Here is a 72,089-nt window from a genome sequence, read left to right as displayed (position 1 = left end):
TGATCCTTTTATTTTCTCCTTTATTTAACACTTTAGCTTCTATAAAAATTGATACAAATGCTGAGAAGAAAGAGAAAAATTAGAAGAAGGAGTGGGAGGAGAAACAGCATTTATAGAAAGCTAAATATTTACCTTTCACAATAGCTATCAGTTTTACTTTTTCTTTTCTCTCTGAAAAACATAATTTAACAGTATTTAATATTATTCAAAATTTACTTAAAATTTAACATAAATATTAACCATTAATGTACTAACAATTGCTAACAATAAATTTATAATTAAAATTATAATTAATAAGTTGAAGTTAGAGATGGAGGCAGCAAATTTACCATTAGCCTCTAATATTTTTCTTATGTTGAATTCTGAAGCATGAAGAATATAGTTCTTTCTAACACCGTTTTTTTTTTTAATTTTTTGTTAACATATAATTTATTATTAGCCCCAGGGGTACAGGTCTGTGAATCGCCAGGTTTACACACTTCACAGCACTCACCATAGCACATATCCTCCCCAACGTCCATAACCCCACCACCCTCTCCCTACCCACCTCCCCCGGTCACCCTCAGTTTGTTTTGTGAGAGTAAGAGTCTCTTACAGTTTGTCTCCCTCCCAATCCCATCTTGTTTCATTTATTCTTTTCCTACCCCCCAACCTCCCATGTTGCTTCTTGACTTCCTCATATCAGGGAAATCATAAGATAGTTGCCTTTCTTAACACCAGTTCTTTAAAAAGACAACTAAAATAGGTAAACTGATGGGAAAACTATTTAGGGAATAAGAGAAAAGAAGGCACAAATAACCAAAATTAGAAATGAAGGAAGGGAAATGACTAACAGAACAAACATTTGAACCACTTTATGGTGCTAAGCTTGCAAACAGACAAAATGACAATTTTCTGAAAAAAAAAAAAAAAATCTGTAGGAAGTGGCCAAAGAAGAAATATGAAACTAAGTAACCTTGAGAATAACATAAAGAAGTCAACAAAATACTCTCCTAAAATCTTTATTTCAAAGCAACAGCTTTTAGATAATAATGGCCATGTGATCCTTTCCTTCTTAATAAAATATAAGAATAAGTTTGCTGATTTATATGTTCTATTGGTTTGGACAAATGTATAACATGTTTCAGCCATTATAGTGTCAGACAGAACAGATTCTTCTATACTTCAACTATTCAATTCTTCCTCCTCCCTAACCCTTAACAGCTGATCTTTTTACTGTCTCCAAAGTTTTGCCTTTTTCAGAATGTCATATAGTTGGAATCATACAGTATGTAGCCTTCTCAGATAGGCTTTTTATTTTTAATTTAATTTTTTTCAGTGTTCCAAGATTCATTGTTTATGTACCACACCTAGTGCTCCATGCAATCCATGCCCTCCTTAATACCCACCACCAGGCTCACCTAACCTCCCACTGCCCTCCCCTCCAAAACCCTCAGTTTGTTTCTCAGAGTCCATAGTCTCTCATCATTCATCTCTCCCTCTGATCTCCCCCAATTCACTTTTCCTTTCCTTCTCCTAATGTCCTCCATGTTACTCCTTATGCTCCAGAAGTAAGTGAAACCATATGATAATTGACTCTCTCTGCTTGACTTATTTCACTCAGCATAATCTCCAGTCCCGTCCATGTTCATAAAAAGTTGGGTATTCATCCTTTCTGATGGAAGCATAATACTCCATTGTATATATGGACCATATATATCTTCTTTATCTGTTGAAGGGCATCTTGGCTCTTTCCACAGTTTGGCAACTGTGGCCATTGCTGCTATGAACATTGGGGTACATATGGCTCTTGTTTTCACTACATCTGTATCTTTGGGGTAAATACCCAGTAATGCAATTGCAGATAGGCTTCTTTCATTTAGTAATATAATTATTTCCTCCATGTCGTTTTAAGACTTGACAACTAATTTCTTTGTAGTATTGAATAATATTTCATTGTTTGGATGTACCACAGTTTGTTTATACATTTACCAGCAGAAGAACATCTTGATTGCTTCCAAGTTTTCACAGTTATGAATAAAGCTGCTACAAATATCCATGTGCATGTTTTTATATGAACATAGTTTTCAGCTCCTTCGGATAAATATCAAGACGTGCAACCAAAACAAAGATAATAATAAAAAAAATAAACAAAAGCCTAGAAATAAACTTAACCAAGGAGGCAAAAGGGCTATACTCTGAAAACCATAAAACAGTGGTGAAAGAAATTGAAGATGACACAAACAGATGGAAGGATATTCCAAACTCATGGATTGGAAGAACCATTATTATTAAAATATTCATACTACCCAAGGCAATCTACAGATTTAGTGTAATCTTTATCAGAATACCAACATTTTTCGCAGAACTAGACAAATAATTTTAAAATTATTTGTTCCTGAATTGCCACAAAAGACCCTGAATTGCCAAAGCAATCTTGAAAAAAGAAGAACAAAGCTGAAGCTATCATAATCTCAGATTTCAAAATATACTGCAAACCTATAATAATCAAAATAGTATAATACTAAAACAAAAATAGACACATAAATCAATGTAACAGAAAGAATAGAGAGCCTAGAAATAAACCCACACTTCACTGGTCAATTAAAATATGACAAGGGAGGCAAGAATATACAATGGGAAAAAGTTTCTTCGAGAAATGGTGTTGGGAAAACCGGGCTGCTACATGCAAAACAATGAAACTAGACCACTTTATTATACCATACACACACACACATACACACACCCTCAAAATGGACTAAAGTCTTAAATTTAAGACCTGAACTCCTAAAATTCCTAGAGGAAAACATGGGCAATAATCACTTTGACATCAGCCATAAAAACATTTTTCTACAGTCACATTGGCAAGAGAAACGAAAGCAAAATTAAACTATTAAGACTACACCGAAATAAAATCTTTAGCATAGCAAAAGAAACCATCAACAAAATAAAAAGACAACCTACCAAATGGGAAAAGATATTTGCAATTGATATAGCCAACAAAAGGTTAATACCCAAAATATATAAATAACTTACACAAGTCAATACCAAAAAACCTAAATAATCCAATTAAAAAATGGGCAAAGGACATGAATAGACTTTTTTTTTCCAAAGAAGACATACAGATGGCCAACAAACCCATGAAAAGATGCTCAAAATCATTAATCCTCAGGGAAATGTAAATCAAAACCACAATGATATATCACCTTGAATCTTTCAGAATGGTAAAAACAAAAACAAAAAACAAAATACAAAACTAGAAACAATAAATGTAGAGAGGGGTGTAGAGAAAAAGAACTCTTGTGCATTGTTGGGAATGTAAGCTGATGCAGCCATTGTGGAAAACGGTGTGGAGTTTCCTCAGAAAGTTAAAAAACAGACTTACCATATGATCTAGTAATTCCACTACTGGGTATTTACACAAAGAATGTGAAAATACCAATTTGATAAGATATAAAAATTTTTTAAAGATTTTATTTCTTTATTGGAGAGAGAGGGAGAGCACTGAGGGAGAGTGAAATGAAGAAGCAGACTCCCTGTTGAGCAGGGAGCCTGATGTGGGACTGGATCCCAAGACCCCAAGATCATGACCTGAGCCAAAGGCAGACACTTAACCAACTAAGCCACCCAGGCACCCTCTGGGCTTTTTTTTTTTTTTTTTTAAGATTTATTTATTTATTTGAGAAAGAGACAGTGTTGGGGGAGATGGAGAGAATCTTCAAGGAGACTCCCCCATTAACATGGAGCCAGGGCTCGATGCAGGGTTCGATCCCACAAGCCATGAGATCACAACCTGAATGAAAACCAAGAGTCAGATGCTTAACCAAATACACCACCCAGGCACCCCATATATCCTCAATTTTTATTTGTCTGAAAATGCCTTTATTTCCTTCACTTTTGGTGAATAATTTTGAAGGGTACAGAATTCTAGGTTGGTGAGTTTTTCTTTCTCAACACTTTAAATATTTCAATCCATTCTTTTCTTGCTTTCATGGTTTCTGAGATGTTGGATATACTTTGTGCAGTTTTAGAATTTATAATTTTTTATAGTTTCCATTTCTCTGCATTGATTCTCTATTCATTAACTCTTAATTTCCCTTACTCATTCCCTTAATTCCCTTTAATTCATTGAACATAGCTCCATTTCATTAATTGATTATATTTGTATTAGTTACTTTAAAGCTTCTTCAGCTAAATCCAACATTTAGGGCACCTCAGAGTTGTTTTCTGGTGACTGCTTTTCACCTTGACTATGGGTAACACTTTCCCCTTTCCTTGAATGTTCTGTAATATTTTATTACATGCTGAGGATTTTGGATATGTTAAGTCTTTAGACTGTATTATCTTCTTCTGAAGCATGTTTAGCTTTATATTAGCATGAGATTCAGTAATTGGCTGATCACCTGAACTTGTTTACATTTGAATTTTCACCTTTTTAGGGCTAATCTGCAGAAAGTTAATTGTGCTGCCCAAACCCTATTTGGCGTAGAATCATAGCAAGTGGTAGCAGTCTTACCTTTTTTCTGTAGAGACAAATGTTGTAGTTGGAATCATCTAAAGAAATTGAGAATTGAGGCACAGAATCCCAAAGAGGAGGAAACTACTTGGGAAATGTGGTTCTGAATTTGTTTGCAACCTCCTCCTTAGTACAACTCTAAAGCTGCAAGCCCAGGGTGTAATTATAGTAATCCCAGCAGAAGACACCAGCCAGGAAGCTAAAGAGCTGAGCCAACATTGTAACAGGACTTCAGGGAGGAGAGAAAGAGGTTGAAGCTCAAGTCCTTTGGACATAAACATCTCAACCTTGCCTTGGAGGGCCAGAAAGACCTAAAAGATAGTAGCCTGAAAAAAAAAAAAACAACACACAAAAACTAAAAGGACATCAGCAAGATTAAGGTGATTTGCTTGCTTGCTACCTGTCAGAAGAACAGGAGGAAGATAACATTTTCCTATATTTTTTAATCTACAATGTCTAACATCTATGGAGAGTCCAAGATGCTGGCATAGGAAGAGGCTGAAGTCACGTTTTCCTGTGTACACAACAAATATGTAGCTATATATGGAACAATTCCCTTTCAAAAGAACCTGAGACCTAGAAGAACACCTGCTCTGCAACAAAAGATAGAAGGACTTCACTTCAATGAGTAGGAGGGGCAGAGACATACTCTAACCAAACATCATACCCATGTTGCAGTAACCCACAAATGGGAGCGATCTCAAACAAACAAACGAACCCAGAGCTTTTCTCTAAGGAGCAAGGGATTTATACGTGCCAGCAGGCATCCCAACTCTCAGATCCTGCACCAGAAAGATGAGCCCTCACTGTCTGGCTTTGAAAACCAGCAGGGATTATAGTTAGGGGAAACCTAGAGCTGTAGGGAATGAAGATTTCACAACCTCTTAAAGTTAATAAGATTTAGGTTCCATAAAACTAGATCTGTCCCTTTCCTGTATCATTGGATTCCTATATATATATGTGTGTGTGTGTGTGTGTGTGTGTGTGTGTGTGTGTGTGTGTGTTTGTGTGTGTATGGTAAAGACAACACATATGAGACTCTGCTTCAGGTTCTGGGATTCAAGATAAACACAGTCTTAAGAGGTTGCTTTTTAAAAGATAATTTTAAATGGCTAATACAAAAATAGGGAGAGGGATATAAGAGTTCCTAAATTTAGGCTTCATAAGCTTCATGGGAAAACTGCCTCTATTATAAATATTCTTTTTCTCTTTTAGTACAATTTATATCTTTTTCCATTTTGCTTTGTCATTTAATTCTCATGCATCATAATTTATTTTAGTTTTTAAAATGCGTTGTTATTTTTTCCTGCTATCTGAAGGACAAAAACTAAAGGGTTTTTCTAATACTAAAAGTCATACAAATTTTGGATAAAAGGAATTAATTACATTTTCAGAGGTGATATCTCTAATCAAAGAACTAAATTCCTATGTCCAAATTTAATGTCATCTTTTCAGTAGATACTATATACTTTTCTACATGAGATATCTGTATTTAAAAATATTTTCTTTCTTAAGACCACATGATGGCAATATAACTCCAGTGACTTAGTTTCATCTTTAGGTCCCTACATCCACAGTAATGCTGGAAGGAGTTATGATTTCCATTTTTTTCAGATATAAAGAGTTACCTATCAAATAATTTGCCAGCATTTTGCCCTAGGGTTTGGTTTTATTTATTTATTTATTTATTTATTTATTTATTTATTATTTTTACTTTACCATAGTTTGTAACATATCAGGATATTTTTAAAAGTAAAAGTTTTGTTTATCTTTTTTTTTAAATTTTTGTAAATATTGCGTTGTCTTTGGGCAAACTTGCACATGGTAAACCAGTCTGGTGTCAAGGGCCTTTATTATGATAAAGGATTTTCACTGGAACATGTGACTATGGAAACACAAAGATGGTAAGAATCATTCTTATTTAGTCTCCCTCTTAACTCCATATAGAGTTTCTTCAGTCATTTTCTGGAGTGTATCTTGAACAATTAGGAAGAAAGAACCACCTGATATGGTGGGCCAGAGAAACATTTGCCACAAAAAGAAACGTAAATTTGAAAGTGACAAGTGTGGTGAAGGAAAGTACAAGATTTTGACATCATATGAAGGATCTACAAAGGTTAGTCAGACGTCAGTTGCTTAAAGCAATGCTGATTGTGCTAAAATTGGAAGGATTAGGTCGAGCTAACCAGCTGAAGTTCAATGTGGAGAAAGGAGAAAAAGTAGAACAATAGAACATAAAAAGTTCTGAAGTTAGGCTATGCCCACATTGATACAGGGTTTAGGAAACCATAATCTGTGGCATATTTAGACACCCTTTCAAAATAAGGGATGTTACCACAATTTGTAACTTCTAGTACTAAGAAAAAAGTGTACAATGGTTTGTAGGCCTCCTTGGATTTTGAAAGGAACATATTCTAAAACTGGGAACTCTGATAAAGCTAACTTTGAATGCATCTCAGAACAAGAAAATTTTCTCAGCATTTCCAAGCTGTGGTTCAGGCAACATGCCTCTTTGACCATTTCATCTGGCAGATTCCGTGATGCAAAAGGTATCTATGGTAAAGCTATCATTTTGAGCCCTAATATTGAAAGTTTTAGCACAGATTATTTGAGTTTGGGGCAACATCAGGCCATCTGCAACAAAGTAACATTTTTAGCATTATATTAGACCCTAGTAGAGACAGAATGTCTGACCCTTAGACATGAAATGACTATGTGGTCAGAATATCCAATTATGAGCACGTGCTATTAGATCCCCCAAGTCAGGTAGGCTCAGCATCATCTCAGAGTAATATGGGAGTAGCACATATGTGTTCATGTTCAAAAATGTCCAAGGGCAAAGGTTAGCTGAATGAGTACATGGCCATGTCCCTCATGACACATAGTTCTATTGCATCAATGCATCAATACCTCTCCTTTGGCACAATTCATCTATGGTCTCATGGGGGTTTCTTATTGACTATTTGATTGAGAAGAAAAAAGTTCAAGCTTGGTATACAAATTGATTGACCTGTCATGTAGCATCAAGGAGAAAATTGCACTGTGATGCCACTGCTACTATGGGGACTTTTTAGAATATATATGATATACACTCCAAGTAAAATCTTCCCCGGGGATAGAGTTTTGGAGAGTGTTTCCAATCTTCTCATTTGTGTACAGAGAGGGGTGACACAATGTAAGAATTCACATAGACTCATGAGTACTGGAAATGTCTTAACAGGTCAGAAACCCAGGATGAGCAAGATTGGAAGATGAAGTGTAAGAATATTTGAGGAAGAGGCATGCGTATGGACCTGTGGGAACTGGGACAAACATGTGAATTGCCAATCAAAGGACATCCAGAGAGGTACTGAACAACCATATAGATAGGATAACTTTACCTGTAATGCCAGCTCTCTTCTGACCTCAGCCATCCCAGCCCAAACTGGGCTCATGAATGAAAGAAACACAGTAGCAGAAATGGAGTGTATGCCAGCAAAATGGAATCCCTCCCACCCTTACTTCTTCCTCTCGCTCAGTCTGATCTGGCTATCTCTGCTGCTGAATATCTGACCTGCCAGCTAAATATACCAATGCTGAGCCTCCAGGATTCCACAATTCCTCAAGAAGTTCTGCCAGACACTAAGCGGGAGGTTGATTACATCATATCCTTCAATTCTAGAAAGAGCATCAATTCATACTGGCTGGAATTGTCTTATATTCCACGTATGAATTATTTTTTTTCTTGCATCCAGTTCTTCAGTCAGTGATACTACCTAAAGACTCACAGAATATCTAACCTACCATAGAGGGATCTAGCATAACATTCCCTCTGACCAAAGGATTCATGTTTAAGCAAGAGTTATGGCAGTGCACCATGAAAATAGGATCTTGGTCCTGATCATGCCCGATGCTAATTCTGCCACTTATCATACCTACCATAACCTGCCAGACTTACAGGGTAATGGAACTGTTTTCTGAAAATGTTGCTGAGATGCCAACTTGGAGATGACATCCTGTGTGGATAGATGGTGCACTTATTTGGCACCTGCCTTCAGCCAATGACAATTACATGGTATTATCTCAAGTAGTACAACATACTAGTTCTGAAAAACAGATGAAGGCAGTAATGGCCCTGTCATATTATTCACAATTTTTGCTTGGTATTCCAGAATTTTAGGGTTTGTAATTCTATGGTTCTGGGGGACTGGCTCCATCAAGACACATACCTAAGTCATTTCAGAGTCCTTATTTTAGACCAGTGGGCAGAAAATGAAAGCACTGTTCTGACAGGGCTAATTGAGTTTGATCATCATGCAGCAGTAAGGTAGAGGCAGGGAGGACTATCTTTGGAATTCACATTATCCACTTGAGTGTCTCTTCATATTCCCGTGTTCAACTGTAACTGTAAATGGACAAGTACTGCAATTATATTCTGCTAAGGGCATGGAAATGAGAAACTCAGAACCTTTAGGGGTGAGACTCAGTTCAGTCCACCAACCAAGTCATTGTAAGGAAGGACAAATAATTTTCCCTCACCTTTCCAGATTCTTGGCTGAGCCATACCTCTCCACTCCTAATAAAAGACAGATTAACAGGAGGGGGGGGAATTACATATGTATTTACCTGCAAGAGCCCCACAAAAATAGAAGATTCAGAAGGCAGCCAGATAATTGATGCTTAAATACCATCCTGAGCTAAGGAAAGAGATGGGGCTCTAGGGCTTCAAAGAGGGGAAGACAACTCATGGTAAAGTGAGAATAGGAAATATTTGGTAAACAAAAGTTGTCCTGCAATGTTGATAAGTGTTTGTTAAAAAATTATCTCTGATAATTGGTCTTCATTGGGTATAGGCCCCCTTTTAATGTAAATTTCCTTTATAAATGTAGATTACTCTTTCAAATAGGCAACTCCTATTCTGTTTTCAGAGTTTCTCCTGTATTTTTAGTTTCTTAAAAAACAGCTCAAAATAATCTTTATACCAAGAAGCATATTTTGGGGTAGCAAAGGCTGCTACTCTTCATGACCCAAACTAGCAGAACTGCCAGCCAAAGGGTAGGGAAATTCTACAGGTGTGACCATAAAGTATGGAATCACGGCAAATCTAAATGATTTTATTGTCAATATGTTATAATACATGGTATGTTGAATATTATATGGTATGCTTTGTGAGTTTTCACTTGTTAACAATGTAAAATTTTCGTCAGTCCTTGTACTTGTAACTATGATGTGTTGCTTCACTGATTATCGCTAAAAGAAAAAATTTGCTCCTTTAGCATACCACAGATATTAAAAAGGTGATTCGATCTGTTAAAGGAGAGACATAGAGATTCCTTATGTTACTAGGTTTTATGGCCACCATGTGGCATGGATGGTAGAGATAGGAGATGATTATTATCAGTGATAGCCTCAGAACTAGATGCAGCTGTTGGTGCTATAACCTCTTCTTGTAGATTTCCCCAGAAATTATGACCAAGCAGGTTGCTGCAGAAACTGTGCCTAAATGGAATGTACTTAATATAAGAAGCAAAAAGTCTTTTGATACAAAGTATAGCCTGTGGCAGACACTATTGAATTCCCACTTAGATATCCTTTATTAGTAGATGCACCCATTCTCCAAGTGCCTTGCGTGTGGACTAATAATACTTCACAGCTGCCTCTTTCTCTAGAGAATTCTACTCAGTTAAAGCCAACTCATTCATCAAGCTCCCCATCTCCACTTATTCATGAGGAGGCAGACCTCAGCCAATGACTAACTGACACAGGATATGAAAGGCTGGCTTCTTTCCCTCAAACGGGAATTAATTAGGTGTAATTTTTGCTTCAGAAATTTTTCTGTGGAATTTCCCTGTGGAATCAAGCTGAAAATATTCTTTGTTCCAACCACATACTTGTTTAGTTTTTAATCCTTATTACTCTCCTGCCTCCTTCATTCCTCTTATCTGAGACACTCCCTTCTATTAAATTACTTATATTTCTCTGTCTCTACCTAAGGAAACCTAAGACAGCTGGTTAGTTTAGTGCATTTTATGTACTGATATAAAGGGTTGTGTTTGTTCCTAGTTCTGTCATATTTTATTTATGGTTTCTTGTTTTATAGCTTTTGTTTTTATGTATTTCATTACATAGACTGCTTTACTTTGATATGTGTGTTCCGTTTCTGTTATGGCAGATAACCAGTGTAAGTTTATACACTTAATCCTCCACTTTGTTAAGTAGAATCTATAAGCAGTGTCAAAATCTGAGTATTTCCTTTTCCCTGTCTTCTTTCAATTTTCTTCTCCCATAGTCTTTTTGTGAAAGCAAATAAACAAGGTTTATGAAAACATGTAAGATGTTCTTATGTGTACATACATACATATAAATACATATGTATAAATATGTGTATAGGTATTCCTTCTATCTGAACTCTCATTTGAAGTTAGTTAAAAATGGCTTAGATAAATGTTTGAAAAAAATGTTTGCTATCTTAATTCAGGAACAGAACGCCATCAAATATCAGTAATTGTATGAATATACTTTCTCATATAGAACTACTTTTGTTTCATTATTTTGGGGGGATACTGAATTATAAATATTATTTGTCTTCCATATCTACTATTTTTTCTCTATAACTTTTAACTTTGTGTAATTTTTCTCACATTTTTTAGTTCTAATCAATTAACTCTTACTGTGTTTAGTGGAGTCTCCTCCCCTTTGTGTTGCTTCTGATATGTTCCTTCACTTACATAATTTTATTATTTTCCTCTCCTGCTTCTTTCCTAAGCCCTAAAAGTATGCATTTCATCTCCTTCTGTTATCAAAAAATCTCTTCCCTGAATTGTTTTCTTTGCTTTGAGTTCTTGTTTTATAATAAAAATTTCATTATTTCTCCTACTTATTTCAGATTTATTTTTCTGTCTTTTTAAAGATTTTATTTATTTATTTGACAGACAGAGATCACAAGTAGGCAGAGAGGCAGGCAGAGAGAGAAGAGGAAGCAGTCTCCCTGCTGAGCAGAGAGCCCGATGCAGGGCTTTTTTTTTTTTTTTTTTTAAGAGTTTATTTAATTATTTGTCAGAGAGAGAGAGGGAGAGAGAGCACAGGCAGACAGAGTGGCAGAGGGAGAAGCAGGCTCCCTGCAGAGCAAGGAGCCCGACATGGGACTCGATTCCAGGACGCTGGGATCATGACCTGAGCCGAAGGCAGCCACTTAACCAACTGAGCCACACAGGCATCCCGATGCAGGGCTTTTTAAAGTGGAAACTTAGGTCACTAATTTTAGACCTTTTTTATTTTAACAAAAGCACTTAAAGTGTTTATTTTTCTCTAAGCACTGTTTTAACCATATTCTACACATTTCAATATATTGTATAGCTATCATCCTATTTGAAATATATTCTGATTTCAATTGTAATTTTTGTATGCTTCATGGATTACTTAGAGTATGTCACATAATTCCCAATTGGGGTGGCTTATTCCTAGATATCTGCTATTCTAATTTATAAGTCCATTGTTTCCAGTAAACATACTCTGAGTGGTTTTGATTCTTATTTATTGAAATAAGAATTGGTCATTTTTATGGCCCAGCATATAGACTATCTTGATGAATTTAGTATATGCATTTAAAAATCATGCTCTGTAGTTGTTGGGTATAGCATCCTATAATTATCCACTAGATTGTGATACATAGAATAATGGTTTCTAAAGATGTAAACATCCACATCTTTGGAACCTGTAACTCTGTTATCATTTGTGAAAAAGGGGAACTGAAGATCTAATTAAGTTAAGGAATTTTTGACGAGCAAATTTTTCTGGATTATTTGCCAGGACCCAAAGAAATCACAAGGGTCCTAATGAGAGGGAAGGAGCTAGTTAAGGAAAAAAAGGCAGCCTAATAACAAAAGCAGAGAAGTGTGTAAACGTATTAAGCTGCTGGCTTTGAAGGGGCAAAGCACTAAGGAATGCAAGGAGCCTCTAGAAGCTGAAAAAGGTAATAGAACTCCTAGAGCCTCAAGAGGAAGTTCAGCCTAGCCAACAGCTGAATTTTTTGTTGTTGTTTACATAGTAAAATCTATTTTGGACTTTTTATCCCCAGAACTGTAAGATAAAAATTTTACTGTTTTAAGCCATTGTGTGAGATTTTTGGTTTGTTTTTTTGTTTGTTTGTTTGTTTTGGGGGGGTTTTATTTGTTTGTTTGTTTATTCATTTGCTTTTAATAAGAGGAGGAGTGTGTGTGCACTCTAGTAGGCAGGGGGAGGATGGGGGGAGGAGCAGTGGGAAAGGGAAAAAGAGAATCTTAACCAGGCTCCATGCACAGCATGGAACTGATGTGGGGCTCAATCTCAGGATCCTGAGATCAGGTCCTGAGCTCAAATCAAGAGTCAGAGGCTCATCTGACTGAGCCACTCAGGTGCCCTGATTTTTTTTTTTTTTTTAATAATTTTCTACAGAAGTAATAATTTATATATAAGTCAAGGGGCTTATTATTAGTGCTCAGATCAACTATATTTCACCAAGTTTTGTCTAGTTGTTCTTTCAGTTTCTCAGAGAAGAATGTTAAAATCCCTATGGCTGTCGAATTGTCTTTTTGTTCCTTTAATTCTGACACTTTTAATTTTATGTAAATTGAAGCTCTATTATTAGATACATAGATATTTATGGTTGGATTTCCACTACAAATTCTGTCTTGAGCAGCAAGTCACATCTCAACTTAGCTATCTTATATTTAACTGAGGTCGTTTCCATTTCTGCATGTTTCTGAGGTTAGCCAGAAATTACCAACAGAATTTAGAGCTTGTCTGTTTGACTGTCTCCTATCCAGGATTCCCATCTCTGTTCCCAAAGTGTGGCTGCCCTGAATGCTGTCTTGTTTTTCACCACACAATCTAGAACCCTTGTATAAAAGTTTTAATTGCCCCATTCACCAGTGCTGCCTTCTTCCTGACCTCAACTAATGCCATTAAAATGGGTACCTAGCCCATATAATTCCTTTTGGCAAATATTGATTCCCCTCCAGAATCTGTTAATGTAACCTAATCATAGGAATGATAACTCTTCATATTTACAGTTATCATCCACACTCAAGGGGAGGATTATATCAGGCATATACACTGGAGGGGGAAGAATATTTGGGAACATCCTAGAATTCTTTCTGCCAATAATTGCTATGCAAAAAGTAAAGCCAACCCTTCGAATTTTTACATAAATCCCACGCCGTGATTAAGAACCTGTCACAAGTTTCATTTCCTTTCTCCATCATGTTATCAACTTGTAAGATAATATGATATTTAGATGCATTTATACTCTAAAGAAGAAAAAATAATGCTGTTATTATATTTATGTCCTCATATTTGGGGGATTATGGCATTTTTTCTTTTGAGTTCTATTCTCTATTTTTACTTCCTTATCTTCACTGCTTTATCCCTGACCACACATCACTATCTTTTTTTAATAGTACTTTCCTTTTGTTTTCTTTCCTTGTGAATAATGCTTATATATTGTAATACTTACACCTGTAAGTACACTATAGTATACCTAAGGCAAGTTAACTGTTTAGTTTTTTTTTTTTTTCTTTTTTAAGGTATTTACTTGAGAGAGAGGGAGAGAGAGAGAACATAACAGAGGCCTGGAGGGAATGGAGCCAGTAGGGCAGGTAGGGTGAGTGCAGAGGGAGAGGGAAAGGGAAATCTCAAGCAAACTACCTGCTGAGTGCAGAGCCTAATACAGGGCTCAATCGCAGGACCCTGAAGTCATGACTTGAGCCAAAATCAAGAGGCAGACACTCAACTGACTGAGCCACCTTGTTTAGTATTTTTAAAACCAAATTGAGTTCATTTTCTAAAATTGCAAGCATAAATTGATTCCATGGATTTATAAGTTATTTGAAAAAAAATACTGTGATATGTAAACTAGAAGCATTCTAAAAGTATTAAAAACAGTTTCCAATAATTATTCTTAAGATCTGAGAAAGCTGTATACAATTTACACTATTCTTCTTAGGAATGTTATTGAAAAGACTTAGTACACTGTAGCTTTCATGTAGCTTTGGGGGTGTTTACAATGCTGTATTATTGCTCAGGGATCAGCTTTATCCTACCCAAGAACACAAGATACACATCCTTTTAAGACAGTTTCTTTATCTATTTGAACCCTTAAAGATACTGTTTTAAACTAATTCCATAACACTTTTTAAAAGATTTTATTTATTTATTTGAGAGAGAGAGAAAGCATAAGCTGGAGGTGGGGCAGCGGGACAAACAGACTCCCAGCTGAGTGTAGAGCATTTGGGCAGCTTGATCCCAAGACCCTGAGATCCTGACCTGAGGTAAAGTCAGATGCTTAACCAAATGAAGCCACCCAGGTGCCCCTAACTCCATAATATTAAAAAACCTGGTAAGTTCTTAAACTTGAGCCAGTTGATAGGGCTCAGTGTCCAAGAATAAGATCTATGTTAAATTCATTTATTTTAACATAATAATTCTTGTACTACACCTACTAAGATACTTGGTAATGAAAAACAATCCAAATTAAAATAAAGTAGTGAAAATTCTGATTTTCATACCTATGAACATTGTTGTTTTTGTTTGTTTGTTTTAATATTTTATTTATTTACTTGGGGGAGAGGGAGAATGAGCACATGTGGGAGAGAGTACAAGCAGTGGAGAGGGGCAGAGAGAGGGGGAGAAGCAGACTCCCCGCTGAGCAGAGAGCCTGATGTGGAGCTCAATCCTGGGAACCTGGGATCAGGACCTGAACCAAAGGTAGATGTTTAACCAACTGAGCCACCCAGGTGCCCCTGAACATTGCTTTTATCAAATTACAAGACTAAAACAATTAAAAAAGAGTTGATGTCCTCTATTCAAGGGAAAACAATCCATGTAGTAGGGAAGTACAGTGCTTCACAAGCAGTGGTGCATTCTTCCAGAGGGAATTTGGATAAGAGTTTTATAGAGGCATTCAGAAACATGGCATGATTGGCTAGGAGTTCAGGTTTGTTTTTGTTGATGTTGTTTGTATTAAATAAGGCTACAGGTCCTATTTTCTAGGGTAGGGTAAGCTAGCTAAAGCTGAGCTGGAGGTTTGTTGATTGGTATGTGTTAGGTTTTCTTGATGTTTTCCAGAAGTGCATGCTGATTTAGGTTTAGATTTGCAATGTAGGCCAGGCCACTGACGCAGCCATTGGATTGGGGGTCCTGATATTTGCATTAACTTAATTACTTTCTTTAGTAGATGCATAAACTTGTATCATTTCAGTGGTACAAGTGACTTAATTTTTCGATGAGAAAAGTGAGGCTGTGAAACAATCAAACTAGAGGATTACAGAGCCAGATTAAGCAGTTTTAATAGATCTTTACTCCCAGTTCATCCTCTTTCCACCATTGTTCAAAATATGTCTATAACGCTATACATAACTTTTATAAATTGACCTGCTAAGAATAAGACTGCCCATTTAAAACCATTCTTGGTAAAATGAGTAAGACTCCCTAATTCAAAGTTAGCTTTGATAAGAGTAGAGTCTAACAAACCTACCTACTACCAGGATTCCTCAGATGTTTCAATTTTGAAAATACTAGTTGCAATGGAAAAGTGAACAAACGTGCTTAACTTCTTTTGCCTTTTGCTTTAGCTATAACCCTTTCTTCTCTCAAAGGTCTTTTCCCACTACCAGGCCCTTTAACCTACTGACACAGATAGCCTTTCTCAGAAATTGGTTGATCTATACTTTTCCTGGCAAGGTGCAGAGACAGTCGATATTTAATTGAATTCTGAATTGGAATTATGTAAATTACTTAAATCTGAACTTTTTAATGAGGAAGGTGAGGTGGGGAGGCAGGGGGTTTGATATACTAAACTCCCAAATAGGTCTTTTGTTTCTTTCTTCTTTCTATCTTTGCCTATTTATCTGGGAAAGACACCCTGGAGTAGCCTTTTTTTTTTTTTTTTTAAGATTTTATTTATTTATTTGACAGAGAGACTGCAAGAGAAGGAACATAAGCAGGAGGAGTGGGACAGAGAGAAGCAGGCTTCCTGCAGAGTAGGGAGGACATGAGGTTTGATCTCAGGACCCTGGGATCATGACCTGAGCCAAAGGCAGATGCTCCACCCAGGTGCCCTAGTCTTAGAAGTCTGTAAAATGGTGGCAGAATATCTAAGAAATGGACAAATGTTTGAATATTTTAAAAAATGTATTTAATCTGTACAGAGTAAATTTGTTTTCTTTCTAACATTTAGTAAACACTCAAGATATGTATTAAAAGTTATTTGTATGAATGTAGTTGACTGATTTTGTCTATAAAATTTAATTTAGAGGATGAGGTATCTTGGATAAAGGAAAATGCATGGACTCAGAATAATTGATTATGCTCCTTGGCTCCTTACAATCTCAGTGTGTCCTTGGGCAAATTAATTACTCTCACTTTGCAGTTTTCTCTGAAGTGCAAAAGGATACTCAAATATAATTACCTAATTTGGTGTTATTAAACAAGGAAAGTATATGTAGAATATTTAGAAGATTTTTTTTAACTTTAGATATTTTTATTAACAGAGTTCCCTTTTGGGCCTCATGTCCTAATGTTTTTTAACTCCTAGATTAATGGCTCTATGAATTTAAATTATGTAATTTATTCTCTTGTAGACTGATAGATGACAAACCAATTTCTAATCAAGAACAGTAGTCATCCACTTGCCTTTAAACGGGGGTACATATATTTGAAAATAGTTTTATGTGTCTGTAGTATACAATATGTGTTTGTCCAACTTTTAAGTTAAGATTTTATTATTGCTATCATAATTTAATTCTTACTTTCTAGTCTTCCCAATATCTAAGCAATACCTTATATCTGAAAGAGTGAAATATTTAAAGAATGAATGTCCTAAAGACAATCAGATACTTGACAAAGATACAATGATCAAAGAATCATTAACTTCTTTCAATTTCATACGAACATTTATATTCCATAAAAGGAGAGTTTCTTTGCTTAGAGTTAGTTTAGATACAATTAAAAATTTTAATAATTGTTTTATAGTATGTTAAAATCCCCTACAACCTCTTTCTTAAAACTTTTTTTTTTTAAAGTCTACTTGTATGACTAGAAACCAACATCTGAAAAAGACACATTTGAAATTGGTCATCTTAATCAGAGAAAATAATTAGTTGGATACTGTTAGTTACTTAGTTCTATGTTGAATGCTAGGAGAGACACTGAATAAAATTATATAATTTAAGTGAAAAAATGAATAGGATTTATGTTAAAAATGCACAAAAATGTGGAATTGTTTATAAATAAAATACTCTGCTAGAAATTCAGTATTTTAGGCATACAGAAAAAAGGAACTAAGCAATTAAGTGAAGAAGTTGGGGGAGGGAGAGTCCATGGAGGCCTTCAGGTTCTCAGGTCTGAATGTGAGAAGTGTTGGAGAGGGAATTTGTTTTTTCTTTTAACTCAAGATATATGGTATTGTGACAGAGATGTGGTATCCACTGGAGTAAATGTAGGAGACCAGGATGAAGGGTTGAAGTTTAGTGAGAATTTTAACTGAGGAGTGAGACCCTCCCAGTCATTAACATGAGTTTGAAAGATGAATGTAAATGTAGTTTCAATAAAAATAAGTTGAATTAACATAAATTTTTTTAAATGGTTATGATCCTAAACTCTTTTTCTTAAATTTTTGTTTTTATTTTTAAATGAAAACTAGATCAAACCACAGTGATACGTTGTTTTAGTCTTCTCTGTTTGCTATAACAAATTACCATACTAGATAGGGTGACTTAACAGATTATTATTTTTCATAGTTCTGGAGGCTGGGAAAACCAAGGTACTGGCAGAGTTGGTTGATAGCGAGAACCTTATTTTGGCTTTGTAGACTGCCACTATCTCAATGTGTCCTCAAATGGCAGAGAGGGAGAACAAGAACATGAAAGCAAGCTCTGGTCTCTTCCTCTTCTAATGATACTAATCCCATCATGGAACCCTACCCTCATGACCTCATCTAAAATTAATTACCTCCCATGGGTCCCTCTTCTAACTGCCATCATCACTTTGAAAGTTAGGGCTTCAATATATGAAGTTGAGGGTAGTGCAAACATTCAGTCCATAATGTGCGTTAAAGGATAATGTACTCAATATCTGTGTAACCTGACAGGTTCCACAATTATGTAAACGATGTAATATTTGTGCATGGTTAAACAAAGATGAAGAAGAATCAAAATCTTTTAGGATAAGAGATAATTTGTGCCTAAAATCATAGCTAAAAATATCTGAAGTATAAGTTGCAGATTCCATAACTCCTATTGTAAGGGAACTTCAATATTATCCCTCACCCAATAGATTTTTTTATATAAAGCAGAATATCTCAGGAAGTAAAGGAGACAATAGCTTAATACGAGTGTGAGGTTATTCTGATAAATGCTAAGGAACAGCGGGTCAGCAGGAGCCTATTCCCTGGTGCAGGTAAAGGCAACTCCCCAACCACCCTTTATCAAGTAGAATAAGGACTTAAATGGTCCTTCCCTTGTCAGTGGCCTGGGTCAGGGAGGAAGTGGGAAGGGGTTTACTGGAAAAGTATACAAAACTTCCAAGTCAGGATATACAGACTGCAAATATGTAATAGATCTAACTCTGATTTTATTCATGTCTTTCATGGGATTAAATAAATTTTCAGTTTTAATAATCCCATTTAAATTCTATAATCATGAAAAGGAGAGGATTAAAAATATAAATATGAAAGTTGTAGCTTTGAAATGGTTCCTGTTTTTGAATAATTTTAATCAAAAAGAATTTCTTCTAATGTTATGCACATAGTTCCATAAAAATAATGGAATATCTGTCAAACTGCAAAATTTTTTTCTTGGTTGGAATTTAGTGTAGGGTGCAGTGCCCTTTCCATTTCCACCAAGAAAAATATATTAAAATATTTTTTTAAACATTGAGGTTGACAGAATTTTTTTTGTAATTAAATCTTCCTAGAATATGGTAAAACTCAGTGTATGCTAGAAAGTAGATTTTGTGAAGTATGCAATTTATTTTGTGGTAATATGCACTATTTTATAAATCTCAGCCATTTACTTAGGCAATGTTATGAATGCTCTCTAATGTGGGTGTCTGAAGAATGTACTGTGTTAGATGCCAGATAACCTCGTTTTGATTCCATTTAAGTTATTCTTGGGATTACCCTAAAATCAGTAGGTGAACAAAGAATTGTAAGGAAAGTCTTAGGAATATTTAATAATACTGACTGTGAGAAATATGTATCGTCAAGTATATGAAGAAATTTTGCACTATTTTAGCCATGTGAGACAAAACAGTATAGGATGAAGCCTGGGTAGTATTTGTATTATGTGCTCTGCCCTGTTCCTATGTCTACATTTTCTAGAAATACTCCTTAGACTAGGCTATACATTAAGTGAGCTAAATTACATTAAGAAATTTGCCCAGTAATAGATATATAGTTGGCAAATCAAATGTCATTTCCCTTCCCCCACACTTAAGTAACTTGGTAACTCACCCTTTGTTTAAATATGTAGTATAAGCATATTTGTATCACATTGAAGACATTTAAAAATAAATTTTCTTTAAAATAACAAATTTGGAGGGGGCGCCTGAATGGCTCAGTCATTGAGCGTCTGCCCTTGGCTCAGATCGTGAGGTCTTGGGATCGAGCCCTGCATGGGGCTCCCTGCTCAGCAAGGAGCCTCCTTCTTCTTCTCCCACTCCCCCTGCTTGTGTTCCCTCTCTCTGTCAAATAAATAAATAAAATCTTTTTTTTTTTTTTTTTTTTAAAGAGAGATCACAAGTAGACAGAGAGGCAGGCAGAGAAAGGGGGTAAGCAGGCTCCCTGCACAGCAGAGAGCCTGATGCGGGGCTCAACCCCAGGACCCTGAGATCATGACCTGGGCCGAAGGCAGAGGCTTAACCCACTGAGCCAGCCAGGCACCCCAATAAATAAAATCTTAAAAAGAAAATAAAATAGTGAATGTTTTTCTTCTAAATTTTTATTTAAATTCTAGTTAACAAATAGTGTAACAATTGGTCTCAGGAGTAGAATTTAGTGATTCATCACTTTCATATAACAGCCAGTGCTCATCATAACGAATGCCCTCCTTAATCCCCATCACTTGTTTATCCCTTTCCCCATCCACCTCCCTACATCAACCCCCAGTTTGTTCTCTATTGTTAAGAATCTCTCTTTTTTCTCCTTCCTACATATTCAACTGTTTTGTTTCCAAATGTCCACAAATGAGTGAAATCATATAGTATTTGTCTTCCTCTGATGGCTTATTTCACTTGACATAATACTCTCTAGATCCATCCATGTCTCTGCAAATGGCAAGATTCCAATCTTTTTAATTCCTGAGTAATATTCCATTATATTTATACACCGCCTCTTCTTTATCCATTCATCAGTCGATGGACATTTGGGCTCTTTCCATAGTTGGCAATGTTGGTAATGCTGCTATAAACATCATGGTGAGGTGCCTGGGTGGCTCAGGTGGTTAAGCGACTGCTCTCGCCTCAAGTCATGAATGCAGGATCCTGGGATCAAGTTCTACATCAGGCTCCCCCTGCTCTGCAGGAAACCTGCTTCTCCCTCTCCCTCTGCCTACTACTCCCCCTGCTTGTGCTCTCTCTCTGTCAAATAAATAAATAAAATATTAAAAAATAAAAATAAACATCAGGGTGCATGTATTCTTTCGAATCTGTATTTTTGTAAACTTTGGGTAAAGGCCTAGTAGTCAGTTGCTGGATTGTATGACAGATCTATTTTTGACTTTTTGAATAGCCTCCATACTGTTTTCCAGAGTGGCCGCACCAATTTGCGTTCACCCCAACAGTGTAAGATTGTTCCCCTTTCTCTGCATCTTCACCACATCTGCTATTTCCTGTGTTGTTGATTTTAGCCATTCTGACAATTGTGAGGTGGTATCTCTTCGTGGTTTTGATTTGTATTTCCCTGATGATGGGTTATGTAAAATAATGATTTTTAACAACCAACCGTAAGCAACTGATGAGAGCAACCATTAAAATCTAAGGCCTCAAAAATGAAGCTGTCAGCATTAATATAAAAAATCAACAGCAGGTGGGGCACATGGGTGGCTCAGTGGGTTAAGCCTCTCCCTTTGGCTCAAGTCATGATCTCAGGATCCTGGGATCAAGCCCTGCGTCTGGCTTTCTGCTCAGTGGGGAGCCTGCTTACCCCTCTCTCTCTGCCTGCCTCTCTGCCTGCTTGTGATCTCTGTCTGTCAAATAAATAAATCTTAAAAAAAAAAAAAATCTTAAAAAAAAAAAATATGCCAACATATTGGCATACTTCTGCTTTACGTAATTATCATACTGTTACATATCTACCCATCACATCCTAGTTTTTCAAATTACAAGATATGTTACTGAAAATCTGAAATTAAAACAAAAACAACCACAAAATCTTATTAGCTCATGAGATTTTTAACTGAGATTTTACTGATTTAGAATACATTTAATACATTTTTGTTTCTCTAATATAAACTGGATAGTCAAAAAATATAATTTTTTAAGCTTTTTACTTCAAGAAGGATCATCATCATTAAAATCACCTTAGATTCAATGTATTTTCATTTGGGAACAAAAGCCTACAATAGTATATGGTAAAATTCTGAGATTAATATAGTACACTTTAGGTATAATCCTAGTAGCATTATTATTAATATTATATTAAAAACTAGAGCAAAAAATTAGAATTAATTCTTTATTATAAAGCACATTGCATATGAATAGATGAAATTATGTACTTTTTCTCAAATTTAGTTGCCTCTTGATAAACCATGTATGTATATAATTCAGTTTGTGCCTTACTTGTGTCTATTTTTTTTTTTTTTTTGGATGTATACCTATCCCAAGGTGGCTTCTGTTTCTCAGGATTCCTGCTTATAGATTATGCTCCCAAACCACAGTAGGTGTCTATTAAGGGAAATAAACTAATAAAAACATTAATATATGGGTATATTTTCATAAACATATAAACAAAAAGTGCCACTTAATTTAGGAATAACCATATAACTACCACTTATTTTGTCCATTAACACTGATAAACTAGTTGCTTATAAAAAGATGTTCAAATCAAAAGTTTACCATTTGTAAAACTTACTATAACCCCATTCTCCCATTCCTAGCTATTCGTCTTAATTCCCAAGATTTAGTAATTATAATTGAGGTCATAACAACTAACCTTTTGCTACAATCCATAAAAACAAACAAAACTCAGAATTTATACAGTATTTTTTTTCTAATAATTAAGAAATTCTGAGGTCTTCACACCAACATTTATGCTGTAGGGTTACAGTTTGTTTTGAAATTAATCACTGAATTCACTCCAGTTGAACTTTGATAGTATTTTAGGAAGGGATTTCCACCAAATGAGAACCTAAACACCATTTACACCACCAGAGGTATTTGTGCTTTCCCAGGAATATCTCTGTTGAGACTTGAAAGACTAGATTGCAAATGCAGGGAAAACTAGATAAGAGAGAGGAAGGGCAAATAAGTCTCCCGGACAAGTACTTAATTAGCATCTGAATGGGTTATCTACACTCTGGAGAAGAAGTTGTGCTGAAGCACGCTCCATCTTCTAAGGGCAGGGAATCTAGAGTTTCTTTTTTCCTTTTGTAAGAAGCTCTAGGTTCTTTTTCTGTAGTAACAACTGAATGTACAAATAGTATTTAGATAACATCCTTAAAGATGAATCCCTTTGCTGCCCAAAACCACTGGAATCATTAGCAATAACTGTCAGGGTAGGTAGAGAATTAAGTGAAGTAAACTTATTGGGAAGGTTTTTATTGTTACTGAGTGTTAGATTTATATTTTCCTTGTCCTTTCACTTGTGCATTATCCAATATAAATAATAACTTCACTGAGCAGTCGAAAGAAATTGACAGTCTCCCACCATGGGAACTACCTACATACCTGTGTCAGTGTCCCTAAACTTGAACTGCTTTCCTGTTTTTAAGAAAGAACTCTTCCTGCATTAGGTTTTTTTCTAACACATATACCATGAGCATACAAACATATTGTATTTCTCCCATCCTAAGACAAAAACAACATGACCGCCCCAAACTGTCTTTTATCTCCATCTCCCAGCTCCTATACCACTTTAGAGCAAAACTCCTTGAAAAGATTCTCCATGCTGACTGTATCTCCTCATATTGTCCCTTGAATGCACTCCATTGATTTTTTTTTTTTTTTTGTACCCACTGATACACCAAGACTCAGTCTTAGTGAGGTAATGATAACCTTTCCTACCCTCATGGTAGTTCTCAGTTGAGGCTCCATAATAAAAGACAGATTAACAAGAGAAATGTTTACTAACATATGAATGACACATGTAACACATGGGAGTATGCAAATATGAGTAACTCAAAGACATGGCTTAGAATTCTGGCTTATACTGCAGCTTCAACAAAGACAGTAAATTTAGAGGAATTACAGGACAAAGTAGTTTTAAGCTTCCAAGGGCAACAAACTGGTGAGGTAAATATATGGGAAACCAGTAGATCAAGGTTGGTCAGTGAAGTTTGTTATGTAATTCCTCCAGGGCAGTAAGTCTGATAATGATCTAATATGGTCTAGGGTGACTAACTTTCCTTCTTCCTGGTAGGGAGGGGCTGGGGAGGGACATCTCTGAAAATGTATGCCCTGTTTTTAGACAAATAAGGGGAGGGCATGGAGCTTTTCTTCTCAATTGCCTTCAGCTCAAAATAATCCTTATGCCAAAGTGGTACATTGTGGGGTGATATATTCTGGTTTTCTTCAGCCTCCACATTGCTAAATCCTATACTCATTCTCAATGCTCAACTTTCTTGACTTGTCAATAGCAATTGACATAATTCGATTTCTCTCTCCTTTTGACACTTGCTTCAGTTGGCTGCCAGGATACCACATTCACCTACTTTGGCCTTTTTAGTCCTTTTGCCGTCTTTTCTTTTTCTCTCAGACATGTTAATGTTGAGAGTCTCTTTATTCTGTTATCCCTCATCCCCCCTTGTGATCTCATCCAGTGTCAGGGTTTAAAAAACTGTGTATATGCTGATGACTCCCAGATTAATATCTCCACCTTAAACCTCTCCCCCTAAATTTCAGGTCATCTGCCTGTTTGACATTTCCATTTGAAAGTTCAATAAGCATCTCAAACTTGCCATGTGTTCATACTTAGTTCCTAATATTTCCCCAAAAACCTGTTCTTCTATAGGTTTCCTCATCACAATTTATGGTAACCATATACCTGTAGTTGTAAAGGTCAATAAGCTTGGTATTCTCTTTGAGTCTTCTCTATCCTTTCACCCCAAATTTGAGGCAAGTTCGGTTGACTATACTGTCAAAATATATCCATAAGTCACCTACTTCTCCCTACTGCTATACTCTCTTACCACTATCATTATTTTATAACTGAATCGAAAGAGAATTCATCTGCCCGATGTGCAGCAAGGTAACTGACATTGCATTTTGGTAGTGAAGAAAGATAGCCTATTTATTAGTGTGATGCCACCCAGGAGAAAGGGAAGTTATTGTTCAATGTCCTAAACTCCCTGATGGCTTATCAGTGAGGATTTTTAAGGGCAAAAATCAAGAGTAAGGGGGTCAGTGTTTGTGGTTCTTCTGATTGGTTAGGGATTGAGTAAACTTCAAGACTGATTGTCTTTCTGGAACTGGTCTTTCTGGTTTCATCAAGATTGTGGTTGGGTGGTCATTCCCTTCTGTGGTCTGTGTCAAAACATCTCAGCAATGTGTGTCAGTGATGCTATCTTTGTTAGCAAAAGCGGAGGCCATATGCCTTGTGACTATAACGACTGTGCAGGCTTTTTCATTTCTTGTTCCCTTTGGCTACATTTTCATATCTTAAGCCAAGTATCTTGGTATTTTTTCCAATAACTACAGGCTACACGCATTTCTTTTCTTTTTTTGTTTTCAGTTAGCCACTCTATAGTACATCATTAGTTTTTGATATAGTGTTCAATGATTCATTAGTTGTATATAACACCCAGTGCTCATCACAATACATGCCTTCCTTAATACCTGTCATCCTGCATTCTCAGAGTGGAGTCTGCTTGAGTTTCTCTCTCCTCTCCCTCTTCCCCCTTACTGCACTCTCTCTCTAAAACAAATAGTTTATCTTTACTGCTATGAACATTAGGGTTCATGTGCCCCTTCTTTTCATTACATCTGTATTTTTGAGGCAAATACCTAGTATTGCAATTGCTAGCTTGTACGGTAGCTCTATTTTTAATGTCTTGAAGAACCTCCATTCTGTTTCCCAGAGTTATATGCAACTAATGAATTGTTGAACACTACATCAAAAACTAATGGTATACCATTTGCTGGCTGATTAAACATAATAAAAAATAAATAAGTAAACCTTTTTAAAAAAGCATAAACATTTATCTTACAGATCTAGAAGTTCAGAGTTTTATTTTTTTTATTTATTTTTTATTTTTTAACCATTTTTAGGCTACATGCATTTCTGCCGACTTAATTCTGTTGGCAGTCTCAGTTTAACCACACATTTCTCACCCGAATTATTCCAATAACCTCCAAACTGGGAGGTTTCTACTTTTGACTCCAACCCACCATAAGCTGAACAGAGTGAAATAATAAAAGAGGTAATACGGAAAAGGGAGAGGCAAAGGGGGTCTTGCAGGTTGTATTAAAGACTTTGGCATTTACCACAAGTAAAATGACAAACCATTATTGATTTCTTGGTATTGGATGACATGATTGAACTTCTTTCTCTCTGTCTCTCTCTTCCTTACTTCCTCTCTCTCTCTCAATACTCTTTTTGCCTACAGTGTCCTTCACTGAAATATCCACGTATTTCAGCTCTCTTATTTCATTCACATTTCTGCTTTAGAGTTGCCTGCTGAAGAAAATCTTGACTGGTCACTCTGTCTAAGCTAGTAATAATATTCCTCAAGTCCATCTTCCATATTCTTTATTCTCCCTCACTGCTCTACTTTTCAGTATTTGCCATTGCATTTTTGTTTATCTTTTTTTCTTTTTGTCTGACCTCTCCACGAGGATGTAATAGAGGAGAGAAATTTTTCTAATATTTCCTGTAATATCTGGCATATTGTATTAAATATTTTTTGAATAGTACAGTAATGAATAACTAATTATTGCTGCTATTTATTGGACTTGTGCACATAATAGAGAATGACAGCTGGGTCCATAAACAATGCAATGTTTATAATTGGGTAGGTTTGCTTGCTCACAATATTTAATTAAAACCCCTGGATTCACATAAATAAAAATATTGTTGCATTCTGGTAGCAATTTTTTTTTAAAGATTTTATTTATTATATCAGAGAGAGAGAGCACAAGCAGGGGAAACAGCAGGCAGAGGGAGAAGCAGGCTTCCCATGGAGCAAGGACTTGATCCCAGGGTCCTGGGATCATGACCTGAGCCAAAGGCAGATGCTTAACTGACTGAGCCACCCAGCCATCCCATATTCTGGTAGCAGTGTTAAGAAATGAAGCAAATGGCTTCAATTGATGATAGCCTTGTTACATACAGGTAGAATAACTTGCCACCAAAATCAAACTGGCTACATTATCAGAAATTTTTACATGTAAATATATGAATGTACTAATGATAAATGTCATGATAATGATTTAGTTAGCCTGTGTGGGGGAGAAAAAATAATTTTGCCCTTACTCTTCTAGGTTCTGTGCTGAGATAGCCCTCCTCCACCCCATAATAAAAGACAGATTAACAAGAGAAAAACAAAATTATTAACATATATGTCTCGCATATACATGGGCGAAAACCAAGAAAAATTAGTTAAGTTCCTTGAAATGGCTTGAGCAATCAGTTTAAATGCAGTCTTCAGCTAAAAAGGAAAAAAAGATGATGGGGGAAGGGGCAAGGCGAGGTCAGTTAAGGGAGGTTGCCAGCAAAGGCACAGTAAAGAAAAAGCACAGTAGAGGGTATGATGATTATGTAGATTTAAGTCAAATGCCTTATTCCTTGATAAGAATTTCCTATGATTTAGTCATCTTTCTCTTTTTTATAGAGAGGGAGACACCTTACAAATGGAAATTTTTCTTAAATGTGAATTTCCCTTACAAAAGGATAACTTCCATAATACCCACCACCAGGCTCACCCAACCTCCCACTTCCCTCTCCTCCAAAACCCTCAGTTTGTTTCTCAGAGTCCACAGTCTCTCATGGTTCCTCTCCCGGTCCAGTTTCCAACTCAGGGCACGTATTGCATGGAGCACTGGGTGTGGTGCATAAACAGTGAATTCTGGAACACTGAAAAGAAAATTAAAAAAAAAAATTAAAATTAAAAAAAAAACCCAAAAGGATAACTTCTACCATTTTCAGAGATTTCTCCTGTATCTGCTTTTTCTCAAGTAACCAGATCTAAGTATTCTTTATGCCAAAGAAGCATATTCTGGGGTGGCATATTCTGCTATCTTTCACTGACCAAAAAATAAACAAATAAAATAAAAAAATATAATTCAAATAAAAAATATAATTCAATTCAAATAACTTTATAAAGAATGATTTCACAGAAAGAAAGAGAGGGAAATAAGCCGTAAGACTCTTTTTTTTTTTTTTTTTTAAGATTTTATTTACTTATTTGAGAGAGAGAAAGAAAGAGCACAAGCAGGGTGAAGGGCAGAAGGAGAAGCAGCCTCCCTGCTGAACAGGGAGCCCGATATGGAACTAGATCCCAGGACTCCAGGATCATGACCTGAGCCAAGGCAGCTGCTTAAGGAGCTGAGCCACCCAGGCACCCCTGCTGTAAGAGATTCTTAATGATAAAGAACAAACTGAGGGTTGATGAAGGAAGGTAGGGAGGGATAGATGGTTGATGGGTATTAAGGAGGGCACTTGTGATGAGCACTGGGTGTTGTATGTAAGTTATATGTAAGTAATGAATCACTGAATTCTAAGCCTGAAACCAATATTGCAGTGTATGTTAACTACTAGAATTTAAATTAAAAAAAACAAAAGAAAAGTAAAGAAAAAATCATAAAGAAATGTAAAAAAAATAAAGAGTGGTTTCAATAAAAAATACAAACGTCTCAATTCTCTCAAAGCATTGTAATGCAGTTATTTCATAGGATAAATTTGATGAATACTGCTTATGATTTGCTGTGTTTAACCTTTTGAATCTGGATCCAATGTGGCCCTGCTACCTATCACCGTTAAGCCTACAGAGAGGGAGATGTAGTAAAGAGCCCTTTACTAGCTCATCCAGGCTTCAGTTTATTTGCCAAAGTAGACAGTGGCCTATTTGGTTTTCACATTGTATACGCTTTTTGTGTTAGTACATACCTCCTCATAATCCTAACATTATATGGTATGAACACCTATTGTGTTCAACATTTTCTTTGTAGATTAAAATTTAAGTATTGTCTTACAAATAAAAAGAATTTGATTGTTTGCTGAGCTTGCTGAGTGTTTGACAATGCATGCCCTTGCCAAACAATAACCAATGAGAACAATTACAGTAATTATAACTTTAATTACAATATTTATTTATTTGCTTGTTTGTTTAAGATTTTGTTTATTTATTCGACAGAGAAAGAGATCACAAGTAGGCAAAGAGGCAAGCAGAGAGAGATGGGTAAGAGGATCCCTGCTGAGCAGAGAGCCCAATGTGGGGCCGGATCCCAGGACCCTGAGATCATGACCTGAGCGGAAGGCAGAGGCTTAATCCACTGAGACACCCAGACGCCCTAATTACAATATTTAATGTTAAATCTTTTAGGCTATAAGTCAAAGTAGGCAACTGAAACTGATATTAGCTAATACAAGTGAATGTATAAAGTACAAGAAGTAAAACTTCAAATACAGATATTTTAAACAATTTCAACAAGTATTAAAATATAGTATTCTAAATTTTAATTTATAAACCCAGCTTATAAAGAAAAACTATGCAGTTCTCACCTCACTGTGCTGGCTTTCTTAGTTTTAAAAGACAATATAAAAATCCAGCATTGTATTAGTTTCTTATCACTGTTGTAACAAATTACCAAAAACACAAGCACTTGAAACAAAACAAATTTATTATCTTACAGTGCTGTAGGTCAGACATCTGACACAGATCTCCTGGGCTAAAATCAAGGTGTCAGCACAACCGTGTTCCCTTCTGGTGGCTCTAGGGGAGAATCTGTTTCCTTGCATTTTCTAGCTTCCAGAGGCTACCAGTATTTTTTCTCCTTATGGACCCCTTCCTCCTCCTTCAAACTTAGCCATGCAAGTCAAGTGCTCTTCACGTCACATCACTCTAACCTTGATTCCATTATCAAATTTCTTTCTTTGACCCTCTTCTTTTGCCTCCTTACACTTTTAATAACCCTTATGATTATATTGGCTCTACTTGGATAATCCAAAATAATCTCCCTATCTAAAGGTTATTGATTACCAACCTTCATTCCTCTTCTCCATGTAATTTAACATATTCACAGATTCTAGAGATTAGGGTTTGGGCATCTCTAATAAGATGTCATTTTGCCTACTGCAGATATTATCTTTACTAAATTCATTTTGAATCAGTAGATACTCAAAACAAATACAGGATCTAGAAAGGAAACTTGCATAAAATTATTAAACAGGTAACATTATATGCATTTTCCAAGTAAGGCACTGCAGTTTCCAAAAGAAAATGTTGCCATTTGTCCAATCATTTGAACTCATTTAAACTCACATCTGTCCTAATCTGTAGTATGTATTCCTTCCACTAATTACATTGCATTGTATAGCGTTTGTTTCTATAGAATGTGTTCTGGAGATGTATTAGTTAACTTCTTGGTTACTTAGAACTGTCCTTAAGCATTCATGACTTCATATATCAGTGGCAATAAATGTCTTCTCCATAGTCAGTCTCAGTGAGGTCAGTGGATTTGTTTAAGAAGCTTTTTGTTGAAAAACAGAGATTCAATCTTTCAGTGTTTTATCATGGTATAGTTAAAACATTAATTCTGTCGCATTTATAATGGGAACTTTGTATGAAAGAATACAAAACACTCCTTGACTTCTCTCTTGCAGGGAGAGTTAGTGTGCTCTCTTGTCTGGCTGGGGTTAACTTTAATCAGCAACTTAACAGAGTCATTTTGGAGCTCTCACTTGCTGATACATAAGAAGCAGGCACTTATTTGCATAATGCATCCTGCCAAGTTCAAGTGAATACAATAGCATAATTGAACACACTTTAGTGAAATAAGAGAATAGAGAAATCCAAAAGAACAAATTTGTCAAGAACAAACTTTTTCAGTACTCAAAAGAAATGATATTTTTTATATGTAGTTCTCAGAATTGTTTGTGGTCATTAAAAATACATATATCATTGAAGTATTCTGTAATGGGCCTCTACAATTTTATAAATAACTGGCATGTCACATCTATAAACTGAATTTTTGTATCTGAAATCAATTTAATCCTAATGTCTTAGTAGAAATCTAGCACACTGCTTTGTGTATTAGAGGTACTCTATAATAGTTGAAAATTAATACTTAAGCTCAAAATATAAACCTAAGGAAGAAGACATTTATATTAACAGCTAATATTTACAAAAGAAATTCAACTAATGGGTCAAATGAGAAATGAAAGAGAAAGTAAAAAATACCTTGAGATGAATGAAAATGGAAAGGTAATATACCAAAATTTTTGGAATGCAGCAAAAGTAGTTCTAAGGGAGATGTTTATAGCAATAAATACCTACCTCAAGAAACAAGAACTGCGCTGGGTGTTATACGCAACTAATGAATTGTTGAACACTGCATCAAAAACTAATGATGTACTACATGTAAGCTAACTGAACATAGTTAAAAAAAAAAAAGAATGAGGATTGAAAATGATAAAAAAGAATAAAAGAAACAAAGAAAGTCTTAACTTTACGCCTTAAGGAACTAGAAGAAGAAAAACAAAAAAAAGCTCAAGGTTAAAAGGAAGGAAACAGCAAAGATTAGAGCAGGAATAAATGAAATAGAGACTTAAAAGACATTAGAAAAGATCAGTGAAACTAAGATCTGGTTCTTTGAAAAGATAAACAAACTTGGCAAACCTTTAGCTAGAATCACCAAGAAAAAAAGAGGGCTCAAATAAATAAAATCAGAAATGAAAGAGATATTACAACTGATACTACAGAAATACAAAGGATCATGAAATGACTGAACAATTATATGCCACCAAACTGGACACTTGGAAGTAATGAATAAATTCCTAGAAACATACAACCTACCAAGACGGAATCAAGATGAAACAGAAAACCTGAACAGCTTGATTGCTGATTTGATCTCTTCACTAGTAATCAGAAACTTCCCAACAAACCAAGTCCAGGACCAGAGAACTTTACTGGTGAATTCTAATGCTTAAAGAGGAATTAATACCAAAGCATCTCAAACACTTGCAAAACATGGAAGATGAGGGAAGTTCTCTAAACTTCTTTTACGAGGCCAGGATCACCCTGGTACCAAAGTCAGATGAAGATACTATAAGAAAAGAAAATTATAGGCCAACATCCTGATAAACATTGTTGCAAAAATCTTCAACAAGACATTAGCAAACTGAATTTAAAAATACATTAGAAGATTTATACAGTATGATCAAGTGGAATTTATTCCAAGAATGCAAAAATGGCTCAATATCCATAAATTATACAATGTGAAATACCAAATTAACAATATGAAGGATAAAAATCATATCATCTTAATAGATGCAGAAAAGGTACTTGACAAGATTCAACATACATTTATGATAAAAACTCTCGGCAAAGCAAGTATAAAGGGAACATACCTCAATATCATAAAGACCGTACATGTCAAGCTCACAGCTAACATCATATTGAATGGTAAAAAGCTGAAAGTTTTTCCTCTAAGATCAGGAATAAGACAAGGATGCTCGCTTTTACCTCTTTCAATCAACAAAGTATTGGAAGTCCTAGCAAGAGCCATTACACAAGGAAAAGAAATAAACAACACCCAATTGGAAAGGAAAAAGTGAAACTGTCACTATTTGCAGATGATATATCATATACAGAAACCCTGAAGACTCTACCAAAAAACTGTTAAAACTAATAAATGGATTCAGTAGAGTTGCAGGATATAAAATCAATACATAAAAATCTGTTGTAATTCTATATTATACTAATAAACTATCAGAAAAAAAATCAAGAAAAAAATCCCATTTATAATGGCACCATAAAGGGGAAAAAAAACCTAGAAATAAATTTAACCAAGGAGGTAAAAGACCTGTATATTGAAAACCATAAGACTTTAATGAAAGAAACTGAAGACACAAATAAAGGGAAAGATATAATATGCTTATGGATTGGAGGTATTAATATTGTTAAAATGTCCATTCTGCCCAAAGCAATATAAAGATTTAATGCAATCCCTATCAAAGTCCCAAGGGCATTTTTCACAGAAACAGAATAAAAATCCTAAAATTTGAATGGAACCATGAGAGATTCCAAATAGCTAAAGCAGTGTTGAGAAAGAACAAAGCAGGAGGCACACACCCTTTGATTCCAAACTATATTACAAAACTGTAGTAATGAGAACAGTATGATACTTTCATAAAAACAGACATAAATCAGTGGAACAGGATGAAGAGCCCAGAATTTAACCTAGACATATATGATCAATTAATTTTGAGAAGGGAGTCATGAATATACAATGGAAAACATAGCCTCTTCAATAAATGGTTTTAAGAAAATTGGGCAACCACAAGCAAAAGAATGAAACTAGAGCACTATCTTATACTTCCACAAAAATTAACTTAAAACAGATTAAAGACTTGAACATGAGACCTAAAACCATAAAACTCTTAGAAGAAAATATAGAGAGTATAAGCTCCTTGGCATAGGTCTTGGGAATGATTTTTTTTTTTTTTAATCTGACACCAAAAGTAAAAGCAACAAAAGCAAAAATTAATAAGTGGAACTACATCCAACTGAAAAGCTTCTGCATACTAAAGGAAATCAAGAAAGGAAAAGACAACTTACAGAGTGGGAGAAAATACTTGCGGTCATATATCTGACAAGGAGTTAGTATCCAAAACATATAAAGAACTCAAACAACTGAATAACAACAACAACAACAAAAAAATCCACTTAAAAATGGGCAGAGGATAGATATTTTTCTTTCCTTTTTTTTTAAAGGATTTTATTTATTTATTTATTTATTTATTTATTTGACAGAGATCACAAGTAGGCAGAGAGGCAGACAGAGAGAGGAGGAAGCAGACTCCCTGCTGAGCAGAGAGCCCGATATGAGGCTCAATCCCAGGACCCTGGGATCACGACCCAAGCTGAAGGCAGAGGCTTTAACCCACTGAGCCACCCAGGCGCCCCGAGGATAGACATTTTTCTAAAGAAGACATAGAGATGGTCAACAGGTAATGGAAAGTTGCACTGCATCATTAGTCATCAGCGAAATGTAAACAATACTACAATGAGATGTCATCTCATACTTAACTAGAATGACAGATATATATATCTCTGAGAAATAACAATGTTGGCAAGGATGTGGAGGAAAGGGAACCCTTGTGCCCTGTGGTGGGAATGTAAACTGGTACAGCTACCATGGAAAGCAGAATGAAGGAACCTAAAGAAAATTAAAAATAGAAATACCACATGATCCAGTAATTCCATAACTCGGTATTTATCTGAAGAAAACCAAAAACTAACTCAAAGATATATGCACCAACACCATGTTTACTGCAGCATTCTACAATATCCAAGATAAGGAAACAAACCAGTATCTATTGATGGATAAATGGAAAAGAAGATGATGTGGTGTATACGTACAGTGGGGTATTATTCAGCCACAAGGAGAAGGAAATCTTGCCATTTGTGATATGGATGGAACTCAGGGGCGTTACACGAAGTAAAATAAATCTGACACAGACAAATACCATATGATCTCTCTTATATGTAGAATCTTTAAAACAAACAAACTCAAAACTAAGCTCATTGATACAGAGAACAGGTTGGTGGTTGCCAGAAGCAGGGGTTGGGGGTATAAGAAATAGGTGAACTGTTCTGTTGTTGTTGTTTAAATAAATTTAATAAACAAGTTAAAATAAAAATGAATGATACTGATACTCTTTGTGAAGTTAAATGTTTATATGTGTTAGAGAAAATTGGAAAATATTTTTATAGCTTAGTTGTGAGGAAAATATCTAGTAGCTGAATTTCTCTGCATTATTCTGAGCACATGAAATTATCAACTGCCAAAGGCCTCACATTACAACTAAGGAATCTATTAGGACTTTCACTGATAAAGACATTGACTTTTAGATTTTTGAAGCTGTTTAGGGAAGTTTTCAAAAGTTTACTGTTGCAGCATAGTTAGACTTCACTTTGAATCCTGTCAGCTGTGAGCACTAATGCACAAAATAGCTATAAGTATAAGAGATAAGAGAGAAATACAAGTGTCCACTGTGAGACTGGATGACAGGTATCTACTTACATAAGATCCAAAAAAAAGGACAGTTCTCTGACTGAATTTTTTTTTTCCACTGAAGTAAGAATTCATGAATTATCCCATAATATAAAAAGAAATGGAAATTTCTTATAAGATGGTTGTCCACTTCAAATAGGGAGGAAATGCCTTGTTTCATAGTAATTTAATTATTTAAAGAGAAAATATCAAGTTTTATGGATAGGTGAGCCGGGAAACTTCACTTTGGTCTTTTTTATTTCGCTCATATTTTTCAAAGGAAACAAAAAGAAAACTTAACAAGACATCATACTGTGTCTTGGATATTATGGTCATTCCACAAGGATGCATGGATTACCTACAATATGACAGGCCTGAGTCTTCATTAAGGGCCTGCTGTTTGCTAAGCTGTGCACTTGATGCTGAGGATACAATGAACAACACCAGCCTCTTACCTCAAGGAGTTTATAATATACAGATGCCTACTTGGGCAGAAGATATAGAGATAAGCATGTATACTTGTACTTCCTGTTCTTAAGAAATCACCTTGAAAGGGTACCAGAAAGCTTTCAAAATGGCTTTCTTTGGAACTTGAAGCACATATTGTAATATTCCAAATGGAAGCATATGACAAATTCTCTCTTTATTTCTCCTCTGTGCCTCAACTGAAACCTGGCTGACCTCCAAATACCTGACTTCACTGTATTCCTTTCAAGAACAAGCTTATATATTCTCCCACATCCCAAATTCCTAAAGAAATTTCAGCATTCTCCTAGTTTCTCTTCACCAGTTCTAGATCATTATTCTATATTCATGCAAGAAAAACCCCTTCACCCTTTATAGTTTATGGCATCCAAATGTGCTCTCCTCTAAACTGATCCCTTTCGGTCACTTTTCTGGCAAATGAGTCCTTCTCTGTATTCATTGAGGGGTTTAGCCATCTCCTTTTTCTCTGTTTTTCTCTGATTTCCATATGTAAGCAGATGTCCTGCCCCCCAGTCACACTATTTATTTGATCTTCAGATCTGATCACTTTCATCTCTACTGATTATCAGTAGACATTCCCAGGGCAACACACTGAAAGTTACCATCTGAAAGTTTCCCAATCCAGGAACTTTAATATCTCAAGACCCTTCATTCATCTAAGGTCATTCCCTTCTACCTTCCCAAGTCTCTTTCTCTTAAGTATTCTTGGTCTTTGACTAAGTTGATGCTTTGGTCACTCTACCTTTCCCCTGTTCTGCTTCTTTCTCTACACTTTGGAGATTCTGAGGTTCCTAATTTCCCATACTTTCTCTGAGGCTCTTATAAATCCTTCCCCCCATGTATCTCTTCTCTTTTGACCTGCTGATGTCTAAACCATCAGTGTTCCTCTCACCTCATCAGCTCTCCTCACGTTGCTCCTGAGCAATGCTAGAGAAAACGTCACAACTACATGGTTGTTGGTCCCAAAAGAACATGTTCTGTAATCTCAGCTGACCTTTCTATTCAAATAAAAAATAAGCACCCTAGGTCAGCTGCTTCTTCCATTTCTTCCCTCCCTCTTCTAGTTCCCACAGGTACCAAGGCACTCTTCTAATAACTCTCCTCTTCCTCCTGCCTGACCAGGCTGTCTGTTGGTTGGCTTCTCTGCTTTATATTGGGGGTTAAGTCTCTACTCCTTATTATCTTATTTTCCCTTTTAGGGAAAAAAAAAATTGGCCAATAATCTGGATCCAATGCATCTCCTCTCCAAGTTGTGTATGTGCTGCTGAAGCGAGCACTCCTCTCCAAAGTTGTTTTGCTGTATTATTTATCTCTTTATCTGTTAGATTCTTTCTTAGCGTGTGTAAATATGTTTATACCTTCCTCAGACAGAGGAGGGGTGTGTCTGTCCTTAACAGCCATCATTATAGCACAAACGTTTTTGTTCTTTGGTTTTTGTTTTCATTTGCTTAATGAGATTTCTTCAGGCATAATTACATATAGTCACTGTATTCCCTCATAAATAATTCACTTTTCATTTTCTAAGAATGTGTCTCTATACCCAAAATACCCCCAATTTTTCTCTGGGGCCTTTGCTGTGATTGGAATGCTTCTTGGGCACCTCTTTTCCATATGACTATATTAAGAAGCACTTACCGTACTACATTGTAATTTCCTGTTTGCCTGTATTGCTTAACAAACACGCAGGAACCATGTTTTAGTCAAAATTGTAGTCTGTCTGATGGAACAGTCCCTTATATCACAGCAGGTGCTGGGATAATACTAGAATAAATGAGTAGACAACCACAGAAAATGACCCTAATGTGCATTATTCCTATGAATGCATAAAAAATCTCTCATTAAAAGTGTGTTATGATCATTTAAGCTAAGTTTCCAATTTTCTAAGAAATCCTACAAGCCTTATCTCCACTAATTACATAGTAGTAACCTTATAAAGGCATTTCCTTTCATTGCCTTACAGGTAAAATCAAAAGACTGGAAGAGACTATAGTCCCAAACTGTTTTGAAATGGCCTTGATTCACATATAATTTTCAAACACAACCACATGCCACTTGTGTAAGTGAATGTTAGCCTACTTATCTGAGGCAAGGTCAAGCTGTGGTCATTTAATTAGACTTCTTGATTCCTATCTTTGGAGTTCTTTAGAGCAGTTGCCAATGAATCAATGGTAGTTGCTAGATTTGCTGCCAATTCAGAAGTTCTAATTTTTCTACCTCATTTCATATTGTGCGTTGCAAATAGAGAGATAAAAGAAATTTTTAAACCTTTTGTAATTTTGTGAGAATGAGAGTGATGAGAGGAATCAGATATCATAATCAAAATATTGCAATAAAATGATTTTATTCCAAAGGAGGTTTAATTTTATACAAATATACTAGGAAATAAAAGTAAAATAGATAAAGAATTTTAAAAATGCATTGCACTATCTTAGTTTAAATCTAATTTTCTTTTTCTCTGCAGATTGGACCCTGTTCTATTTTTACTGCTCAGGCTATCACTTTCCTAAAGCAGTTGAATAAGCCCCAGAGGACAAAGGTATCACTCTGAAGGGCGTGAGCTATGCAGCAGGGAAACTATTGGAATTCTATTCTGTTGACTCAGTGTCTCCTCGGATCAGATGAGTGAGAGAAGCTGAGACTGTCAGCATATTTATGCCCACTGCACACACCCATACCAGTCAAACAGGGCAATAGTATCCCCAGAAGTCCCAGTTTATGGACAATATCTCCAACTTGAATGGTAGCACCATTCAGTGATCTGCAACAATTCTCCCTTTTAATATGGATTTTTATGGAAGAATGTATGTGGCTTAAAGCAATGATGGAATAGTAATAAGATTGATGTTCCATAATATGGAACACAAAATATCTAACCCCATTATTTAAATAGAATCATACCCAAATGCACATTGTCTAAAAATACAGGACTTTAAATTTAGGATTAATAAACTCGATGTACTGCAAGTTCCCGAAGCTTCAGTGAAAATGAGATTATATTCAAGTGCTGTATTCTGTGAAATATAAATTGCTCCAGTAAGTTTTAGAAAAAGCTTCAACAATGATAAAGGGTGATCTAACCTTCCATAATGTAGATTTTTCTACTTAACCCTTAGCTAACCAAACAACTAAGTTGACACCATATTTTCCTAGCTTTCAAATTATATACAATTTTATTGTATTTTTCAAGTTCGATAGTAGTATATCTGAGACTCAGTGTGGAAAGGATCAATAGAACAAAGAACATAAAGTTGATTGTGCCTGCACCAACTAAGTTCGTACCTTACAGGGTAAGGTCATTCTTCACCCTTCAGACAGAATTCATTTAAATGGGCAGAAAAGTAGAATTATATACTTACTAAATATTTCTATGGGAAAAGACCAAGAATCCCCATTGTTATCATTGATAAATGATAACTCTGTCTGAAAGCCTCAATTATCAGGAAAATTCTATATTTTTCAGTGGAGTAGAATGACTCATGAACAGTAAATACCCTTGACACCTTAAAAAATAATTTCCTGTTACCCTCACTCTTTCACCCTTCAAAGGTCCCAACTCCCATAATTTTTTGTTGATATATAATTGATACATATTAGTTTCAGGTGTGCAATATTCAATATTTATATATAGTGTGAAATGATCACCACAATAAATCTAGTTAACATCCATCACTACACGGTTATAGATCTTTTTCTCGTGATGAGAACATTTAAATTCTACTTTCTTAGCTTTTAAATATACAATACAGTATTATTAATTATATTCCCCATGCTGTGTATCACCAGGACTTCTCTGTTTTAGAACTGCAACTTCAAACCTTTGACCAGTTTCACACAATGGGTGTTTCTTAGTCATTTTCTTCACTTATAAGATTAAAAAGTCACAACCAAAGATGTCAGCCCAGCTATTTTCCATCCATCTCCTCTGTCCCATAATTATTTATTATATATACTATATTTCTTGTTGTTGTTTTTCCCCCTAAGTGGAATACTTGTATTTTACAGATAGGGTTTCTTTTCCAATTTGTTCTTTAGTTTACTAAGGTGATTTGGAGTTTTAAAATGCTAACCACATCATAGAACAGAATGAGACTCACGTCATAAAAATAGTACCAAAAGCATCATGAGGATTCAAAGAATGGAGATGTCATTTCTATCTGTGTAGATCAGAGCAGCCTTCACAGAATAAAATCTGAGCCAGAGGAGATAAGATTTATCAGGCAACAAAGACACAGGGCAGAAAACATTGTAGTAAAAATGTAGGCAAGTACAAAGGCATGAGAATGCTGGGTGTTTAGAAGAAAGATTAAGTTATTCGGTTTGCCTTAAATATAAAATGAATAGGTTAAGGAGGTTCAGTGGAAGATTATTGATCTTTTATAAAAAATATAAAAATATAATGATGTATTTCCCTCATTGCTCATTGGAAAGAAGAAAATACATAAAATGCAATCTCTGGTTAAGTTTCTGAGATGAGGTCTCAAGAAAATTGTATTCATTTTGAGATAATAAATTCTGATTACTTGAAATAAAATATTTTGACACTTTCTTTTAGAGTATAAGGAAAAGTATATAGAATTCTTTAGTGACACTTAGGAAAGCAATAAAATATTTAGCAATCCACTTGTGTTTGGGTACCTACAGTATTCATATAATTTGCATCTCTTGCTGATAGTGGTCTATTCAGTTTAGGTATCTAGTTTAAGGATCAAAAGACAATTAACAATTAATAACAAGCTCAAATAGCTTACCTGATATCCTCCTATGGTATTAGCTGCTTGTTTCAGCCACTTTACATCAATACTGCTAAATCAAAACAAAGGTTACTAAACAAGTAAAGTACAAGGATACTTTTAAAATCTGCAATATCTGGGATTTTTCCTTGTTGTGTAATTCTTTTTAAGGTTACAGAATGAGTAGTTCTTAAATACTCCAGTTCCATAAATGATGTAAATATCACTTGGATTAAGTTATTTTTAATAATTGGAAAGGGAAATGTCTATCAAGACATACTGAAATTAGTGCTTTACTACTACTACTTTAAAATTACTATCTTAATTTTGTCATTTTTTTGCTTGTTTCGACATATTTAGAAATACTGTGATAAATGACGAAGATGGTATCATTATGTTCAATATATCCTAGGACTTCCTTATCTACTTCCCCAAATGATTAATCATCTGGATTTAAATATATATTCATTAATGTTTTTTCTTCCATTTTCCTATGTAAAATTTATTGCAAACAAACAAACAGAACTTGCTTTCACTGGGTTTTAAATTCCAAAGGAAGCAAAACACATGCTAATTCACAAATGAAAATGTGCTCATATTAAGATAATGTGTGCCAAACAATCAAGTAAAAAACCTCTAAAACAAAAGATGTCTTCAAGTTCTGTTTCTGTTATTCTTTTTTTAGAGATGATGCAAGAGGAGCATGTGCCAGCTATATTGTATATAAGAGCTTTCTTATAGAACACCATTGCAGAGGCGCCTGGGTGGCTCAGTCAGTTGAGCGTCTGCCTTCGGCTCAGCTCATGACCCCAGGGTTCTGAGATCAAGCCCCATGTCAGGCTGCCTGCTCGGTGTGGAGCCTGCTTCTCATTCTCCCTCTGCAGCTTCCCCCTGCTTGTGCTTGCCCCCTCTCTTTCTGTCGAATTGGTAGATAGATGAGAGATAGATAGATGAGAATACCATTACAGTTGGGTTGATATCATCTTGACAATTCAAGAAGTAAAAGACACACTTTACTTCAGTATCTGAGTTCTGAGTATAACATGAATTAGAGATAATTTTCGCTTAAAGAGACCTGGCCATAAGAATATTTTAGTTTGGAATATTGCTATTATTTTCACTTACATAATATAAAAAAAATGAGCCAACAATAATTAAGCAGCTGCCTTTCTGAATGAATCTTAGTAATAAATGTTCTACTGAAAAGTAAGTGCCCAGTTTTGATGCAACAAACTTTAGGTATTTTTATGGAAATGAGAAAATAATGAAAATAAAAAATCTGAACCATTCATTTATTTATTTACTTCAAAATATTAAGCATCTACTATGTGCCTAGCCTTGTGCTAGGTGACAAGCTGTAAATTTAAGACCATGCTGACTTTGGGGGTTTTTGGGTGGCTCAGTTCATTAAGCATCTGCCTCTTGGTTTCAGCTCTGGTCATGCTCTCACGGGTTGTGGGATGGAGCTCCCTGGTCATGCTCTTTGCTCGGAGGGGAATGTGCTTCAAAGATTCTCTCCCCCTGCCTCTCTGCCCCTCCCCAGCTCATGCGTGCCTCTAAAAAAATAAATACATTTTGAAAAAAAAGAACATGCCAACTTTGTTTTATGAAACAGTAACTATTGTTACCTTTTATAGGATGGAACACTTAAGAAAAATAGCCTGTAGGTAAAAATGGTTGATCTATAATCAAATTTCTCTTAGGTACTTAAATTCATTAACTTGTTAATTTAGTTACAATCAAAATCATCACTTTGGTCTACATGTTTGATCATTTCAAAGTGCAAAAAATGGTTGTTTCTTGTCAGAGATATACTTGTTAAAAAAAGTAATCATTAATAAAATGCTGTCAATTGAATAATGCCTAAAATCTTAACATTTCAGCAAATAGATCACAAGTACCCTAAAAATAAAGTAGTTACAGATAAATATGTCTAAAAGAAATAGTTGATCAGAGTTCACCTTCCTCTGCATACTCAAGCATCATTAAAAGTAAAATAGGTGAGGTTTGTCTATACAGATGAGATGTCACCTCTAATTTGTGACAAGTAAGACTGAGAGCCATATTAATTTTTAAAGCCAAATTAGAAGAACAAATAACGATGGACCACCTAATCAAATCAAATCAAATAGGAAATTTCTTTATAAAAGAATTGATTACCTATGAAACAAGTTAAATAGCTTTTTGTATAAATAAATGCTAATAAATGTAGATTAATAACTCAATATGATTTTGAAGAATGAGTTAAGAGATTGGACTTTTAGACAGTTTTGGCTCATGTTCTCATGCTTCCACTTAATTCCTGTATGTCCTCAGGAACATTGTTTACCCTCTTGTGCCTTAGTTTTATCAACACCCCAGCAGCCTAGATTCAAGCATTCTGAAGGAGGAAATCGCACTTACATACATACTGGTTGCTGGTTTCGGACCTATATTGCATCCTGTAGGAGCACATCTCAACTTTATAGAGAATATTCCTCCACATATATTTAACAGAGCCTTCCTTGTTATCAATATTATAATATTATTCTTTCCATTTTCCTGTCTCCCAGTTGGTGAAATTGCTGAACATAGTAGGCCATTCTGTCAAATCCAGTAAGTTAATACTAGGTATGGGAAATATAGTAAGTCTATCAAATTCTATGGATATGAACCCATTGTTACATTTTGCTGTAAAAGGTTGGCTTAGCTCTATCTGATGTTGAGACACCATGGCAAATGGATGAGGCTTTCTGTAAGCAGAAGGTCTATGGATAGAGATTGCCTATTAAAGCTAGAACCCATGCCTGTCTCAGTAAAGGCAATTTTATGTCCCTTCTGTATTAGAAAAGATTCCATAAAATTAATCTGCCACCAGAGGTCTAGCTGGTTCCCATGGGAAACGGTGATATTCAAAGCTCTCAGGGGTAGTCTCTGCTGTTTGCAGGCTGTGCGCTTAGCCCCAACTGTAGTCACATCAACTTTGGAAAAGGAGAGTCCACGTTCTTGAGCCCACGAACAGCATCCGTCTCTGTAACAATAAGCACTTCTTCCCAAATGTTAGAGCTCATTAGGCAGGTAAAAGGGTGGTTGGGGGAAAGAGACTGACAAACATTCAAGATAGATCATTGAGATCTTCAGACCCATGCATTTTTCAGAACTCAGCTTAAGACTTAATGGGGTTCCTCAGCAGGTCTCTATAGCTCTCTCTCTGCCACTTCCTACTCTCTTGTCTCCAAGTGAATTCTAGACTTCTTGCCTTCTCTCCTGCCTGACTCCCAGCTTCTTCAACTCAGAGAGGTGTCCAGGAGTCTCCTGGCTTCACATTGTCTCTTCTGTGGTCTGGAAATTCTCTCTAGGCAGTAATCTAGAGTGATCAACTACTTGCCACTGAAAGAAGGAAGGAAAGAAGGAAGGATTTATTTAATTCTTGGATCAAAGAGAAAATTATAAGTCACAAACTATGAAAAAATAATAATTAAAAGATTGTGTATCCAAACAATAATGTGATCAAAGCTCTAGTTAGAGGTAAATTAATAGCTCTAAATTGCTTTTTTATAAATGATGAAAAAATAAAATGAATAAATCTTATGTTTAATATAAGAAATCAGAAGGGAAATAATAATAAAACCTAATAGAGAAAAAATATAAATAATGATTAAAATACAAATGAAATAAATACAGTTCTTAAATTAAAAAAAATACAATTCAGGATTTAAAAACCATGCATTAATAAAATGAAAAATAGTTTATTAAAATAATTTTTTTTTTGGCTAGTGGCCTGGCATTTTACAAATTTCCCATATTTTGCAGTTCCATCTTTTCATAGTAAGTTCACAAATACAATCAACTACTGTGAACTTTTTAATCTATCCCTATTATTAATTTATAAATATTTATTTTTCCAACCTTGAATATTTGTTATAGTCCATTTCTATAACAGAGAATATGTCACTTTTTAATTCCACCAATATGTTATTATTTGTTCTCCATTTGACTTTCTGCTTTACAAGTCAAGAAGTTAAGTCTTCATCTTGAAGTCAGACTCTGAAGTAGACTGGTTAGAGTATGTGCTTTCACGTGACTGATCTTAGCTAGGACTTTAGTTCTGACAATCATTGCCAACTTGAGCAATATTTTTGAGACGTAGTTTTCTGACAGTTTAAGTAGAAGTGCTAATACTTATCAACCAACCTTGTAATTAGGTCTAAATAAAACAGGCTCTACCAAAGAGCCTGACTCACAGTAAATTGTGATTAAATATTAGTTTCTTATTTCTTTACCTTTATCTACCTTGGTGATTTTTTTTTTTTTTGATGCCACTACTTTGAGTCCTTATTTATATTTTTTCTCCACGTGAAACAAGTACTTGTACTATTAGTCCCTCTCTTCTGAACAGGCTTACCTCATATCCCAACTAACTAATGCATCCATTTTACCTAGCTTTCCTCCCTCCCCCCATTATGGTTATCCCTCTTTAAAATAGCACTTAGATTTTCTCGCTTTCTAAACCAGACCAGAGATCAGTATGCAGAATTAATGCAATATGTAATCAAGCATGATTATGCATTTTTAAATAAAAATATATCCAGTGTTCACTTTACTTGTTAAAGATTAGAGTCATTGGATGACGAATTACATTCGGAGAGGCAATGATCAGAGAAATAAAGAAAATGAGATTTGCAGTCAAGTAGATTTTGATTTTAATATAAGCATAACCAAACCATCTTTTGCTGCATTATACAGATTATTTTACCTCTGTGATCCTCAGGCTTTTCTTTTAGAAGAAAAGGAAATAACACTTATCTTTTGAAGTTATTGGGAGAACTAAATAAGTTAATGCATGTGGAACATGATTATAATTCCTATAACAAAGACAAGATACTTTGATCCCCTTTATATTTATATGAACAGGAAAGCCAGGTTCAGGAGTTATTTATTCTTTTCTCACTCTTCCAACCAAGAATTTACTTGGAACTACCATGTGCCAGGCCTTGTAATGAAGCTCTTAGAATTCAGTTGCGAGTAATTTCTGTTTCAAAGAGCTTACAGTGCAGTGTGGGAGGAAGGAGGCAAGAAACTAGTAATTTACAATTTAAACATACCCTAAGAATCTGTTGCCTGCCTATTTAAGCAACTATCTTTTTTTTTTTTTTTCCCCAAACATTTCATTCATGGAGTGCCTGGGTGGCTCAGTCCTTAAGCATCTGCCTACAGCTCAAGTCATGATCCTAGAGTCCTGGGATGGAGCCCTACATCGGGCTCCCTGATCAATGGGAAGCCTGCTTCTCCCTCTCCCATTCCCCCTGCTTGTGTTCTCTCTCTCCCTGTCTCTCTCTCTCTGTCAAATAAATAAATAAATAAATAATCTTAAAAAAAGAGATTTGATTCATTCATTTGTCAGAGAAAGAGAGAGAGAGAGAGAGCACAAGCAGGGAGAGCAGCAGGCAGAGGGAGACCTAAGGCAGACGCTTAATGGACTGAGCCAGCCGGGTGTCCCTATGCAACTATATTAATAGAAATATTAAGTAAGCCACATATAATTTCAGCTTTTCTATTAGCTGTTTTGAAAAAGTAAAGAAAAAAATTGATTAAGTGTATTTGATTAAACCAAATAATCGTTTGAGGTGTAATCAATGTAAAAATCATTAATAAAATATTTTATATTTTTCTTTTACTACTAGGTCTATGTTTACTTTATATTTACATCGTATATTAATTCTTGCAGCCACATTTCAAGTGCCCAGTAATCACATATAGCCAGAGGCTATAGTATTAGCACCGTTCTAGAAAATACCAAGATATATCAGATATGCTTCTGGCCTTCAATAAGTTTACAATGTTGTAGGAAAAAATTAAGAGATCTACTTAAGTAGCTACAATACCATGTATGCAATATGTTATATCAATGGTACAAATCAAATCAATTTATTATTTGTATATGTCAATAATTTCTGGAGATGATGATAATAATGATAATTATTTACCACTTACTATATGCCAGGAACTGTGTTACATATAATGCTCTTATCCTCATAAAACCCCTATGATATGTATTAATTTTACAGAAGAGAGAACTGAGGTCCACAGAGGGTAGGTATCTTTACAAAGTCACAGAGCTTTCAGTGGAAGAGCCAAGAATTTAACTTCAACATTCTGATTCCAAAGTTAATGTGCTTATTTGAGACAGTCAGCCTTCAAGTTGTATACCTGAAACTAATTTAACACCATACATTAATTATACTAGAATTAAAACAAAAACCAAAAAACCACAAGCCCAATTAGAAAATACAACCCAAGTACCTTACACTACTCAAAGAATTTGTTTAATTGTTGTACTTTTTAAAATGTCTTGTAAACTCTACCATATCACATAGAGTTGTATAGGTATCTACAAGGACTGAGTTCAGTTCAGAGTAACTGAAACTCTACCCAAAGAATGGTTTAAACCAATAATAAGATTATATTTAATGTAATAAAAAAAATCCAGAGAAAAGCAGGGCTAGAGCTGATAAAGTGACCTAGAAATGTCCATAGAAATCCAGGCTCCTTGTATATTTCTTCTTGGTTAACCTGAATTTGTGGTGTTTATCCTGTGGTCTGAAGATGACTCTTGTATCTCAAAGCATGCTTCTGTGTTCTTCATGTGAAGAGAGAACAGCAGACTGAAATGACACAAGAATTAGGCCAAGAGAATTGGCTTATTGAACAGCTTTCCCTGAAGCTCCATAGTATGAATTCTGCTTATATTTCTACCTAGAAATCTGTCACAATGGACACTTGTAGTTTTAAGGAAAGCAGGAAAGTGTGTGTGTGTGTGTGTGTGTGTGTGTGTGTGTGTGTGTGTGTTCCACTAGGTACAATACTTCTTTATCCAAGTGGGGAAGAAGGAAAGACAACTCTACACAGTGATCTCTACACAAAGACATCTCTACACAGTGATCCTGTATTCAGCAAACTTACCCTTATTAAATTTTATCAGCCATTTGTGAGAGTGTGTGGTTATCCGTACTAGTTGTTTTATTACCCTTTTTAAATTGTGATCCATAGTAAATAAGGCATTTTACTTTGCAACAGTTTTTATTTCATTTTCAAAGACTGAGGTCACTGATTTAATTAATTGAGATGGTGTGACTGAAGAGAAAATTTAGGTCTTAAACACTCTAAACCTTGACTGTGCTTAGATTATCTTATTGGCAGCTAAACACTAGGATGGAAATAAGAAAAATCTGCGTTTAGCAAGTTAACGATTTAACATTTGATCTGAAACCTTTGCACAAAAGAAGCAATAATAATCATTAAAACCAAACTAACAAGGAGTTAGTTTATCTGTCACTCATTTCCCATCTGTCCACATTAAATCACTTTTCCTGAAATTATACTTCAGGTCCACCTGTTTGTTTTTTTTTTTTTTAAGATTTTATTTATTTATTTGACAGAGAGAGATCACAAGTAGGCAGAGAGGCAGGTAGAGAGAGAGAGAAGGAAGCAGGCTCCCTGCTGAGCAGAGGGCCCGATGCAGGACTCAATCCCAGAACCCTGAAATCACAACAACCTGAGCCGAAGGCAGTGGCTTAACCCACTGAGCCACCCAGGCGCCCCAGGTCCACCTGCTTTTAATATTTGACACCCAGTTTTTTGCCAGGTTTTATATCTCTCTGTCCAACATAGGAATTAATGCAATGATGAGATTCACTTTAACATCATGGAACTAGCTATGTTTTATGATTCCATTTTCATGAAACTTGTATTGATAAAGTAGAAGTCCTTGCATGTGATAGACTAAGGAAACTAGTTCTTACAGCTAGAGATAGATAGCTGTTACAGTTAAACACAGGCATATTGATAATTGGGCCCCCATTTTTACCTAACTTTTTAATCTCATCAGAGAAAGCAAGGTATTTAAAACATTTACTCCAGCTATAAGACTATTATTAACTAATAATATGTATCAAATAATTATTGACTAGTACTGATCTAGTTTGGAGGGCCTTGTTCTCCATTACTTTGAAAAGAAGTTTATGCATTTTTTTTAAGATTTTATTTTTATTTATTTGTCAGAGAGAGCACACAGGCAGGCAGAGTGGCAGGTAGAGGCAGAGGGAGAAGCAGGCTCCCTGCCAGGCAGGGAGCCTGATGTGGGACTCGATCCCAGGACACTGGGATCATGACCAGACCATCTGAGCCACCCAGGTGTCCTAAGTTTATGCATTATTGTACAATGATAGAGTAGAAGCAGAAGGTAAAATTTTTGTTAGTTGGGTCTTGTCAGGATTCTCAGTTAACATGAAGTAATTGCTTCTTCCTCAAGATCAACACTACCAGAATAAAAAGACTGTCAGAAACCTATGGAATAAAGAAGAAAAGAGTAACTGCAGAGGAGAGAGTGCTTCTTAGAATGATGTGTGTGTGGAAAGCATGATAGGAACTGTGGCCTGGAAAATAAAGAGGCTGTAGCTGGTAATGGAAAGATAATTCAGGAAAAAAGCAGTTGACTTCCAACTTTGACTATTCACCAGGCCTTCCTGCTATCCTTGTGATACCTTGACAGTTAAAAATGCGTAACCCTCACCTCAAGAATTAGAGCCAGAGGCTCAATCATTTGGTACTTCCTTTGGGGTAAAATCTGGCCAATGATCCAGACTCCATTGAGGAGAGGTGTGGCAGTGAAAAGTGATGAGGCCAGAGCATTCACAATCTGTCCCACCTCTCTTCATCCAAATACCCAGTGGTGCTTTTTCACAATTAAGAGAATGCCTTTGTTAGTGCTGCTTTTCCCAGAGAGAGGCTGGGAGTAAAGGTTCTGGCCCAAGAGTCAGTGGTGGGGAGGACTGATCAGCTGTGGTTTCCTGGTGCCTGAGCTCTCCACCCTAAATCTTTCCCCCATCTTTTCTTCAGCACATCTGGATTGTAATAGACTTAGGTCTTTCAACTTTTCCAAATATGCATTGCTGGACAGAGTAGCCAGTATACCCAGGGGAATATGAGTTGACCATTCAAAACAAAGAGGTGTGTAAGGAGTGTATATATATACAAAAATAAAATAGGGATACCTGGATGGTTCAGTTGGTTAAGCATCTGACTCTTGGTTTCAGCTCAGGTCATGATCTTAGGATTGTGGGACTGAGCCCCATGTCAGGCTCTGAGCTCAGTGGGGAGTCTGCTGAAGATTCTCTCCCTCTCTCCCTCTGCCTCTGCCCCTCCCTCGCTTTTGCTCACTTGCTTTCTCTCTCTCTCTCTCAAATAAATCAATCTTAAAAAAATAAAATAACTTTTTACAGATAACAACAAAAACACGTGCTTTTAAATACACAGAATTTAAAAGAAGCATAATAAACACTTAAGAGATATAGGCAGATAATGATATGAAACAAGAATAAACTCTAAGAACATCAAGTAAAAATATTAGGTATGAAAGTATTAGATGGGCAGTATTAGATATTAAAAATAAAGAAGAGAATATTTAAAAAAAATAGAATAGATGTAGAAAAGAAGAAATAAGAAAGCTGGGAGATCAGGTTGAATAATTTTCCTAGAAGAAAGCAGGCAAGGATAAAGAAATGTTAACAAATATAGACCCTATATAAAGAAATATCAATAACCATTTAATAAGGATCACAGAAAGGAGAAAGTAAATAAAAGCAGAGAAGATAAGATATTTTTTAAAATTTCTTTAAAAAGAAATATCTCAGAACTAAAGAAAAATACAAGATCTTGGATAAAAACTGTTGTTTACCAAAAGGAAACATAAAGAAAAAGCCATATTTAGACATAATGAAAATTAAAAACATTGAAAAAGTCTAAAATTCTCTGTAGTGAAAGAGCAGATAACATATAAAGGAAAAGAAGTAGATGTCATATAGTAATAAAGAAAACAGTGGAATAATACCTTTAGAATACTGAAAGAAACTTTCAACCTCAAATTTATATCTACTGTCATTTGAAAGTGACAGCATTTGTCAAAACCTTCAGTATAGGGACACCTGAGTGTCTTAGTTGGTTAAGCAGCTGTCTTCAGCTCCGGTCATGATCCCAGTGTCCTGTGATCGAGTCCCACATTGGGCTCCCTGAGAGCCTGCTTCTCCCTCTCCCTCTGCCTGCTGCTCCCTCTGCTTGAGCTCTCTCTCTTGCTCTCTGTCAAATAAATAAATAAATAAAAATAAATTAAAATTAAGAAAAAAAACCCTTAAGTATACAAGGACTAGGAAGCTTTGCTTCACAAAAATCCCCATTAAAACACTTTTGGAAAAAGTACCCAATAGAAAGGAGAGGAAAGTCCCAGGAATACTCTGAGAAGTACGTGATTGAATTGACTAAATAACTAGATAAAATTCATAATTAAAAAAAAATAGTTAAGACCAAAAGAAAAAATCAAAATTTTGGGCAATCATGAGCATTGGGAAGTGAGAGAACAAAGGACATAGAGAATATTCTTGTATTTTTAGAGAGGGAATTTAGATTTGTAATACAAACAAAGCAGTAAGAGTTTAAAAAGAAACATAAAAAGTGAGACAAATTAAATTATAAACCAAGATTAGCAAAGCCAATCTACATATTTCAAAAATCAAAATACATGTTATTTAAGTAAACTTGCAAGTTAAAAAAAAAATAGTGATCAACAATGGGGAAACTTAATGCAGCTCTATGCAGGGTGTTAGGCTGCCTTGTGGCCTGCTATAAGGAAGTCCAAATCTCAGTGGCTTAATATAATAAAAATGTACTGCTGGCTCATGTTCAAATCCAGAGTTGGTCTTAAAAAGAGTGGAGGGAGGGATGTGAGGAGAAAGGAGGAAGTGGAGCAGGAGGGAAATCGGGCTTCATACAGTTTAGTCTGGGCTCAGGTCCCATTGAGTTGTGTGGAATTCTCCGTTAATTCTTCTGGGTGTGGCCAGCAAGCGAGAGAAGGCTAAAAGCATGGAGGATATCAAGAGAGATTTTAGAAGAGTTTGCAGAGGTTCTATCTATCTGCTTACATTTCCGTTGTTCAGAATTCATTTCTGTAGGCCTCTAACTTCAGAGGAAATTGAAGCATGGTGAATTTTTATGTTAAGGAGTAAAAGAAAATGTTTGAACAACCTGTTTTCTCTTCCTGATCTCTTCTGGCTACAAATATGTGTTTCTCTTTTCTTTCTACACAGAGAACACCCTTCAGCCAAAATAGAGAATCCTATGTTGTTCCCAGTCATTGCATCTGTCCTAAAGCTGGGATATCAGGATGATGAACAGTTTTCTCCCTCAGATGCATCTGTAGCTTTTCTGGGTCCAGAAGTTATGAACTACAGTGACTGCCACCAAAACACAGGGGAGAAGAATGGGCAGAAAGTCACAGTAAAATTCTCATTTGACAAGTGGAAAATGTGTCAAACAAATATCCTGAAAAAGTAGATATGGCTATAGTAATATCAGCCCGACCAGACCATGAGGGATGGTTACTATAATTACTACATTAACAGACAATGGTCACTTTGCCAATGTGGAGTAATATCACCAAACAGATATACAGCTAATAAAATAGTCTCAGAACATATAAGGAAAGAGGAAACCATTGCAAATCCATTTTCGTAGTGGAAGATTTCAGATACCTCTCAATTATTGATAGGTTAAGTAGATAAGATATTATCAAAGATACAGAATATCTCAACAAAACTACACAATAAGAAACTTGACCTAATGGATAGATATCAAAACCTATATCTAGCATTGAAAGAATATATGTCCTTCTCAAGCACACATGAAATTAAAAAAAAAAATCATATTCTCAGACAAAAAAACCCCATAAAATCAGCAAATTTCAATGAATATATAACATGCAATAAAGGCAATAAAAGTAGAATTTAGTGACTGGATAAATGAAAAATTTCTGTACATTTAGAAGTTTAATAACACTTGCAAATAGATTAAATCTATCATTCTAGAAAATAACAGCAAGACAGAATAATAAAATACTCAAAAGCAAAGTTGTGGGGTACAGCAAAAGCAGTGTATTGGAAGAAAATTTATTGGTTTGAATTAAAGGAAAAAGGCAAAAAGTCCAATTTAAGATATTATGAAAGAATAAAGGAAGAAAACCAAAGTAGGTGAGCCAGATATGCTTACCCTAATATATCTCTGTATTCTTTAGCCAGACTATGGAAGTGTGAGAAAGCCGGGCAATGCCTTTCAAGAGGTATTACAGTGTAGCTAATTAACTTTAACACATTATAGTTGAGTTATTTACCTTGTGAATTACAAGGTCAAACAGTCCTCCTAGAATTGAGGAAAAAAACCTAAAGGGAAAGATTTCTTTTGTTATGCTGTCATGTGGGAATAAATTGGTACAGAAACGTAAGAGAAAAGGGATTTTTTTTCCACCAGATTTTCCTTGCACAGCCAAATAAAAGCAAAATTTGAAAATAACCATAATAAAATTCAACTAATGTAATTAACTATTTTCTTATATGTTTAGCACATAGCAAGTGGTCAAACCTACTACAGTCCTATTACCTGGCTTCACTTTATGCAAACTCAATATAGAATGGTTGTAGAGCTTCTCAGAACACTTTTACACAAGCATGATTTGGTTATTACATTGCACTGTAAGAGTTTGTGCATCTCACGAATTGGCTGAAAGCTACTTAAAAAAAGTAATTGTCCTATTCATCCCATTAAAAAAAAAAAAGAAACTTGTGTTTACCCTAGTGCTTATATATTAAGAAAATAATAAGCACATAAATATGAATTATGAGTGCATGACCTCTAACTACATAAATTTGAATTAACAACTTTTGCTTGTTAAAATCACTCTGAAATTTCAACATTCTCATTTTACTGAAATTAAAATAATATACCATGATTATATCAATTCGATTAAATTTAGTTTAAATATTTCTTTCTTCAGTAAATTCTGAAAGTTAAAGATCATTTTAAGCCCAGCTGAATTCATTTTATAGAAGGTAAGGAAAAGAAGAAGTAAATAATTTGCAGATAATTATGTATCTGGACTGCCATACCTAGTGGTTGGTTTTAATTTAGAGATAATAAAAAAACTTACATGGTTTATTCTCATTCTTTAAATATTAATAAATTTGGCCTATCTCATAGTAAAGTGAAATTTTAATTTCTAAGTTCTTGCTAGGAGTTAAGAAGGAGATGTTTCTGGGTTTTAACAACTAGATGCTCCCTACTAGTTGTGGTATGAACCAGGAAATCTCTTAGACTGATCTAAGGAAGGGAATAAAACTCATCGAGACAGCAATGTAAATTCTATCTTCATTGTGGTTAGGGAAAATCCCTAAAAGTAGTATTACCTGCGAAAGATATTTATCTTCCTTTTTGAGTATCACGGCTGTACCATCTCTGAAAATTAAATTAATGCTTATGGGAGAGAGATGTATATATGTTTGTGTCCATATGTTTGCTTATACCATTGTAAACACCACAAACCCACAAATCAGTGCTGTTGATACCACACCTGGGCTTTTTTGCTACTATGGACTACTGGAGGTTATCCTAGTGAGATCTGAAACCACGTATGTCAGTATGACTTAGTTGTTTTGTTTGAGGGGGAGACTTTTCTCAGGAAAAAGTAAGACTAAACCAATAAATAATTTTACTATTGGCTTTAAGAAACTCCTACAAATGATTTTATCAGACCTGACCTTACTTACTGACCCGAGTAAAGAGATAATTTATCAAATAATTATTTATCACTTCAAAACCCTCAACTCCCTGTATCCACCAACCCTAAATTGTGTCAGTATAATGCCCAATCTTAATCATTTCCTTGCCTTGAACCATTCACACCTAGAGCTTATAAATGTCTTCCTCCTGAGATACCACTAAGACTGTTTCCCTTACTACAGTGAATAAACTCCATTTGTCTTTATTACCAGGGTGTTTCATGATACTTTGGAGAATTCAACATCAGGTATTTTGCCAAAGCCCTAGCTAATGTCATTTTATTTTCACTTAATCCTATGTACTGCTCTAATAAAGACAAGAAATAAAAGGCCCAAGGTAGATATCATTTGTGTGGGTAATGGTGGTTATTTTCCTAAAATAATAAGAAAATTTATTCTCTGAAAATGAATTACCAGAATTCTCTGATAAAAGAGGATCTTTTCTTCGGTGGCAGAACAGGGTGAACTTAAGATGGAGAAGATGGCGCCCCCCCCTTTTTAAAATATTTTATTTATTTATTTGATGGCAGTGGTGGGGGAGAGAGCATGAGCCAGGGGTAGAGGCAGAAGCAGAGTCCTCGATGAGCGGGGAGACTGCTGTGGGACTTCACATCCTGAGTCAAAGGCAAATGTTTAACTGACTGAGCCACCCAGGCACCCCTGCAGTTACCCTTTTGCTTGGAATCTGGCAATATTCATATTTTGTATACAGTTTTAAGTGGGGTTTCCTACCATATCCTAATCTTTTCACTTATGACCGTACCCTCAGGTCATAGCCACACCTTGGCTTAGTGGTATTGTGAGGAATCCAGGGGACAGAGAGTAGGGGTAGTGTTTTCTCCCCTACATACTGGCTGCTGAAGCCAAGGCAGCAATAACGTCATAGCTTCCAAGGAGCTGGTGCCCAGGAATGCAGTGATCAGAGGTCCTGGGGCGAGCAGGGTTTGGGGGTGGGGGTGGGGAAGCAGCTGCCACAGTATAGACAGGCTCTGAAAAGGATGACAGATGACTCCTTCCCCTTTCTTAAATATGATTGGGACAGGGTTTTCACCAAAGAAGAAACAGATATTTGGATTAGAGTTAGAAAGAGATAATTACAGATATTTCTTTTTCCCCGTATCCAAAAAAGAAGAAACAAAATTAGTGCAATCCCTGCTCTTAACCTCTGAGTCCCCACAGGTCTGTAGGAGACCCATCAGCCATTCCCCTGCAAAGATAGAAGGAGGTTAATGATCTTGGAAAGGATATGGAAAGGCTGCTGGATGGCTCTAGAGTTTTAGCTACTAATGATAATTCATTAATTCCTCAGCCAGGGACAGATAGGCAGCTGCTATTTTGGTCAAACAATTATTTATTCTGATAACCGTGGAGCATGTTTGAAACATCTCAGCCCCAGAACTTATTTATTTTCCTCATTTCATAGCAAGATGATACATTATTCCAGAGAATTGTTCTCATTTTCTTTTAAGTGTAGATGTGTATATAAAGATGTGTGAAATGCAGTACTGTATTTTATTTATTTAGTTTTTAGTTTTTAGTTTTATTTGTGTATTTGACAGGGTGAGATCTCAAGTAGGCAGGCTGATGCAGGGCTTGATCCCAGGATCCTGAAATTATGACCTGAGCTGAAGGCAGAGGCTTTAACCCACTGAGCCACTCAGGTGCCCTAGTACTGTAGTTTATTAATGCAACTCTGCCTGACCAGAAATAACACTGATTAGACAAGATACACATAATTTTGCTGCCTAATTAATTACTCATTATGATAATCCTTGTTTCAGTAGTTATCTAAATGTTGATATCCTACATAGTGTCTTTTGTGACTGACATATTAGAAATGCAAGAGCTCTCAGGAGAAGTTGCATCCCCTTATTTTCAATTACAAGATTATTTATATATTTTGAATGGGAGAAATGCATATGATACAATGAAGAAAGTGAGGGAAGGAATCAAAGTCCCTTCCTTTGCTCAGCTATAAAGTCTAATGACTTTGGGAAAATCATTTAATTTCTGTGAACAATTATTCCCATTTTGAAACACTCAAGCATCTGATCTAGATCAAGGATTGGCAGACTTTTTCCAAAATAATATTTCTGGCTTTACAGGTCATTTGGTCTCCATTGCAACTTCTCAACTCTGCTACTGTAGTGCAAAATGTATGAATGGGCATGACTAGATTCCAATAAAACTTTATTTATGGACACTGAAATCTGAATTTCATATAACTTTCATATGTCATGAATTATTTTCTTCAGATTTTTTCAACCTATTTAAAAATGTAAAAACCATTCCTAGCTTGTGTGCAAACAAAAACAGGCTACAGACTGGATTTGACCCATGTGTCCTGGTTTACTGCCCCTGATCTAAATTCTTTTTAAGAACAAGATTCCCTTTGGCTTTCTTGAGATTGGTATGGAAAAGGGACAGGTCAATCCTGAGGTTAAGAATTAAGGTGAGACTAAAGAAGCTTTTGGAGAAGTTACAGAAGACAGCGTGATGAAGTATTATTTTTGCAAGGGTGCAGCAAGCAGTTGGCTGAAGGGAGAGGAGACAGAGAAATATTTGCAAGGGGAGGGTTGACAGAGAAAAGGGGTAATCCAAAATGGTTAACTTGCCTGACTGGTGACCAGGATAACTAAGTATTATATCTCTGGCCTAAACTGAAACAGGAGTAAAACTAGAAAAAAAATTAGTGGTAAATAGAAATGACAGTAGATAGTACATTATATTTGTATGCATGCATATTTGCATGTGTTAGCAGCCATAAATACACAGAGATATATAAAAAACATTATGAGTGAGCATTGGGAAAATGAAACATGCCTGATATGTACCAGTAAAGAGGAACAAGGACATGAACGTAAGATGAGTAAAAGTAGAAACATTCTAAGTGAGCTTGTAAAGGAGTTGCCTTATTGTACTGTGATTTCACTGGCTTAAGAAATGTAATGTGGCAATAAAGAGTGTGGCAAGAGTAGACTGGCCTATTGTATAATGATTTCTGCATATGTCAACAGGAGGTAAAAAATAATAATAATAATAATAATATAGAGCACCTGGGTGGCTCAGTTGGTTAAGCATCCAACTCTTAATTTCAGCTCAGGTCATGATCTCAAGGTCTTGAGACTGGGCCCCACATCAGGCTCTATACTGAGTGTGGAGCCTGCTTAAGATTCTATCCCTCTCCCTCTGCCCTATCCCACTGATCTCTCTCCTCCATCCTTCAAAAAAAGAAAGAAAATGAAAAATAATATTAATTTATATGCATAACACCAAAGCAGACATTGATTTCATCTACTAGTTATAAAGGAGTCAACTTCTATTACCACTATCTGGTCAAGGTATTACAGTATGCTTTTAACACAGTATGAATTTTTTTAATAAACTTACTGGAATGGCATGTGTCTGTGACTTGGCGCATTCATCCTGGCCAATGACTTCAAGGGCTTCAGCCTGATCAGTGTGGATACAGATACTTATATCTCTATCCAGTAGCAATCTGATGACATTCCAAATAGATGTCTTGCTTTGGCCACATACAAAAATAAACTATTTCACAAAGAACTGAAATAGTTCTAGCTAGTTTAACAAAACTGTGTTCACTCTGACATTATTTAAGGATGAAGAAAACATAAACATGTTAGAAAGATTTTTATAAACGTGTTTCATAAATGGAGGTAATAAAGAGCATTGGAATGTGTACCCTGAAGGGAGTTGTTTAAAGTAATAAATAAGTAGGGTTTAACCAAGTGCTGAATCAGTGATGAAATATTAGCAATCTGCACGAGAGTCATAAACATTAATTCAACTCCCTCTTTACTCATCAAATATACTCAAATGTGTAATAAGAATTAATAAGATGCCATTAAGAAAAAATAAATGTTTACAACTTCACGAGGAGAATTGCTGACATTAGGTTTGTCTTAATGTAGGAATTCTAAAAATGGTCTCTTTAAAGTATTCATCAAGGAGAAAAGTCACAGACTAGACAATAACAGGTACTGTATTCAGTAAGGGCATTTTCCCATTTTACAACTCGGCTAATAAGATTTAGTGGTATGGTACACTGGGTGTCTGACTTTTGTTCTCATCTCAGGCTTATCTAGATTTAAAATGTATGGAAGCTCAATTATGGGAATGCTTTTCAAGGCACACCTTGTTCTTTAGCTTGCACTGAGTAAAGGAGCACCTATTAAGCTGTCGAGACATTAATCCTACAGTGTATACTGAAATCATTAAGTTCCTGCCTGTGGTTTGTGTTACAACAATGGATGCCCCTAGAATTCTTGCTACCCTGTAACATAATGTTAATTATGTCTGGTCAACAGACAGAAACTCGGTTTGTTGTTGTTGTTGTCGTTGTTGTTGTTAAAGATTTTCTTTATTTATTTGATGGAAAGAGACACAGCAAGAGAGGGAATGCGAGAGGGAAGCAGGGGGAGTGGGAGATGGAGAAGCAGGCTTCCTGCTGAGCAGGACCCTGAGGTCATGACCAGAGCAGAGCCAAAGGCAGAGGCTTAACAACTGAGCCACCCAGGCGCCCCAGACAGAAACTTGTATTTAAGTTTGTTTTCCCTCTTCTCATCTCTTAGGAATACCTATGGCAGGCATTGATGATTCCTGTGATATTCGATGAAAAACTATGTCACGTTAGAGGAGAATGATTTAGAACATCTCAGTCCTTAAAACATCTATTATAAGCAATCAGATGTGTAATAATACACTATATTTAACATTAACTAACTTGAATTTAAATAAAGCAAACAAGGGGCACCTGGGTGGCTCAGTGGGATAAGCCTCTGCCTTCCAGTCAGGTCAGGTCCTGGGATTGAGCCCCACATCGCATCCAGCTCTCTGCTCAGCAGGGGGCCTGCTTACCTCTCTCTCTGCCTGCCTCTCTGCCTACTTGTGATCTCTCTGTCAAATAAATAAATAAAGTATTCAAATAGATAGATAGATAGATAGATAAAACAAAAAAGCAAACCAGTGTGATACTGCAGCTTTTTCATTTTACAGGTGACCAAGTTGGTCTATAATTTTTCTTATAATGTCTCTGTCACATTTTAGTATCAGGGTTATGCCATATCCTCATTTAAAAAAAAAAAAATTGCAGGATGCCTGGGTGGCTCAGTCAGTTAAGCAGCTGCCTTCAGCTCAGGTCATGATCTCAGGGTGCTGGAATCAAGTTCCGTATCGGGCTCCTTGTTTAGCAGGGAGCCTGCTTCTCTCTCTCCCTCTGCCTGCCACTCTGCCTGCTTGTGGTCTCTCTCTCTCTGTCTCTGTCAAATAAATAAATAAAATCTTTAAAAAAAATTCTCAATATGCTATCTCCTCCTCTATTTTCTGAAAATGATTAATTAGCCACTATTTCTTCTTTAAATAACTTAGAGATTTCAGCAATGAAGCCATATGAGCTAGTGTTTTCTTTGTGGGAAAGTTTCTGTAATGGATTCATTTCCTTTAAAAGATACAGAACTATTCATATTTTCTATTTCTTCTTTTGTTGGGTTTGGTAAATTGTATTTGTCAAGGAACTTCTTTATTCCAACTAAATTACCAAATTTGTTGGCTAAAGTTCTTTATAATATTCCCCTATCCTCTTAATATCTCTGAGCTCTGTAATGGTGTCACCTCTTTCATTCCTATATAGGTGATTTGTTCTTATTTCCTTTATTTCTTGATCAGTCCCTATAGGAGTTTATTAATTTTATTAATTACTTAAAGAAATGTTGTGACTTTGTTCACTTACTCTGCTATTGGTTAGTTTTCTATTTCTATTTGTATAACTTCTTCAGATAAAGATGATATTTTAAAACTTTTTTTGTTGAGGTGAAATTCCTATAACATAAAATGAATGATTTTGAAGTGTGTATTTCAGTGGCATTTAGGGTATTATCAGTGTTGTGTGATCACCACCTTTCTCAAATTGAAGAATAGTTTCTTCACTCCAAAAAAAGCCCCTGTATCTGTAAAGCAGTCGCTTTCCCATTCCCCCTTCTCTCAAAGGCTCTGGCAACCACCATTCTGCTTTCTGTCTCTGTGGTTTTGCCTATTCTGGATATTTCATATAAATAAAATCATACACCTTTTATGTCAGGCTTTTTATTTAGCGTATAATTTTCAAGCTTCATCTACTTTTTGATCACATACTAATATTTTATTCCTTTTAATGGCTGAATAATATTCCATTATATATATATATATATATATATATATATATATATATATACCATAATTTATTCATCCATTTGCCCACTGACAGACATTTGGGTTGTTTCCACCCTGTAGCTATTGTGAATTATGCTGTTGTGGATAAATGTCTTTCAGTTCTTTGGGGTATATACCTAGGAGTAGAATTGCTGGGTCATATGGTAATTCATGTTTATCTTTTTGAGGAACTACTACATTGTTTTCTACATTGATTGCATCCTTTGTATTCCTGCCGATAATACACAAAGATTCCAATTTCTCTACACCCTTACAACATTTCCTGTTCACTGTTTTGTTGAGTAATAGTCATTCTAATGAGTGTGAAGTAGTATCTCTTTGTGGTTTTGATTTGCATTTACCTAATGACTAATGATGTTGGGCATCTTTTCATGTGTTGCTTAGCCATTTGTGTTTCCTCTTGGGAGAAATGTTTATTGAGATCCTTTGCCCATTTTTAAATTGAACTGTCTTTTGTTGTTTAGTTGTAAGAGTTCTTTATTTTGGATACTAAACCCTTATTAGATATATGATTTACAAGTATTTTTTCCACTCTGTATGTCATCTTTTTGACTATAATGATAATATTCTTTGAGGTGCAAAAATTTATATTTTTGAAGTACAATTTATCTATATTTTTTGTTTCTTTTGTTGTTATATCCAAAACTCTACTGCCAAATCTTGGGTCATGAAGATATACCCTTGTATCTAACTTTAAGAGTTTTATAACTTTAGTTCTTCTATTTAGGCATCTGATAAAATTTGGGTTGGTTTTTGTATGCTGTCAGGTAGCTGTCCAACTTAATTCTTTTGCAAGTGTATATCCAGTTGTCCCAGTTGTCCCAGCAGCTGGAACTACTTGTTGAAGAGACTATTAGTTCCCCATTTACAGACATGTCAAAAATCAGTTTGCTATAGTTATATGACAATTTCTGGACTCTCAGTTCTATTCCACTTGTCTATGCCTACTCTTAGGTGAGTATCACACTGTTTTAATCACTGTAGCTTTGTAGTAAGTTTTGAAATCAGAAGTGTGACCCCCCTCTAACTTTGTTCTTCTTTCCAAGAGGTTTTGGCTATTTAATGCCCCTTGCAATTCTTTAGGAATTTGAGAATCAACTTTTCCATTACTGGGAAAAAAGAAAAAAGCCATTGGAATTTTAACAGGGATTATATTGAATCTGTAGGTTGCTTAGAAAATATTACCATATTAACAATATTGAGTCTTACAATCCATGAACACAGGAAGTCCATCTATTTATTTATTTATTATCCATGTCTTTAATTTCTTTCAGCAATATTTTGTATTTTTCAGTATACAAGACTTGCTTGGTGAAATTTATCCCCTAGGTATTCTATTCTTTTTTATGCTATTGTAAATGGAATTGTCTTTATCATTTCTTTTGGATTATTCATTGTCAGTTTACAGAAATGCAAATGACTTTTGGGACAACTTTAGTAAGTTGATTTATAAGCTCTAACAATTTTTGAGTTTATGTATATATGTGGATTCTTTAGAATATCCTATGTATAAGATTATGTTATCTGTGAATAGGGATAGTTATACCAATTTGGATACCTTTTATCTCCTTTTCTTACACAATTAGTCTGGTTAGAGCTTCCAGTACAATTCTGAAGAGAAGTGGTAAAAGCTGACATACTTGTCTTATTCCTGACCTTAGTGGGACTACTCTTAGTCTTTCACTATTAAGTATGATATTAGTGGGGCACCTGGGTGGCTCAGTGGGTTAAAGCCTCTGCCTGCGGCTCAGGTCATGGTCCCAGGGTCCCAGGGTCCTGTAATCAAGCCCCGACATCGGGCTCTCTGCTCAGTGGGGAGCCTGCTTCCTCCTCTCTCTGCCTGCCTCTCTGCCTACTTATGGTCTCTGTCAAATAAATAAAAAATAAAATCTTTAAAAAAAAAAAAAAGAACAAAACAGAGCTCTCCCTTAAAAAAAAAAAAAGTATATTAGCTGTGAGTTTTTCACATGTTAACCTTTTTCACATGCTTAACGTTTTACATGTTAAGGAAGTTCCCTTTTACTCATGTTTAAGTGTGTTTTAATTTGAAAGGATTGTTGGATTCTGTGAAATGCTTTTTCTGCATCAAGAAGATCATGGGGTTTTTTTCTTCATTATTTTAATGATGTTTACATTGGTTGATTTTTCATGTTGAACTACCCTTGCTTTCCTGAGATAAAATCCTACTTGGTCATATTACATAATCCTTTTAATAATGCTGTTGTACTCAATTTGCTCAGTTTGGTAGTATTTTGTTAAGAATAGCTTTTTGTTATGAATATTCATAAGAAGTATTTATAGTTTTTCTTTCCCTGTGGTATCTTTGTCTGGCTTTAGTATCAGGGTAGTGCTGTCCTCATAAAATGAGTTAGGACATATTCTGTTTTTAGAAGACTTTGAGTAGGATTGTTATTAATTTTTTTAAATGATTGGTAGCTTCACTAGTAAACTACCTGGTCCTGGACTTGTTTTGTTGGGAAGTGTTTGTTCTCTGATTCACTCTTGTTATTTGTTACAGAATATTTAGATTTCTATTTAATGTATTAGTTTTGGAGTTTGTGGGTTTGCAAAAATCTGTCCACTTCATCAGGGCTATCTCATTTGTTGTCATATAAATGTTCATAATATTCTCTCATAACTCTTTTTACTCCTATACGGTCAGGGGCAATATCCCCACTTTCATTTCTGATTTTAATAATTTGAATCTTCTCTCTTTGTCAATCTAGCTTAGATTTTTATCAAATTTGTTGAACTTAAAAAAAAAACTTGATACTGTTGGTTCTCTTTGCTCTTTTTCTATTCTCTATTTTATTCATCTGTTAATCTTATAAAGAATTGTTATTTATGATGAGCTGTTTCATCTGCTGGTTTCAAAATTTTTTCCTTCACCTTGATCTTTTGACACTTTGGTTACACTTTATCTCAGTGCAGAGCTCTGCATTTATCTGTCTTAGAGTTTGTTGAGTTTCTTGGATGTATAGATATATTTCTTTTATCAAATTTGAGAACTTTTCAGCCACTATTTCTTAAAATATTCTTTCTGATCTTTTCTCTATTTCCTCTCCTCTGGCTCTCCCATTATTTGTACGTTGGTAAGCTTGATGTTGTCACATAGTTCTCCTAGACTGTGGGCATTTTTCTTCATTCTTTTCTCTTTTCTTTCTATTTCTCAGATTGAATAATTTTAGTCAGCTTATCTTTAAATTCAGATTTTCTTTTCCTTTTCATATTCAAATCTACTATTGGTGAATTTTTATTTTAGTGGTTGCACTGTAAGCTCCACAATTTTTTCATTTTATGATTTCTATCTTTATTGAAGTTCTTTTATTTTGTTCAGTCATTTTCCTGGTTTCATTTACGTGACAGCTTCTTTTGGCAATTTGAGCATCTTTAAGACTGTTGATTTAAGGTGCTGCTGGTTAAGTGTCAGACCCTTGGTTTTGGCCCAGGTCATCATCTCAAGGTTGTGAAATTAAACCCCATGTTGGACTCTGCACTTAGTATGGAGTCTGCTTAAGATTCTCTCTCCCTCTCCCTCTGCCACTCTGGCTTGTTAATGCTCTCAAAATAAATAAATAAATAAATCTTAAAAAAAAAAAAAAGACTGTTGATTTAAATTATTTTCAAGTAATTTTAATTCTGTGCTTCCTCAGGGACAGTTTTTGTTAATTTCCCCTATGGATGATTCATATTTCCTGTTTCTGTGAATGCTTCACAATTTTGTTGGTTGTTGAAAGATGAACATTTGAGTATTATAATTAAATCTAAAATTCATATTTTTCATCATCCTCAGGGTTTATTTTTATTGCTTGATATGAGTTGTAGTTGTTCACTTAGTGAATTTTCTGAACTGTTTTTGTAAACTAGTTTTGTTTTGTATGGTAAACTATTTTTTGGTTCCATATGGTCTCCAAAGTTTCTGTTCCTTAAGCTTCTGGTCAGCTAGTGTTTTGACAGAAATGTCCTTGAATGACTGGATCCCCACTGCCACAAAAGAAGAAGGAGGTGGAGAATAAGGAGAAAGGAAAAGGGAAAGGGGGGAAGGGAAGGGAAAGAAAGGGTAAGGAAGGGGGAAAAAAAAAAGGAAAAAGAAAGGAAAGAAAGAAAAACAAAACAAACCAAACTCTACCAGTCCCAGCAAATTGGCTCTATGCTGTGGCACTCCTTCAAATCTTTTCGGGGCCATTTATAACTCTGCCTTAGCGTTCATTTCTTGCTGTGCTAAGCATAAACAACAGTCAGAGGTAAAAGCTTAGGGTCTTCTCAGATCTCTTCTGAGTATCTTACCCTGGACCTGTGTATGGCTTTCTAAATTACTTGTATGTAATTTGGGGTGCCCTAATTTCCCAAAGAACTTCTCTTCCCACCTTTTCTCCCACGCATATCAGTAGTTAGTCCCAGCTATAATTTTTTTGCCCCATACAGCAGTGGCAAGTTTTTCATTTACTTCACAATGATTTTTAGGAAGGCCTTCTCTAAAGATACTTTACTTCATTGAGAGAATTCCAAGTTAGGCAAAACAAAGCAAATGCCTTGCATCATCCTTCAGGGAGACCAAGGCTGGCAGGATTTGGCAATAAGGTCTGCTCTGATCACTCTGGAACTAGGGGTAAAGGTCCCAAACTGGAAATGTGTGCTGCTATTGATCTGGGGAAGGAGTGGAGCAGGGTCAAGCAAAAACGCTACAAAGCTTTCCTGCCATTTTAAAGCTGCCTTTTCCTGATCAACATTTGCTTTGTTGCTATAAATCCTTTGATCAACAGTTCCTCCTGTTGATTCTGGCAGTTTTTGCTCTATTTCTCAGTCCTTTTGTAGAGGGACAGGCCCTTGGAGCCACCTCCTCTGCCATGTCTGCTGGCATCATTCTGTCTTCACTGATTTTTAAATTTTCTGTCTCATAATAATTTAAAACTACAAATTTCCCTTTTAGCATTTCTTTCACTATTCCCCACAAAATTTGTTGCATTGTATTTTCTTTGTCAATCAATTAGAAATGTTTTCTAATTTTTCTTGTGACTTACTGGTTGATCCTTGGGTTATTTAAAAGTATGTTGTAAATTTTCTAAGTATTAGATGTTTTCCTAGAAATATTCTTACTGCTGATTTTTCATTTAATTCCTTGGGGTGGGGTTGGTATGGGAATATATTCTCTAGGATTTCAATCTTTTGAGGTTTTTTTTTTTTTTGAGACTTATTTTATTGGCCAAGCTGCTGTCTAATTCAGTAAACATTCCACATATAAGCCAAAACCAGTGTGCATTCTGCAGTTGTTGTGCTGTGATCTAATTAAATGTTAATTAGATCAAATGGTTGCTAATGTTGATCAAATTTATGTCCTTACTTGCAATTTGTTTGTTTGATTTGTTACTGAGAGAAGGGTGCTAAAAAGTTCCCCTAGGTTTATGGGTTTGTATAAGTCTCCTTTTACTTCTGTCACTTTTGTTTCATGTGTTTAAAGATCTGGTATAGTGGTCATGTCTTTCTAACTAGATGACTGTTTTATCATTATGAAATATTCTGCTTTATCTCTGATGTCACTCTGGGTTCTGCAGCCTACTATTTTTGATGTCAGTATGTCTCTACCATCATCTTTATGAATAGTGTTTACATTGGGATATCTTTTCCAGCCTTTCAGCTGTGTTTTCACGGGTAAAATGTGTCTTTTGCAGATAGCATGGAGTGGGGCCAGCCTTTTCTTCTAGCTTCTCAATATTTGCTTTATAATTGAAGGTTTAAATTATTTGCCCTACTGCATTTGTTGATGAGGTAAGGAGACCATCCTGCTGGGTAGATGAAGCTCAGTCCCGCTTGGAGAGCCGAATTCTGTTTCCTCCCTTTATTTGCAGGTGTTGAACCCTACGAATATTTTGTAGCTCCAACTCTATCTCAGGACATGCCAGATAAAATTTTCTACTCTTGTTTCAATGCCTCCGTCATCACTGTATCTACGGTGACTAAAAGTGAGGTTACACGTTTTTCTTCTTTAAAATATGAATTAAAACAAAGCAAGCTATAATGAAATGAAACTAGTATTTCTTGGGTATCTAGTAATACAGTTGGATTTGTTCCTTATAACAGCTGTCTTTGAACTTTACTTGAACCGCTTTCTAGATCACATATTGGGAAACATGTAAAACAAAAAGTAAGTTTGAGTAAACATTTGAGGTTATGCATTATAATATACAAGCTTATTTTAAATGCAGATATTGTTTAATGGAGTTCAAAACCTGCCACCTTCAGATATGACACCTTGGCATATTGAATATTTTAAGCAGAATGAATTTGAGAAAAAGGCTGAAGCAAGAAGGTCTCTCTGACCTTCAGGTTCTTTTACCCTGAATTATGCTGGGTGAGAGAGTTGTACTCCTTATACCCACAGGAAAGGAGCCACCTTATCTCCAAGACAGAGGAACATCAAGAAGAATCTAAATGAACAGGCCTTGCTAAGTTTCCCATACTTTACTACACTTAGCTCATATTCTTTGCCTTATCATACCTTTCCACAGCTTTGCACTTTTCATCAAACCTTGCATAGAAACATTTGGGTTTAGCTGTTATTTTGAGTCTTCATTTCTTATCAGAATTTCCATGTCACATAAAACGTATATTAAATCAATTTGTGTGCTTTCTCCTGTTCGTCTGTCTTTTCAGTTTGATGTTCAGACCCAGTCAAGGACCCTAAGGGGTTCAAGGAAAAATTTTGTCTCCCCTACATCTTATTAGTGGATACATGATAAAATAGAAAGAGCATGCGAGATCTATTCTCACCTAGGCATTTATCTTTTTTGATCTTCAAGTTTTTCATCCATAAAGGAGACAAGATTAAAGAGTCATACTGTCTATCTAACTCTATAGAATTATTATTCCATTTTGATAAGATAACATTTGTGAGTGTTTTTGCAAAGTTCAGACACCATGGAAATGGGTATCATTTTTAATGATTCTTTATATAGAATGAGAAAGAAAACTAAGGGAAATTGTATTTCTGTTTTTTTAAGGATTTATTTGTTTATTTTAAACAAAAAGAGAGAGCATGTGGAGGGGGAGGGACAGAGGGAGACAGAGAATTCCTGCAGACCCTCCGCTGAGCACAGAGCCCAACATGGGTCTTGATCTCATGACCCTGATATCATGACCTGAGCCAAAATTGAGTCAGATGCTTAACTGGCTGAGCCACCCAGGTGCCCTAAGAGAGAGTGTATTTCTACTGATCCCCAGGTTATGAGTTCCTTGAGGAAAAATACTACATTTTTTTTCTTTTTCTTTATTCTAACAATGTGGAGGATTACATTTATTACTTTGAATGTTAACATTGCATTTTAGAAATAAACTCAAGCTGGTAATAAGGACATAGTATTCTCCTTTTGTATGACTTGATTCAGTTTTCTAATATTTTGTAAAATATTTTACACCAATATTTACAACTGACATTTGTCTGCAAATTTCCTTTTGTTTTTTAAATACTACATTTTAAAATCTTTATACTTCTAGTACCTAGTAGAGTGCCTTACATTTAGTACACATGAATTATATATTCTGAGTATTCAGGGAAAAATTATCTCATCCATTTAGAATTATTTGTTTCATAAATGAGATAACATATGAGACAAACCTTAAACATTGGACAGAACTTTCTTGACAGGTAGAGTTGTTAGGCAGGTCTCTCCAGAGTTAAGGAACAGCATTACAGAAGTAGGAAAGGAAAGACTAGGTGGATATGAAAGCTTAATGAAGAATTTACCATGATGCTCTGAGGTATTTCCTAACCACTTATTTCTTCATTATTAGAGTCAGTATAAGTGAGTGTAGAGTTGTTTAGAAATCTTCATGACAAATCTCCACGGAACATTTAACTTTTACCCCACTGAGGTCTCTTTATCGAGGACTCAGCTCTCTTGATTTATCTTTTCTTAGAATGTAGAGAATACAAAAAGTCAAGAGTGTTGAAAAAGTTTCACCTTTCCAGCTAATGAAACAAATATGAAATAAAACAAGAGTCATATTTTTTTGAGGGGGAAAGCTATCAGATTGACAAAGATTTAAAAGAATTATAATACATGAAACCTAAAGTTGATGAAGGCATTGAGAAATGGATATTTTGAAAGCATTGCTAGTGAGAGCAATGTTGCAGTCTTTTAAAAAATTTTTTTCATCTTGGCAGTATTTATCCAGAGCTTTTTAATTTTGCATACATGGAGGAAATTATCTTAAAGGAATACCTACATAAATCTAAAAATAGTGATCACAGAATTTTGTGTAACAGTAGAAATTTGGAAGCAACCTAAATGCTCCAAAAAAGGAGACTAATCAAATAAATTACGACATTCATAAAATATAATACTATGCGGATATTAGTGCAATTATGAAAAAAAATTCTAATTAATACAGAAAGAAAAATATTCATTATAAATCATTAAAGTGGTTTAAAAAATTAAAATAGTTTGGTTGTCACATTTCTTTATGCAGACATGGGAAGTATAACCAAAATCTTAACAGTGGTATTCTCTGGGTAGTGGGAATATTTGTATATCTGAAATTTCCTATAATAAACACTTATTATTATATAATAAAGTTATATAATAAGTTATTATTATATAATAAAATAAAATTTGTAAAACTACATTGCATAATCATGTAGGTGACAAAGATCTTTTGCTTGGCCAAACTTTAGTCAGCTTCCTGAACTTTCTCCTAGGCCCATCTGTGCACTTACTTATAAAATCTAATTTTAGCAAAAAACCTACTCAGTCATTTTAATCAGGACCCCTTGATAGCACCCTCAATATGTGACCAGATTCTTCCTCCTCTACCATCATCCAGGTGATATCTCATCATCCAGGCCTGTCTTCAGCAAGAATTCTGTTAATTAGGTTTCTATAGAATTCCCCTTATCCATAATGTTTCCTCTTAGTAATTTTCCATGACCCCCATCCTGCAAGGTGGTTATAAATTCCCACTTGCCCATGCTACCTTTGGAGTTGAACCCAGTTTCTCTCTTCCACTGTAAAACACCACTGCAGTGTTCCCTATACCTATTGTAAGGGTCCTCAATAAAGTCTGCCTTACCATCCTAACAAGTGTCATTGAATATTTTTTCCTTAGATGCCCCTGTCTTCTTTTCCCAGTCTCTGATTTATGTCTTCTTTATTTATAAGCAAGGCTGAGAAGTTGAGAGATCACAGTTTTGCTAAAGAATGAGACTCTCGGGGAAGATCAATGGTGATAAAGTGGAAAAGTAGGTGGAGTATAAAAAATAAGCTGGCAGGTTAGAGTTGACTGGCTATATTGATTGGTAAGTGAGAAATTGTTGTTCTCAAATAAAATGGGCACATTTTAACCTAAGAGCCAGGGAAAGAAGTTGAGAGCACTTCCTGCATTGTAATGCCTTTTCACATATTTCCTCTGTTTGGCTTTACAGAGAACAAGCAGTAGAATATAGCAAGGTCTCTCCAGATGGGATCCTGTTAACACTCAGCTACCATCCACCAGAGTTGGATAAAATAGTAAGGTCAGTCACACAATTGCAAAGTATGCCAGTCTATGAGGAACATAAAAACAACAAGAAGGCGGTAGTAACAGTGTAGTTAGGGCTTTGCCGAGAACTCTAGCTGTAACATGGAAACATGTAATTCAATTCTTCATCTGCCAAACTGGAAATGGCTATAATATTTATTAGTATTATGGTTTGATTTATAAAATCTCTTTTTAGGTACCAACTGTCTCCTTATTAAATTAACATGAAAGAAGCACTTACATATTATTAATTTAAAATGATGCCAAATTATTTTTCTGCCTAAGGGCAATGATAGGTTATAGTCTATTCTTTTAACCAGTTATAGATCATAAAAGGGGATTTGACATGCTTCTAACTGGAAGAGAGTAAAAAAGTTCAATGACAACTCATGATTCTGTTAGAAAATACCAGGTCTAAAAATGAGAAAACAACCAAAATGCTTTGACTTATTATCAATTTTTAGAGAGCAATGGGACACCTGGGTGGCTCAGTCAGCTAAGTGTCTTCCTTGGGCTCAGGTCAAGATCCCAGCATCCTGGGATGGGGCCCCTCACTGGCCTCCCTGATCAGCAGGGAGCCTGCTTCTCCCTCTGCCTGCTGCTCCTCCTGCTTGTGCTCGCTCTCTCTCACACACAAATAAATAAATAAAATCTTAAAACAACAACAACAACAACAACAATTTTTATAGAGCAAGACAAAGGGAATAGCATATATCACTTAAGCAATGCAGACTTCTTAAATGACCTATCAGAGAAACCAAAATAAATTTTTAGAAACCATTTGGCAAATTTTTAAAAAAAGCATGTTCTCTATAAAAGATGGGTAGAAGTTAAAAAAAAAAAGAATATGAGATCCAAAGGGACTCTGTTTGGTAAAGAATAATTACAGAGTTGTTAAATATGTAATTTTAATGAGAGTAATTAAAATTATATTGATATAAAAAAGAGGAAAATTAATAATTCATAGAAAAGAAACAATAAACATGACCAACCATTCTGCAACTGTAAGAAAAAAGTTAAGTAGTACAAAACATGAAAGCTATCAAAGAGAAGATGGTTAGCTATGAGAAAAAGTAAAGAGAAATATGTCTCATGATTTATAGGTATTTCTGAAGAAGAATGAAGTCAGAAAATACAAATAGAAACAATAATCAAATATGCAAGTTAAGAAAACTTCTTTCTTGAAAAGAATGCATTGATTGAAAGAGAATTCACACAATAATGAAAAGGAAACCTACTTTCTAATTAAATATTTAAATGACAAGCATTTAAAATAATCAAGGAGATTTTTTTAATGTATTTATCTGTCAGAGAGAAAGAGAGAGACAGGCAGGGAGAGCAGCAGGCAGAGCAGGCAGAGGGAGAAGCAGGCTCCCTGCTGAGCAAAGGAGCCCACCGTGGGGCTCAATCCCAGCACCCTAGGATCATGAGCTGAACAGAAGGCAGACGCTCAACTGACTGAGCCACCCAGGTTCCCCTCAAGGAGTAGACACAAAGGAATACATTCAGACCTGTCTCAGTTTTATTTGGATATTAAAAACCAGGAGAATTTTTATACACTGTGAGAGAGTTACAACCCTGAGAGTCCTGTTTGTTCTGTTTACTTCTGTAGCCTTGGAAACTGGCACAGAGTCTGCACATAGTAGACACTCAATAACTAATGAGTGATGGATGAATGAATAAATAAAGGTTAGCTAGCTGTCTATCATGTTTATGAAGGCAAAACATTGTTAAAAATTTAATTTACAGCCATACATCCTCCTTGGACAACAAAAGAGACTTTTAGCATTGTATTTTAGCAAACGAAAATATGTAGTGTGATTAATACTTCGAGAATTGAGGAGTCATAGTATCAAGTAAACCAGCAGTGCAGATGGTTACAAGAGGGTTGGACAAAATCACCACTGTTGACAGCTACACTAGGGAGACCAGAAGCTGGTGCAGAGGTTGCTTCCTTCTAGCTGAAATATCAAAAGAAATAATCTAATTATGAGTTTCTTTAACTCATTTTAAGCCTAAACTGTAATTATCACATACACACAAATTCTGTTAAACTGACTCTGACTTATAGGAGTCAATTCCGCTCTTCCTTGAGAAGCACCCCCTCCTTTATCCCCAACATACGGAATGAGAACACACTAAATTGCGGTTCTCTTGCATCTAAAATGTTTGGGGTGAATTATTTATATTTTTTGTCTGTGACTTTTAGCTTTATTTTATCAGGTATTTATATTGAATAAATTTTTTTTTTCAAAAATGAATACAAAATTATCATAGTGGTAATTTCTAGTTGTTGGCCCCTAGTGGTTAAACATTGATGGAATGTGTAAATGAAAATAAGAATTCAGTTTTTGTACTGTTGAAAGAGAGTAGATACCTCACCTGAGAGTCCAGTAAAGTACTGAGGAGACAAACCTCTTCTCTTTTGTATATGTTACGTTTGATTTTTTTTAAAATATTTTATTTATTTATTAGAGAGAGAGAGAGAGAGAGATCACAAGCAGGCAGAGAGAAAGAGGGGGAAGCAGGCTCCCCACTGAGCAGAGAGCCCAAGGTGGGACTTGATCCCAGGGGCCTGAGATCATGACCAAAGCCGAAGGCAGAAGCTTAACCCACTGA

Source organism: Lontra canadensis, unplaced genomic scaffold, assembly GCF_010015895.1.
Source record: "Lontra canadensis isolate GAN:19392208 unplaced genomic scaffold, GSC_riverotter_1.0 scaffold1, whole genome shotgun sequence".
NCBI lineage: Eukaryota > Metazoa > Chordata > Mammalia > Carnivora > Mustelidae > Lontra > Lontra canadensis.
Note: the sequence above shows the minus strand (reverse complement) of the source record.